The sequence below is a fragment of the Taudactylus pleione genome, unplaced genomic scaffold (assembly GCF_031769625.1).
Source record: "Taudactylus pleione unplaced genomic scaffold, aTauple2 ptg000195l, whole genome shotgun sequence".
NCBI classification, from domain to species: domain Eukaryota; kingdom Metazoa; phylum Chordata; class Amphibia; order Anura; family Myobatrachidae; genus Taudactylus; species Taudactylus pleione.
The window spans coordinates 7220737-7292825 of NW_028284597.1; the positions used below are offsets into that span (position 1 = coordinate 7220737).

General features: G+C 46.9%; 3 protein-coding genes across 3 annotated transcripts; all 3 read left to right on the top strand.

The window, feature by feature from the left end:
- Positions 1–15752: 15752 nt before the first annotated feature.
- On the top strand, positions 15753–16568 carry LOC148518957 (cyclin-dependent kinase 5 activator 1-like). The gene has a single exon (XM_088476824.1). It carries the CDS (start codon positions 15753–15755, stop codon positions 16566–16568), a length of 816 nt encoding a protein of 271 aa, XP_088332950.1.
- Positions 16569–26495: 9927 nt separating this feature from the next.
- Positions 26496–27311, top strand: LOC148518958 (cyclin-dependent kinase 5 activator 1-like). Its single transcript, XM_088476825.1, has one exon. It carries the CDS (start codon positions 26496–26498, stop codon positions 27309–27311), a length of 816 nt encoding a protein of 271 aa, XP_088332951.1.
- Positions 27312–57427: 30116 nt separating this feature from the next.
- On the top strand, positions 57428–63095 carry LOC148518959 (cyclin-dependent kinase 5 activator 1-like). The gene is made up of 2 exons (XM_088476796.1): positions 57428–57621; positions 62258–63095. The coding sequence occupies exons 1-2, from the start codon at positions 57428–57430 to the stop codon at positions 63093–63095; spliced, it is 1032 nt and encodes a 343-aa protein (XP_088332922.1).
- The last annotated feature ends 8994 nt before the right edge of the window (positions 63096–72089 follow it).

Genomic DNA, 72089 nt, shown 5'->3' on the forward strand with positions numbered 1-72089 from the left:
CAACAGCAGCACTACACTACACTACACTACATAGCCCAGCCAGCCCTAACTCCCACCCTCCCTCTTCACTGTCCACAGCCGAGTGAGAAAATGGCGCCGACGCGGGTACCTTATATAGGATCCAAAACCCGCGAGACTCGGAAGGCGGGATGATGACGTTTTGCCTCGATTTCAGATCCGAGTCAGGCGGGAAAAGTCGAGCCTGACTCGGATCGGACTCGGATCGGGAGGGCTCGGGGGGGTTCGGATTTCAGAAATCTGAACCCGCTCACCCCTAATATATATATAGATATATATATAGATAGATAGATTTTAAACATATACACATAATTATAATACATATATGTATATACTCCCATTATGTGTGTGTGTGTGTGTATATATATATGTCTTCCTTGAATATATATGTATACACACTATATATATATATATATATATATATATACATACACACACACTGTGTGTATATTTATATATATATATATATATATATATATATATGGGTATATCTCTCTATAATATACAGGGCTGGCGCTACCATTAGGCAGCTGCCTAGGGGCGCCGACCACTGGAGGACGCCACACACCGCTGATGCATGGGCTGCCAGCAACAGGCCAAAGTCTGGTAACTAGCAGCCCAAGACCTGCTCACTGAAATTGTAATGTTGTACTTCCACTTCCCCACCCACCGACGTTTCAAGTACCGCCGGGCATAATACTTGTGGAGCAGTGGAAGGCTTCATAAGCCCTCAGTGCACTGCGCACAGTTATAGGGCTCCTTATGAGTGCCACATGACGTCACTCGAGCACCACTACTCCTACCATGATGCCCAAAGCCAGCAACTATCTGAGCTCCATGAAGGTAGTGAGGGGCTGCTGGTGTCCGTGATAGTGACTGAATTGTGCAGCAGCTACTGCTGCTATTCGGCGACAGGCTAATGCTGTTTAGGAACCTGGTGTCCGTGTCTGTGTCCTGGAGCCTGCGTGCAATGCCTCTAAAAGGTATGCTCCATCTGGGAGTTCTCTGATACTGACCAAAGATTTTAAAAGTTGTATTGTGATATATAGGGATATATGTATGCATATCTTGCAGCTACAGCAGCTATACTAGTCGACGTTTTAGTTATCTACTGTCTTTAGGATATATCTGGTTATATAAATAACTGAAACGTTGACTACTATAGCCGTTATAGCTGTGTAAGTTATTTCCATATTTCCTTATTTCCTAGACCATTGAACTATATATATATTATATATATATATATATATATATATATATACACACACATACACCACTGTTGGCGGCACTCAGGTAATAAAACAGCTCTTGACACAGAAGTATTCCAACGTATCGAAATTTACTACCTGTGTCAAGTGCTGTTTTATTACCTGACTGCCGCCAACAGTGGTGTATATGGTGGATTACATATGACGGGGTTCTCTCGGAAGGCATCGGGATATTGAAATCCGTGTGGCGCAGTAAGTGCCACCTGACTGCATTTTGTGTGTGTGTGTATATATATATTTCAGCGCCAGGGTCTGCCACACGACTGTGGGTGAAATGATTGGTTCATTTGGACCCCCACAAAACAAGCTGGCAATTAATCTGTCCCTGCACAAACTGGCTCTATGGAGGCAAGATGTCATCCTCATCCTCCTCATCCACTGACTCCTCACCCTCTTCAGTGTTGTGTACATCCTCATCCTTACAGAGTATTAATTCGTCCCCACTGGAATCCACCACCATAGGTCCCTCTGTACGTTCTGGAGGCTGGTCTCCCTGGAAGAGTTGATAATTCATTTTTATGAACATCATCTTCTCCACATTTTGTGGAAGCAACCTCCTACGCCTTTCGCTGACAAGGTTCCCGGCTGCACTAAACACTCTTTCGGAGTACAGACTGGATGGGGAGCAACTCAGGTAAAATAGAGCCAGTTTGTACAGGGGCCTCCAAATTGCCTCTTTTTCCTGCCAGTACAGGTACGGACTGTCTGACATGCCTACTTGGATGCTGTCACCGATGTAATCCTCCACCATTCTGTCAATGGTGACAGTATCATATGCAGTGACAGTAGACATGTCAGAAATTGTTGCCAGGTCCTTCAGTCTGGACCAGATGTCCAAACTTGGTCCTGCCTGCCCTGCATCACCGCCAGTGGGTTGCTTAGGATACCTAAGTTTTTTCCTGGCAGCCCCAGTTGCGGGAGAAAATTAAGGAGGAGCTGTTGACGTGTCACGTTCCACTACAGCTGACAGTGTTTTCACCAGCATGTCTTTGTACCTCTGCAGGCTTGTGTCAGCCGGAAAGAGAGACACCACATAGGCTTCATGCCTACTTGGATGCTGTCACCGATGTAATCCTCCACCATTCTGTCAATGGTGACAGTATCATATGCAGTGACAGTAGACTTGTCAGAAATTGATGGCACGTCCTTCAGTCTGGACCAGATGTCCAAACCGGCCCTTGACTTATGACACAGGCGCACACTTGGTGCTGCTGCTGTGTTGATGCACGTGCGGCTACTGCGCATACATTTCGCACACAAACACAGAAAATGTTTTATTTTTGTTGGAGTGCACTTTGGGGGTTACACCACCCTTTAACAGACAGACGCACGCTTTTCGCTGCTGCTTTGAGGATGCAGGTGCGGCTACTGCGCATACATTTCACACACAAACACAGAAAAAAATAAGATTATTTTATTTTGGTTGGAGCGCCAGGCCTCCGCCATGTGGTCTGTCAACTGCTCAGATAGAGGAAAAACTGCTGAAGTCACTTTTGCCTGTTTGAAAATCGGGTATTTGGATTTAGGGGCCGGAACGTCATCCTCTATATCAAGAATGGATCGAACCACCCTTACCAATGCTGGCACATTAATAGAAGACTTAGGTTCCACTTCCCAGACAAGGGAAATCAGTCAGAGCCCTTAGGCATTTCCCCATAATCCAAGGACGCATCCGTGTCTGACAGTTGCGTAGACTTGGATGACATAACATGGCGCTTAGACTCCTTCTGAGGCTATTCACTCCGTAGCATAGTCTGAAAGGCTGAAGATGAGGCCGCCAACTCTGGACTGAAATGGAGAACACATTCACCCAAGGTGGCTGACCAGCTTGCGGAAGTCCCTGGAAGGGAATGACAGACTGTTGAGTCACCGGAGGAGACTGTATATAGAGCGGTAACCCCTGATAGGGAGCACCAGCCAGAGGCCCAGGAGTAGACTGCAATAATTGCAGGATACCCTGAGAGGGAAGAATGGCTGTTTGGGGTAACCCCATATGAGGGAGAACAGCTGGGACCGCAAGGCGATCCACGATGGAGGCCAGCACCTATAAAAACACCGCCCAAGGAGGGTCCTGTCCCATAGTTGGGGGGTTGGAGGGACCAGGTAACTCATAGCACCTCATACGCAGCCCATCCTTCGATAAATCCTCCTTACCGACCACTGCAGCGCAGCGCCTGCAGGAGAGCAGAGTGGGAGCAACGGAGCGCTCAACCTCGGTATCAGACATGGCTGACTGAATTTATATATATATAAATATATTGGGAAGTTCAGTAGCGCACAACTGGTGAACCTACAAGCATGCAACACACAGGTCCACAGATATGGTGCCGTGTAGCACGCAACTGTATGTGACAGACTTCACAAATACTTGATAGTGAGATTAATGAAAAGCCCTTCCCACACACACCTGTCAGGGCTGTAGGGGTGAGATAGGGATAGGCATAGACTGACAGTTTAAAAAGAGAGAAAAAACACAAGACAGTCAGCGCTAGCAAAAGTCACATACCATGTAGAAAGTAATACTCACTGCACCTTGCCACTACAATCTACCTGCCCAGATTCAGTGTCTGGGAGGGCTATAGTGCTGTATACACTGTCCCTGCAGATGAGAGGTATACAGGGGGACCGGTCCACTCACGCGCCTGGGAGATCTGCGCTGCCACCTATAGTCAAAGATGGCCACCGGAGAACTCAGAGAAGGTGTGGTTGTAGGAGAAGAGCAGCTCAGCGATGCCAGACCCGAGTGGAAAGGTGCGCTGAGCTGAGGAGCCACTAACAGGGAAGGCTGCCTCCCATGGCACAATACACAATTCAAGCATCCTACCGTCATATCGTCGTATTTCATCAGATGCCCGTTTAGTTTATTGTATGTGGGCAAGACCACTAGACAAATGAAGGAGCGCATGGTGCTCCATAGTTCGAGCATACGTGTGGCCCTGGATGGTAAGGGTACTGATTTACCAGTTGCCTGGCACTTTGGTGAACATCAACATAATCTATCCACTATTCAATACAAAATGATCGACTGGATCCCCCCCCCCTCAATCCCAGAGGTGGTGATCGCGGACGTGTTCTCCTCCAGAGAGAGTCCAAATGGATTTATACTTTACAAACCATTCATCCATTTGGACTCAATGAAGGAACATCTCTACTGTGCTTTTTATAAGCATTTCTCAATTATTTCCTTGAGGTGCCATCTATTCAGCATTGCTTTTGGCCCCTTAAAAAGTGGGAGGCACATATAGAAACCGTTGTCATTTCTACACCGTTCACCTGATTTGGTTGTAATTACCCTCAAATTAAATCTGAAAGTCTGCAGTTAAAGCACATCTTGTTTGTTTAATTTCAAAGCCATTGTGGTGGTGAATAGATGCCAAAATATGAAAATTCTGTCTATGTCCCAATATTTATGGACCTGACTGTATATAAATATATATATATATATATATATATATATATACATATATATATATATATATAAAATATATTGGATAGTTCAGTAGCGCACAACTGGTGAGCCTACAAGCATGCAAGACACAGGTCCACAGATATGGTACAGTGTAGCATGCAACTGTTTATGACAGACCTAACAAATACTTGAATTTATATAAGTGAGATCAAAGAAAAGCCCTTCTCACACACACCTGTCAGGGCTGTAGGGGAGAGATAGGGATAGGCATAGACTGACAGTTTTAACAGAGAGAAAAAACACAGACAGTCAGCACTAGCAAAAGTCACATACCATGTTGAAAGTAATACTCACTGCATCTTGCCACTACAATCTACCTGCCCAGATTCAGTGTCTAGGAGGGCTATAGTGCTGTATACACTGTCCCTGCAGATGAGAGGTATACAGGGGGATGGTCCACTCACACGCGTGGGAGACCTGCGCTGCCAAATATAGCCAAAGATGGCCACCGGAGATCTCAGAGGAGGTGTGGTTGTAGGAGAAGAGCAGCTCAGCGATGCCAGACCCGAGTGGAAAGGCGCAGTTGAGCTGAGGAGCCACTAACAGGGAAGGCTGCCTCCCATGGCACAATACACAATTCAAGCATCCTACCGTCATATCGTCGTGGTAGGAATATCAAAGTCATAGTTGTAAAGAATGACGTATCCAATAATACAGCTACAAGACCGACACACTTTCTTACCCGCAAGGCGAGCAAGTACCGATGTACAGGCTGCATTACTTGCAGCTATCTGGAAGTTGGTAGTCATTTCCATCACCCTAGGTCAGGGAAACAGAACGACATCCATTATCCCCTTACCTGTTCCAGTCGTTATGTGGTCTATTTAATCAGATGCCCGTTTAGTTTATTGTATGTGGGCAAGACCACTAGACAAATGAAGGAGCGCATGGTGCTCCATAGATCGAGGGTACTGATTTACCAGTTGCCTGGCACTTTGGTGAACATCAACATAATTTATCCACTATTCAATACAAAATGATCGACTGGATCCCCCCCCCCCCAATCCCAGAGATGTTAATCGCGGACGTGTTCTCCTCCAGAGAGAGGCCAAATGGATTCATACTTTACAAACCATTCATCCGTTTGGACTCAATGAAGGAACATCTCTAATGTGCTTTTTATAAGCATTCAGCATTGGCTTGTGTCCTACAGCTCCTAGGTCCCTAGTTTTACTAGTCCCCATTCCTTTTATTACAGTTCATCTGTTATATTTTATATTGGCTCTTACCCTTTATCTCAGATAATGTTGGGTTTTTGTGAATAGCAGTACGCTTTCTCTATATTGTCATTGGTTCTTTTTTACAGACCACTGACCAGTGACATGTGTTATAGGTATGCTTATTGTTTTCTATTTTCTGCTGCCATATAGCACACTATTTATATCATGAGGTTTTCAGCATGCTCCTCTTTCATTGCAGTGGTATTGTTTATGTCATCACTATGGTGATGGTGCACGGAGTCCAGCCACGCCCCCTGGAGACATCTGGAACGTGGGCACATGGTCGCACCAGTGACATCATTGGGTCTCCACTCGGGTGCTGCGGTTGTTTACTGGTTCACTTGGGTGCCACACACAGGTATTTATTCTCAGTCTTTTCAGTATATATGTAAGTCTTGATAAAAGGGTCATATCCCTGAAACGTTGATTACAGGCCGACTGGTGTTATGTTCATTCTTTGAAATGATTTAAAGTCTCGTGAGTGCCGTCTAAGAGCAGAAGAGCAGCTCAGCGACGCCAGACCAGAGTGGAAAGGCGCTCTGAGCTGAGGAGCCGCTAACAGGGAAAGCTACCTTCCATGGCTGGCTATTAACCCCTCGATGCTGGCTCCCGCTGCCGGCAAAGTTTCCTGGTGGTCTAGTGGATGTGCGGGGTATGGGGGAGCCCGCCGACACTGCCAGCGCCTCCAGTCTGTCCCCAGTGAGGCAAAAGACTGCATAAAGCGGTGACACGCGATCCTTACCTGTCCCCATCGATGCGGCAGCAGTCCTGGGAGCCTGCAGAGTCCGTCTAGCACAGACTCTGGGGTCCTGCCAAGATCCCCAGATCTGTACTGGCATCGCTGCGCCAGCGGGGTGGAGGAGAGGCAGCTTGGACGTCCTATGGACAGTCCGACACTGCCGCTCTAACAAGTTTAAAATTAAAAAAACTCATAAAATAAGCTTAGGGGCTGCTAACGGTGACCCGACTCCAGCCGGGCACCAACTAAAACTGAGGTGGCTGTGGCTCCGGGGAAGGGTATAGAGGAGGATGGACCCAGAGCATCCTGGGAGCTAAAGCTTTAACTGTGTGGTGCCCGTGGATCCAGATCCAGCTATGCCCCAAGGTCAACCCTGTGGACCCCCTATGGACCCTGAAGAAAATAAGTTTTCTATCTCGGCCTATCACAAGCCAACGGACAGGAACAGCTCCTTAGATGCAAGAAGTCATCATCCAGAACCCCTTTCTCAATTCCTATGTACGTGTGTATCGTATCTGTAGTGATTGTGAAGATGCAATCAAAAAAATCGACTTGCTATTTAATAATTACTCGGCAGGGGTTATAACCAGCGGCGGCTCCTTACCTGTCTGGCCGGGGGGTCTGCAGTCCACATCATCCCTCTCCTCCCTTTGCCATCCCAGGAAACACCTCCCCTTGGGATTGCCTGCCCGGACTGTGATTAACAAAGAGGTTTTAATGGGAATGCTCAAGCCTGCCAGTGCACAGAATGGGGGATCACTGGTTACTGACTATGGGTGGTGGATTTTACTGGAAGGGCTGTGGCCCAGCAGCTCCTAGGTAAAATCTACCACGCACTGATTATAATTCATTTAACCTTCAACCTGGTTTTGAGTTCAGGAGAATGCAAACAATAAAAAAACGAATAAGGAAACCCCTGCATAGCAATGAACGGCAAATTAATGGTCTTAATGTGAATCTAAAATGCAAAAGCGGTGCTATCCAAGAGCAGACAGTTTCATTTGTACCTCTACTGTGTACAGCTGTGCCCCTGGATGAGGAGACATCAGGAGACATCAGGGCACATCGCTGTATAATTATGGCTCTGTGAAAACAGACGCTGCTGAAGGGTGATCTTGCTGCCCAACTATGGTGACAAAGCCACGGCATGGTCTGGACATAAAACTCACTGTAATTATGCAGTTTTAGCCGGCAAGCAGAGCTACTTACCTTCACCTTTGGCCAATATCTAAGGTAATGGGTCCAGTTGTATAAGCTAAAGCAGACACAGAACACAGTCAGGACAAATCTCTGCCAACATAAATGAGATTTTCTATTGGTCAGTGAAATGTAAATAGATTCCCCCTTCATGGGATCTTGGTTTAATAGCGGTTTGTTATAAGGGCTTTCAGTTTATTAGGATTAAATAAAAATCTCACACAGAGCCTCAGAGATAATGATTTAGGTAATTGCTATAATGGATTTCAAAAACTATAATTTAATGTTAAACTTCTATCGTCAGATGATAGATGTGACCCATAAACTTAAACTAAACATAACTAAAATAAACACAGGAGACCAAGTTATGCCGTTTAAATTAATTGGTCAGCTTTATTTGGTTACAAAGGTAGACATGGTGGCAGGAGAAAGAACGGCAACTAACCCCCGTCCACTTGTCTTAGACCGGAAGTAAATCACAACTTGTGAGGGCCAACTATCCCAGACAAGGGTAGGGTGATCTTAAAACTTGCAAAGGGCCAACTATCCCTTTCAGAGCAAGTGATGCGGCCCCAACACAACATGCCAATGCACCATTCATCCTGCTCGGTCGAGAGGTGCCGCTGACCCCAATAGGGTGAAATCAGCCTATCAGTGCATTGAAGGGGTGCGCACCGCTATTACTGCTGCAAGATGGACACTTCAATATTGCCGGTCTTTCCCTGCCAATGAAATAAAGCCGACACAAGACACAAGAGGGTAGGGAGGGTGGGAGATCAATTCAAAAGAGGCAGATTTAACCACAGTAGATTCTCTACACCCTCTCACTAACTCCGCCCCTAACCTAACATCCTATCGCATCTGCCTATAACTGTAAACAAACATTTTTAACTTTATTAACCCCTCTATCCCTGACTAGAAGTTTATGTGCCGTCGGCTCTATTCCTAACCTCCGTTATATTAAACTTCTATCGTCAGATGATAGATGTGACCCATAAACTTAAACTAAACATAACTAAAATAAACACAGGAGACCAAGTTATGCCGTTTAAATTAATTGGTCAGCTTTATTTGGTTACAAAGGTAGACATGGTGGCAGGAGAAAGAACGGCAACTAACCCGCGTCCACTTGTCTTAGGCCGGAAGTAAATCACAACTTGTGAGGGCCAACTATCCCAGACAAGGGTAGGGTGATCTTAAAAACTTGCAAAGGGCCAACTATCCCTTTCAGAGCAAGTGATGCGGCCCCAACACCCATGCCAATGCACCATTCATCCTGCTCGGTCGAGAGGTGCCGCTGACCCCAATAGGGTGAAATCAGCCTATCAGTGCATTGAAGGGGTGCGCACCGCTATTACTGCTGCAAGATGGACACTTCAATATTGCCGGTCTTTCCCGCCACAGCGGCTCTCAGGAGAGAAGCAGCCCGCCACCATGCTAACCAACCAAGCCCTTAAAAACTGCAAAAATATCTTCTAGAAACAAAAAATTTCCCTCCTCAGTAAGATGAACTCCATCCCTGCAGAAAAGGTGGGCATCCTGAATCCGAATTAAAGGATGGTGCACCACCAACCCTCCCAATTTCAGCACGTGCCTAGCCACCCATTTGTTAACCTTCCTCCTGGACCTGTCCAAAGCCACACTATTATAGCAATATCGCCATGAAAGCCTGGCGATGATAGGGGACCACACCAAAAGGCAGTTAGGCAATAACCGAACCACCTCTCTCAAGTCACGAACAATCGCATGGCGCAACTCTAAGGAAGTTTGCTGGCCCAAATCATTGCCCCCGAGATGTATAATTAACACTAAAGGGGAACCAAATTCAGTTACTGACCTGTGCAAATTGCGCAACAAAGCTTCCCAAAGCATGCCCCTCTGCCCCAACCACCTAACACTCTCCCAACGTGGGAACACGGAGGCATCTACAGCAAAGCGCGACTGCTCAGCCCAAAAAATAAAAGAGTGACCAATGAACCAAATGGGCCTAGCGTCCTGGACACCTGGAAATATACAGAAATAAAATATATAAGTATATATTATGCAGCATATAAATCACAAAGGAGGAGTGGGAGGGTGGGAGGGGGGGAGGAAGACTTGACCCGAGGTGAAAACCTACAAAAAACCTGCTGGATCTTTTCTATATTTCATTCGTTCACATTAATATTATATTAAGCTAAACGATCAATGTCCAAAGCAGGGCAAAAAACAGGGCAAAATCTCTCGGGACCCCCACCGGAAAGGCAGCGAGTTGGCCAAGGCACTCAAGTCCAAACGAATAAAGTATAACAATTTATGATTCCAGACGAACATAACTTCTGTAAGCATTGGACTTCCATCTTCCGAGAGCCTGGATCTCCTGTGAAGAAAGACCCGAGGAGGCCGCAAAAGTGGTGGCCCCTATTGTAAAAGAATGGGTGCCGTAATCCGAAGGGGAAAGCCCGAGGTGCCGTATGCAGCGATGGAAGACCGATCTAAATTGGAATTTAGTCAAAGGACTTCCGTCCTCGTGCATAAGCCAAGCCCCCGGCCGCATTGGCTTGCAAAGAGTATATTGGGAGGCCAAGTGAACCGGACAAATCCCGTTATCAGGACAGGACTTCAGGGACACCCAGCGACCTCTACCCATCTGATCGGTCTTGGAACACCGAATACGGCACAACAGCGTATCACGCAGCAAAATGTGACAACGAAGCAGAGGGGGCTGAGCGCGGCGCGAAGACGCTACCAGCTCGCTGATGCGAAAAGCCCCATGAAAGGCCATCGCAAAAGCGAGGCGGAATAACAGAACCTCGAATTGCGAAGAACAAATGCCCGTCAAACTTTCACCTAGACGCGCTAACAAATCAGGACCAATAGGACGACGCTGGTCATCCGTGGCAGGCCTGACGCGAGACCAACCCCTAAGGGCCCTTTGTATTAAAAAACCCTTAGTTATGTCCCTCCGCCCCGCTAGGCGCAAAAAGAACGAAATCCCAGCAAGCCTCTGGGCAACATAAGCCCGCGACCTGCCGGAATCGAACAAGAAACAAACAAAAGCAACCATATTAGTATCACGAGAGTTACCTGCCGAACTCCGTCCTTGCAAAAACTCCTCCCACTGTTGCCAAGATGTCTGGTAGGCCGTCAATGTCCGTGGGGCCACGGACCGACGTGCGAGATCTTCCATTCTGGTTTGATGATCTGCCAACAATGAAATGGACAAAGCTCACCTTTTAATGCCGCGTACGGGGCCAATTCGCGGAACCTTCGCCAATCCTGTCTGGAGAGCGCAGCAGCAATGGAATTATCAGTACCCGGCACATGACGAGCTGTGAACAATATGTTAAACTGCAAAGCGCGCAGAACCAGCCAAGCAAGAAGCCGCAACATCGGCAGCGACGACGATCTTTGGTTATTGATCACATGTACTACCCCCAGGTTATCGCACCAAAAAACTATGGAACGGTCGCGCAACCGCTGACACCATAGCTCTAATGCCACCACTATGGGAAACAGCTCCAGTAGTAGCAAGTTCTTGGTCAATCCTGCCTGTACCCATTCCGCCGGCCAAACTGAAAAACACCAATCTCCTCCCAAAAAAGATCCGAAACCTGATGATCCAGCAGCATCCGTGAAGAGCTGCAGGCAAGCATTAGGCTGAGGATCCGCAGGCCAGACGCGCACTCCATTAAAATCGACCAAAAATGCGTCCCAAACCGCCAGGTCAAGCTTTAGTTCAGACGACAGTCGCAGAAAATGGTGCGGGTGACGCAGCCCTACCAAAGCCCTCTGTAGCTTCCGACAGAAAATCTTCCCCATCGGGATAACTCGACACGCGAAGTTAAACAGCCCGAGCAGGGATTGACCTTGACGAAGAGTTACTTTTCCTCCTGCCAACGCTAGGAGGATAGTATCCTGCAAACGACGAATCTTGTCCGGCGGCAACCGGCAAAGACCCTCCAAGGTATCAATTTCAATACCCAAGAAAACCAGCTTAGTGGCTGGGCCCTCAGTTTTATCGTGCGCAATAGGTACTCCAAATTCCGAGAAGAGTGCTTGCACTGAAAAAAGGAGACGATTGCAGCGACGCGAACCAGCTGGACCTACGCACAAGAAGTCGTCCAAGTAATGGGCTATGCTCGTCTCCCAAGACCCCACCGCGACACACCAAAGGAGAAAGGAACTGAAACGCTCGAAGAACGCGCAGGAAATAGAACAACCCATCGGAAGACATTTGTCCAGGTAATAGCCATCCGTCAACCGAAACCCCATGAAGCGAAATGATTCAGGATGCAGGGGCAACAATCTGAAGGCGGACTCAATGTCCACTTTCGCCATAAAAGAACCCGGACCCGCTGCGCGAACCAATGCTAACGCAGATTCGAATGACTGGTACTGTACGCGGCAGACCTCAACATCTATGGCGTCGTTAACCGACGTGCCTGACGGATGTGACAGGTGCTGAATTAAACGGTAACTCCCGGGGGCCTTCTTGGGGACAACACCCACAGGGGAAAGGACCAGATCGGGTATCGGAGGCTGCGGGAAAGGTCCAATCATGCGACCCAGCCCGACTTCCTTCATAACCTTATCCTTTAGCACGTGAGGTAAATCGCAGGCCAAGCGTAAATTCCTAGGGGACCCGGAACTGACAGGCCGTATTATTGGAAGCGAAAATCCCTCTGCAAAACCCTTACGCAAAAAGGCGGCGTCGCCCCGCACAGGATACCAGTCTAACCATTTTGCCATGGCATCCAGACGAATGGGAGTTGACGCTTTACTTTGAAGTCCCGGCCCCTGACCGTTTGGCAGAGGGTGCTGCAGCGGAGGCCTGAGCTCCTCCTGGACCGCGGGAGCAGTCCTTACTGGGGTGTGCCGCGCCGCAGCGGAGGCACTGGTGTCGAAAGCGACACCTGTTACCAAGGGTACAATTCCCATTGTTGTATGCGTAACACTTCCGCTTGTTTTGCCCTCCATTGGCTGTCCTTGGTGCCGAGGGGGACGAGGGTTGAACTGGCCGCCCAGGGGACTGATCAGCAAGGACGCGTGTAGGCTGTGTCACCTCCATCCACACTTCAACATCTTTACAACCCAATTCCATGACCTTAACCCGATCTTGCTTCCGACGAAACTCTTCGTCGTATTGGCGCCACGCCGTACTGCGTGAGGCCTTGAATAGGCCATGTATCAGGTGTAAATATCGTATAACATTAAGGTACTCGGAAGGCCTGGTTTCTAGATAGCAAGTTGAGAACACGCAGAACCCAGATAGCCAATTCGTGTAAGACTTAAAGGCCTCCAGACCAATACCCCCTTTTGTCTTTGCGGTCGCAGCAGCTTTCTTCGCCGTAGCTGTAAGGGTGAACATATCTACGTAGCGCCCTTTTTTGATCCGCTGCTTAACCCTGGTACGCATACCTCGAGTGACAGCTGTATTAGCGCAGTGTACAACATCCTCCGGACCTGCTCCGCGATCTACACTGGTACTACTGCCAGAGGACCGTTCGCTAGAATGCCTATGACGACGTGAGCGACGTCTGCGAGACCTCCTTGCCCTTTTACGCCTAGCCTTCTGCGAACTATCGCTTGAAGAGGAGGAGGAAATGGAAGTAGACCCGCAGTCAGATGTACTGTCACACTCACCAGAAGCACTGGCAAGGGCATTGGTAACTCCAGCGCCTGCATTAGCTCCGACTTCCGCCGTCGCACTTCTGGTCAGGGCTGCGACCACTGTTAACTCCTCCAGACTGTCGTCTGTAAAAGAAGAGACTGAGGCGGCATCGTGCGCATTGTCTGTGTCCGTAGCCTGAGTGGGCTGAGGAAGGGAGATGGCAGAGGGAGAGAAAGAAACGGAAGGAGCTGCGGGCATGGGAGCGAGGGAAAGACCGCAAATCCTGCCTAATTGCTGCACCAGAGGGCCAACCTGCATCTGCACGGCGGACGCCGCCAACGCAGAAGGGCCTCCAGTGTCAGCGTTTCCAGGCTGCTGGGTCAAAAGCGGTGTCAGTGCACCCACCACAGACACCAGCAGTCCGGCTATGGCACCAGCATCCAGCAACGGAGCACTCCCTGGTGTCGCAGGCCCTGCAGGCATAGCAGACGCCTGAGCAGCTGCCACCCCCGTAGGCCTGGAGGAGCTGGCAACTGCAGACATGGGGGACCCCATGTCTGCATCATTATGAACAGAAGGCAGCAGAAGAGGGGGCGGATTAACCTGCCTGTCACTATGCAGGCGTTGGCTCCGCCCCCTTCGTCTCCGCCCCCCGCCTGTAGGAATATTGGCCTGCGTGCAAGCCGGCGCCATGACAGGCATCCGGCCTGCACGCTTATGTGGCCGCTTCCGCCGCCCTTCCCCCCGGACTTCAGCCGGCTCACTCTGAGCGGCCATTGGGGGAGAAGGGCCGGGCGGTGTAACTGCCCGCTGCTGGCCACGTGAACGGCCGGAGCGCGCACCCGCTACACGCGCGGGCGCTGTATTATGCCCGGCCGCCGATCCCCGCCTGCCCTGGTCCCCAGTCGCACTAGTACTGGCGACCGGCGGGGAACCAGGGGCAGGCGGAGGCAGCAACTGCGGCGTTTCGCGGGACCGCCGCGTCCGCGTGCACGGGACCGCAGCGTTGCCAGAGAAGGGGGCCGCTGTACCTGACCCTCCCGAACGCCGGGAGGGTAGGACCTGAGGGGGATAAAGCGCGCCGGGCCCGACACCGTCTGACAGACGGGCGGGTACCGAGCGCGCGCGCTGGGGGCGGCTCATAGTGCTAATGCACGGCAAGGGATAGAGCAAAGAAAGAGAAAGAAAAGTTAGATAAGAAAAAAGAGTGTAGATATAGGGAAAGTATGGAGAAGAGAGTAGGGAAAGATATAAAGTAGGGAAAAAGAAAGTAGGGATGTACAAACGATTATCCCAACAGACAGATCTGCTAATAAGGAACTGTACTTTCCTGGTCGCAGATCAATTCAAAAGAGGCAGATTTAACCAAAGTAGATTCTCTACACCCTCTCACTAACTCCGCCCCTAACCTAACGTCGTATCGCATCTGCCTATAACTGTAAACAAACATTTTTAACTTTATTAACCCCTCTATCCCTGACTAGAAGTTTATGTGCCGTCGGCTCTATTCCTAACCTCCGTTATATTTTACTCAAATGGATTTTGCTACCTGGGTGCCACAGACTTAAGGTGGGTACACACATATCGGTAAATGCATACACACTTGCCAATGCCGGCAACGATGAACGATGGCGGGAGGGGGGAGCATGGCCAGGCTGCATTCGGCAGCACGGCATCGCTAACAATATATCCCCAGATTGTACTGCACATAAAGACAACTGGGGATATCGTTAATAACTCGCAGGATTGCTCATCGTTAACAATAGACTATTAAACAAAATTATCATAACAATGTAACATTATCGGCAATATCGTTTAAAAAATCGTCTAGCATGTACGCACCCTTACCGTAGTCAGAAAATTATATGACACTTAATATTTACACACTGTACATAGATAATCAGTGCTACATTGGTTTACTATAGTTTTCTGCTGCTACCTGACCAGCACATTACATCACTTTTTGAATTACCTAGATGTTATCAGTAGCTCATTAGCATAAGTAACGCATCACAGACATCATTCCGTGTCACAATGCCCATTGTACGCAGAGCATCTCTGACAACAGCCTCCTGGACTTAGTTGCAGCCTAGTCTACAAACGGGCAGCTTCTTTCACAAAGTGCTGAAAACGGATTGTGCCTATCTGATTGCCTGCTGCAGTCAGAGCGACCACAGATCACAGACCGAATCCAAATTTGCTTCCTGCAGACATTTCTGCTTGCAGGTACCATGGATTAAGAATAGGAATGTGGAATTGTATCTCATTCCGATGCTGCCGCAAGGCAGGTCAGGCTGAGGAAGATGCATCAGATGGGACCCATCGCGCTGTTGTCGAGAACAGCGAGACTGGAAGATCAGTTGAAAGACATTCGCTCATCTGGCGCTTAAGGCGATTTATGACTAAAAGGAGACAACGCAGAAGCGGTGAAACCAATGTTACCCACCTCATCAGAGAAAGTATGAAGCATTCTCTATCCTGTGTGGATTTAACAACCTTCACACAGGCCTCACCCAATACTTTTGCTAAGAAGCCTGCGTCTAATGTCTTTGAGTCAGCTGAAGACCAGAAAGTGTGCACGAGTCCAAAATGCACAATGATGCTGGCATCCACCAGCGGGCTCCTGAGTTGTTTTGCAGAGTTCATCTGTAGAAGGTGTCACCAGCTGAACAAACTGTCACCTACAGATATAATTGTATGGATAACAAGTATAGACATGTCTCTCACTGGATACTGGCAGGAAGAAGGCTTCATCAATCCGACCAATGTAGTGTTCCTCTACATGCTCTGCCGAGAGTTCGTTCTATCAGAGTTGGACAGTGAGCAAGAATTACTGGCATTTCTATCCACATGTCTTTATATATCCTATGCCTACATGGGTAGTGAGACCTCCTATCCAATGAAGCCATTCTTAGTGGAAAGCTCGAGGAAAGACTTTTGGAACCGTTGCCTCTATATTATTGATTTCATGAGCGCAAAGATGCTGTGCTTCCATGCTGACCACCATTTTTTCATCCAGACCTTTGTCGATCTTATAGCTGAGGGTGGACAGGAGAGCACATAGACAGCCTACCATCAAACTCCACCATCAGTTCCAGGCTCTTCGCCGACACAGCAAGCATCACCATTGGCTCCAGGCTGTGTGCCATCACAAACATCAGGTCCAGGCTATGCAATGACACAGAAAGTTCCACCATCAGTTCCAGGACATTCGCTGAAACTGCAAGCTCCACCATCAGTTCAAGTATTAATAATAATAATCGTTGCATTTACAATAAAATGTTTTTGTTTTTTTTCTATAAAATTGGTTGGTGTATTATTTTGCTTGATAGGTCTCGTATATGGACAGGGTTCACCTAGGCAGTTTTGTGATATTCTCACTGCAACAATGCTCTGCAGAGGGTCCTGAGATCACCTTATTGGCAAACAATACCTGTTTGCAAAACAGTAAAAGGCATTTGCAAATATTTATGTAAAAAAACTGGGGGCAAAAGGCTTTTTCAAGATATCCTACAAGGTGGCATTTGTGGTGAGACAAGTTTTCCAGCTTTATGCCATTCCATACATCCAGTGCCAGCCTTAGAGATGTTCTTGCTACGGGCTACACATACATTTTGTTGAATTTTTTTATTTATTTAGTGGCTATTTAAAGTAAATGTAGTAGATTTTATGTGACTTCCTAATCAATGATAGCTGGATAAAGACATTTACCTACTTTTATGGTTCATTTCAAAACCTGAAGCTGGCAGCAAGCAGAGCAGCTGCAGGAACTAAGCTCCAGCACACATTTGTATTTCCTCTCCCCTCCAGTTCCAGGTTTTGGAGTTGGCTCTTACTGTAGCTCCAAGGTCGAATCAACTGTTAGGCAGGTTTGTCTACCCTCCCGATTTGGCCGGGACCCTCCCAAAAATCGGGTGCAGCTCCCTGCCCCCCCGGAAAGGTAGGCAAGCCTCCCGGCAGCCGCTGATTCCCCCTGACCTCCCCCCTGCGATTAATAGTTAAACCCCAGCAGCGGAGGGGGCAGGTAATGTGATTTACACTGAATGGTTTCATTTTGGCCCCGCTCTCTACTCCACAATGCCTGTATTATCTGCATTGTGTAGCGGGGGCAGGGCCAAAATGATGCGATTGTGTGGTGCCACCCTGCCCACAAATGCCCCTTCACCCGCCCGGCCACACCCCCCATCCTGCCGATCTGGCTGTTCCCTCCTGGAAGGAGCAGCCAGAAAGTCGGCAAGTATGCTGTTAGGCAGGGCCGGATTACTAATGGGGCGGATGGAGCTTCAGCTCCAGGCCCACCATCAGAATAGGCCCACAGACATCTGATGTATATGTGTGCTGCTGTAGACAGGATTTATTTTTTTCCTTCTACAGCAGCCTACCAGTAGCTGTCCGGCCCCCCACCCGGTCGTGCACTTCCCCTCCCCGCCGCGCACCCACCATCCCGGCCACACACCCACCTCCCTTTCTCCTTTCCGTCACCGGTGTATGATCAAAAGCCGCCATGATGGCGGCATGTAGTGGAGGGCTGGGCTTCACTAGCCCTCCCAGTCCCAGCGCTGATAACACAGGGACTCAGCAGTGGCACCGCCTCTGCGTCACGTGCGCGTGACGTCACAAAAGCCGCCCAACGCCACTACCGCACCTTCAAGCAGCCACTAATGTCTTCCAGGCATCATAGCCACAGGAGCTCCGTGAAGGCGGCCTGGCAGTAGCAGCAGGAGTGAGATGCTTGTCAGTCCTGCTGCTGCTTTATTGTAGAATAAATTAGTTATATAATGCATGGGGCAGGCTGAGTGTATATACACACACACACACACACACATATATATATATAGATATATATATAGATAGATAGATATATTTTAAACATATACACATAATTATAATACATATATGTATATACTCCCATTATGTGTGTGTGTGTGTGTATATATATATATATATATATATATATATGTCTTCCTTGAATATATATGTATACACACTATATATATATATATATATATATATATACATACACACACTGTGTGTATATGTATATTTTTATATATATATATATATATATGGGTATATCTCTCTATAATATACAGGGCTGGCGCTACCATTAGGCAGCTGCCTAGGGGCGCCGACCACTGGAGGACGCCACACACTGCTGATGCATGGGCTGCCAGCAACAGGCCAAAGTCTGTTAACTAGCAGCCCAAGACCTGCTCACTGAAATTGTAATGTTGTACTTCCACTTCCCCACCCACCGACGGTTCAAGTACCGCCGGGCATAATACTTGTGGAGCAGTGGAAGGCTTCATAAGCCCTCAGTGCACTGCGCACAGTTATAGGGCTCCTTATGAGTGCCACATGACGTCACTCGAGCACCACTACTCCTACCATGATGCCCAAAGCCAGCAACTATCTGAGCTCCATGAAGGTAGTGAGGGGCTGCTGGTGTCCGTGATAGTGACTGAATTGTGCAGCAGCTACTGCTGCTATTCGGCAACAGGCTAATGCTGTTTAGGAACCTGGTGTCCGTGTCTGTGTCCTGGAGCCTGAGTGCAATGCCTCTAAAAGGTATGCTCCATCTGGGAGTTCTCTGATACTGACCAAAGATTTTAAAAGTTGTATTGTGATATATAGGGATATATGTATGCATATCTTGCAGCTACAGCAGCTATACTAGTCGACGTTTTAGTTATCTACTGTCTTTAGGATATATCTGGTTATATAAATAACTGAAACGTTGACTACTATAGCCGTTATAGCTGTGTAAGTTATTTCCATATTTCCTTATTTCCTAGACCATTGAACTATATATATATTATATATATATATATATATATATATATATACACACATACACCACTGTTGGCGGCACTCAGGTAATAAAACAGCTCTTGACACAGAAGTATTCCAACGTATCGAAATTTACTACCTGTGTCAAGTGCTGTTTTATTACCTGACTGCCACCAACAGTGGTGTATATGGTGGATTACATATGACGGGGTTCTCTCGGAAGGCATCGGGATAATGAAATCCGTGTGGCGCAGTAAGTGCCACCTGACTGCATTTTGTGTGTGTGTGTATATATATATTTCAGCGCCAGGGTCTGCCACACGACTGTGGCTGAAATGATTGGTTCATTTGGACCCCCACAAAACAAGCTGGCAATTAATCTGTCCCTGCACAAACTGGCTCTATGGAGGCAAGATGTCATCCTCATCCTCCTCATCCACTGACTCCTCACCCTCTTCAGTGTTGTGTACATCCTCATCCTTACAGAGTATTAATTCGTCCCCACTGGAATCCACCACCATAGGTCCCTCTGTACGTTCTGGAGGCTGGTCTCCCTGGAAGAGTTGATAATTCATTTTTATGAACATCATCTTCTCCACATTTTGTGGAAGCAACCTCCTACGCCTTTCGCTGACAAGGTTCCCGGCTGCACTAAACACTCTTTTGGAGTACAGACTGGATGGGGAGCAACTCAGGTAAAATACAGCCAGTTTGTACAGGGGCCTCCAAATTGCCTCTTTTTCCTGCCAGTACAGGTACAGACTGTCTGACATGCCTACTTGGATGCTGTCACCGATGTAATCCTCCACCATTCTGTCAATGGTGACAGTATCATATGCAGTGACAGTAGACATGTCAGAAATTGTTGCCAGGTCCTTCAGTCTGGACCAGATGCCTGCCCTGCATCACCGCCAGCGGGTTGCTTAGGATACCTAAGTTTTTTCCTGGCAGCCCCAGTTGCTGGAGAAAATGAAGGAGGAGCTGTTGACGTGTCACGTTCCACTACAGCTGACAGTGTTTTCACCAGCATGTCTTTGTACCTCTGCAGGCTTGTGTCAGCCAGAAAGAGAGACACCACATATGCTTCATGCCTACTTGGATGCTGTCACCGATGTAATCCTCCACCATTCTGTCAATGGTGACAGTATCATATGCAGTGACAGTAGACTTGTCAGAAATTGATGGCACGTCCTTCAGTCTGGACCAGATGTCCAAACCGGTGCTGCTGCTGTGTTGATGCATGTGCGGCTACTGCGCATACATTTCGCACACAAACACAGAAAAAAAAGAATTGTTTATTTTTTGTTGAGTGCACTTTGGGGGTTACACTACCCTTTAACAGACTTCTGGGACACAGGCGCACGCTTTGCGCTGCTCCTTTGTTGATGCACGTACAGTGCACACAATTCACAAACACAGAAAATGTTTTATTTTTGTTGGAGTGCACTTTGGGGGTTACACCACCCTTTAACAGACAGACACACGCTTTTCGCTGCTGCTTTGAGGATGCAGGTGCGGCTACTGCGCATACATTTCACACACAAACACAGAAAAAAAGAAGTTTATTTTATTTTGGTTGGAGCGCCAGGCCTCCGCCATGTGGTCTGTCAACTGCTCAGAGAGAGGAAAAACTGCTGAAGTCACTTTTGCCTGTTTGAAAATCGGGTATTTGGATTTAGGGGCCGGAACGTCATCCTTTATATCAAGAATGGATCGAACCACCCTTACCAATGCTGGCATATTAATACAAGACTTAGGTTCCACTTCCCAGACAAGGGAAATCAGTCAGAGCCCTTAGGCATTTCCCCATAATCCAAGGACGCATCCGTGTCTGACAGTTGCATAGACTTGGATGACATAACATGGCGCTTAGACTCCTTCTGAGGCTATTCACTCCGTAGCATAGTCTGAAAGGCTGAAGATGAGGCCGCCAACTCTGGACTGAAATGGAAAACACATTCACCCAAGGTGGCTGACCAGCTTGCGGAAGTCCCTGGAAGGGAATGACAGACTGTTGAGTCACCGGAGGAGACTGTATATAGAGCGGTAACCCCTGATAGGGAGCACCAGCCAGAGGCCCAGGAGTAGACTGCAATAATTGCAGGATACCCTGAGAGGGAAGAATGGCTGTTTGGGGTAACCCCATATGAGGGAGAACAGCTGGGACCGCAAGGCGATCCACGATGGAGGCCAGCACCTATAAAAACACCGCCCAAGGAGGGTCCTGTCCCATAGTTGGGGGGTTGGAGGGACCAGGTAACTCATAGCACCTCATACGCAGCCCATCCTTCATTAAATTCTCCTTACCGACCACTGCAGCGCAGCGCCTGCAGGAGAGCAGAGTGGGAGCAACGGAGCGCTCAACCTCGGTATCAGACATGGCTGACTGAATTTATATATATATATAAATATATTGGGAAGTTCAGTAGCGCACAACTGGTGAACCTACAAGCATGCAACACACACAGGGAGAGATAGGGATAGGCATAGACTGACAGTTTAAACAGAGAGAAAAAACACAAGACAGTCAGCGTTAGCAAAAGTCACATACCATGTAGAAAGTAATACTCACTGCACCTTGCCACTACAATCTACCTGCCCAGATTCAGTGTCTGGGAGGGCTATAGTGCTGTATACACTGTCCCTGCAGATGAGAGGTATACAGTGAAACAGGTCCACTCACGCGCCTGGGAGATCTGCGCTGCCACCTATAGTCAAAGATGGCCACCGGAGATCTCAGATGAGGTGTGGTTGTAGGAGAAGAGCAGCTCAGCGATGCCAGACCCAAGTGGAAAGGTGCGCTGAGCTGAAGAGCCACTAACAGGGAAGGCTGCCTCCCATGGCACAATACACAATTCAAGCATCCTACCGTCATATCGTCGTATTTCATCAGATGCCCGTTTAGTTTATTGTATGTGGGCAAGACCACTAGACAAATGAAGGAGCGCATGGTGCTCCATAGATCGAGGGTACTGATTTACCAGTTGCCTGGCACTTTGGTGAACATCAACATAATTTATCCACTATTCAATACAAAATGATCGACTGGATCCCCCCCCCCCAATCCCAGAGATGTTAATCGCGGACGTGTTCTCCTCCAGAGAGAGACCAAATGGATTCATACTTTACAAACCATTCATCCGTTTGGACTCAATGAAGGAACATCTCTAATGTGCTTTTTATAAGCATTTCTCAATTATTTCCTTGAGGTGCCATCTATTCAGCATTGGCTTGTGTCCTACAGCTCCTAGGTCCCTAGTTTTACTAGTCCCAATTCCTTTTATTACAGTTCATCTGTTATATTTTATATTGGCTCTTACCCTTTATCTCAGATAATGTTGAGTTTTTGTGAATAGCAGTACGCTTTCTCTATATTGTCATTGGTTGTTTTTTACAGACCACTGACCAGTGACATGTGTTATAGGTATGCTTATTGTTTTCTATTTTCTGCTGCCATATAGCACACTATTTATATCATGAGGTTTTCAGCATGCTCCTCTTTCATTGCAGTGGTATTGTTTATGTCATCACTATGGCGATGGTGCATGGAGTCCAGCCACGCCCCCTGGAGACATCTGGAACGAGGGCACATGGTCGCACCAGTGACGTCATCGGGTCTCCACTCGGGTGCTGCGGTTGTTTACTGGTTCACTTGGGTGCTACACACAGGTATTCTCTGTTTTTTCAGTATATATGTAAGTCATACTTGCCTACCCTCCCGATTTGGTCGGGAGCCTCCCGAAAATCGGGTGCCGCTCCCGACCTCCCGGGAAGGCAGGCAATCCTCCCGGCCCCGGCGATGTGTCCGGACACCCCCACGCTTTTAAGTAGAAACCCCGGCAGCAGGGGGGCCGGTGACGCGATTCGCGCTGAATCGCGTCATCGTGGCTCCGCCCCCGGCTGCACAATGCCATTAATCACGGCATTGTGAAGAGTGGGCGGAGCCACGATGACGCGTTCACGCGGTCACGCCCCCTGCTCCGCCCCCAACGCCGCGTCATGTGCCGGGCCCCGCCCCCTTTGGCCGCGTCACGCCCCCAGCCCTGTAAGTCCGACAGCTCCCTCCCGGAAGGAGGGGGCTAAATGTCGGCATGCATGATGTAAGTCTTGATAAAAGGGTCATATCCCTGAAAGGTTGATTACAGGCCGACTGGTGTTATGTTCATTCTTTGAAATGATTTAAAGTTCCGTGAGTGCCGTCTATGTTGCAGCTATATATATATATATATATATATATATATAAAATATATAAAATATATTGGATAGTTCAGTAGCGCACAACTGGTGAACCTACAAGCATGCAACACACAGGTCCACAGATATGGTACCGTGTAGCATGCAACTGTATGTGACAGACCTCACAAATACTTGAATTTATATAAGTGAGAGCAAAGAAAAGCCCTTCTCACACACACACCTGTCAGGGCTGTAGGGGAGAGAGAGGGATAGGCATAGGCTGACAGTTTAAACAGAGAGAAAAAACACAAGACAGTCAGCACTAGCAAAAGTCACATACCATGCAGAAAGTAATACTCACTGCATCTTGCCACTACAATCATCCTGCCAAGATTCAGTGTCTGGGAGGGCTATAGTGCTGTATACACTGTCCCTGCAGAGGAGAGGTATACAGGAGGATGGTCTACTCACACGCCTGGAGACCTACGCTGCCACCTATAGCCAAAGATGGAAGCCGGAGAACTCAGAGGAGGTGTGGCTGTAGGAGAAGAGCAGCTCAGCGACGCCAGACCCAAGCGGAAAGGCGCGCTGAGCTGAGGAGCCGCTAACAGGGAAAGCTACCTCTCATGGCTGGCTATTAACCCCTCGACGCTGGCTCCCGCTGCTGGCAAAGTTCCCTGGTGGTCTAGTGGACGTGCGGGGTATGGAGGGGCCCTCTGCCACTGCCAGTGCCTCCTGTCTGTCCCCAGTGTTCGGAGGCAAAAGACTGCATAAACTGGTGACCCGCGATCCTTACCTGTCCACATCGATCCGGCAGGAGTCCTGGGAGCCCGCAGAGTCTGTCTAGCACAGACTCTGGGGTCCTGCCAAGATCCCCAGATCTGTACTGGTGTCGCTGTGCCGAGGGGGTGGAGGAGAGGCAGCTTGGACGTCCTATGGACAGTCCGACACTGCTGCTCTGACAAGTTTAAAATTAAAATGAGAAAAACTCATAAAATAATCTAATAAAATAATCTAAATAATGCTAATCAGCCCCCCCTGCGCTAACAGTGACCCGCCTCCGGCCGGGCACCAACTAAAACTGAGATGGCTGTGGCTCGGGGGCAGGATATAGAGGAGGATGTACCCAGAGCATCCTGGGAGCTAAAGCTTTAACTGCATGGTGCCCGTAGATCCAGATCCAGCTATTCCCCAAGGTCAACCCTGTGGACCCCCTAGGACCCTGAAGAAGAAAATAAGTTTTCTACCTCGGCCTATCACAAGCCAACGGACAGGAACAGCTCCTTAGATGCAAGAAGTCATCATCCAGAACCCCTTTCTCAATTCCTACGTATGTGTGTATCGTATCTGTAGTGATTGTGAAGATGCAGTCAATCAAATCAACTTGCTATTTAATAATTACTCAGCAGGGGTTATTAGAAACAGCGATGGCTCCTTACCTGTCTGGCCGGGGGGTCTGCAGTCCACATCATCCCTCTCCTCCCTTTGCCATCCCAGGAAACACCTCCCCTTGGGATTGCCTGCCCGGACTGTGATTAACAAAGAGTGTTTTAATGGGAATGCTCAAGCCTGCCAGTGCACAGAATGGGGGATCACTGGTTACTGACTATGGGTGGTGGATTTTACTGGAAGGGCTGTGGCCCAGCAGCTCCTAGGTAAAATCTACCATGCACTGGTTATAATTTATTTAACATTCAACCTGGTATTGAGTTCAGGAGAAGGCAAACAATAAAAAAACGAATAAGGAAACCCCTGCATAGCAATGAACGGCAAATTAATGGTCTTAATGTGAATCTAAAATGCAAAAGCGGTGCTATCCAAGAGCAGACAGTTTCATTTGTACCTCTACTGTGTACAGCTGTGCCCCTGGATGAGGAGACATCAGGGCTGTATAATTATGGCTCTGTGAAAACAGACGCTGCTGAAGGGTGATCTTGCTGCCCAACTATGGTGACAAAGCCACGGCATGGTCTGGACATAAAACTCACTGTAATTATGCAGTTTTAGCCAGCAAGCAGAGCTACTTACCTTCACCTTTGGCCAATATCTAAGGTAACGGGTCCAGTTGTATAAGCTAAAGCAGACACAGAACACAGTCAGGACAAATCTCTGCCAACATAAATGAGATTTTCTATTGGTCAGTGAAATGTAAATAGATTCCCCCTTCATGGGATCTTGGTTTAATAGCGGTTTGTTATAAGGGGTTTCAGTTTATTAGGATTAAATAAAAATCTCACACAGAGCCTCAGAGATAATGATTTAGGTAATTGCTATAATGGATTTCAAAAACTATAATTTAATGTTTTACTCAAATGGATTTTGCTACCTGGGTGCCACAGACTTAAGGTGGGTACACACATATCGGTAAATGCATACACACTTGCCAATGCCGGCAACGATGAACGATGGCGGGAGGGGGGAGCATGGCCAGGCTGCATTCGGCAGCACGGCATCGCTAACAATATATCCCCAGATTGTACTGCACATAAAGACAACTGGGGATATCGTTAATAACTCGCAGGATTGCTCATCGTTAACAATAGACTATTAAACAAAATTGTCATAACAATGTAACATTATCGGCAATATCGTTTAAAAAATCGTCTAGCATGTACGCACCCTTACCGTAGTCAGAAAATTATATGACACTTAATATTTACACACTGTACATACATAATCAGTGCTACATTGGTTTACTATAGTTTTCTGCTGCTACCTGACCAGCACATTACATCACTTTTTGAATTACCTAGATGTTATCAGTAGCTCATTAGCATAAGTAACGCATCACAGACATCATTCCGTGTCACAATGCCCATTGTACGCAGAGCATCTCTGACAACAGCCTCCTGGACTTAGTTGCTGCCTAGTCTACAAACGGGCAGCTTCTTTTACAAAGTGCGGAAAACGGATTGTGCCTATCTGATTGCCTGCTGCAGTCAGAGCGACCACAGATCACAGACCGAATCCGAATTTGCTTCCTGCAGACATTTCTGCTTGCAGGTACCATGGATTAAGAATAGGAATGTGGAATTGTATCCCATTCCGATGCTGCCGCAAGGCAGGTCAGGCTGAGGAAGATGTATCAGATGGGACCCATCGCGCTGTTGTCGAGAACAGCGAGACTGGAAGATCAGTTGAAAGACATTCGCTCATCTGGCGCTTAAGGCGATTTATTACTAAAAGGAGACAACGCAGAAGCGGTGAAACCAATGTTACCCACCTCATCAGAGAAAGTATGAAGCATTCTCTATCCTGTGTGGATTTAACAACCTTCACACAGGCCTCACCCAATACTTTTGCTAAGAAGCCTGCGTCTAATGTCTTTGAGTCAGCTGAATACCAGAAAGTGTGCACGAGTCCAAAATGCACAATGATGCTGGCATCCACCAGCGGGCTCCTGAGTTGTTTTGCAGAGTTCATCTGTAGAAGGTGTCACCAGCTGAACAAACTGTCACCTACAGATATAATTGTATGGATAACAAGTATAGACTTGTCTCTCACTGGATACTGGCAGGAAGAAGGTTTCATCAATCCAACCAATGTAGTGTTCCTCTACATGCTCTGCCGAGAGTTCGTTCTATCAGAGTTGGACAGTGAGCAAGAATTACTGGCATTTCTATCCACATGTCTTTATATATCCTATGCCTACATGGGTAGTGAGACCTCCTATCCAATGAAGCCATTCTTAGTGGAAAGCTTGAGGAAAGACTTTTGGAACCGTTGTCTCTATATTATTGATTTCATGAGCGCAAAGATGCTGTGCTTCCATGCTGACCACCATTTTTTCATCCAGACCTTTGTCGATCTCATAGCTGAGGGTGGACAGGAGAGCACATAGACAGCCTACCATCAAACTCCACCATCAGTTCCAGGCTCTTCGCCGACACAGCAAGCATCACCATTGGCTCCAGGCTGTGTGCCATCACAAACATCAGGTCCAGGCTATGCAATGACACAGAAAGTTCCACCATCAGTTCCAGGACGTTCGCTGAAACTGCAAGCTCCACCATCAGTTCAAGTATTAATAATAATAATCGTTGCATTTACAATAAAATGTTTTTGTTTTTTTTCTAAAAAATTGGTTGGTGTATTATTTTGCTTGATAGGTCTCGTATATGGACAGGGTTCACCTTGGCAATGTTTTGTGATTTTCTCACTGCAACAATGCTCTGCAGAGGGTCCTGAGATCACCTTATTGGCAAATATTATCTGTTTGCAAAACAGTAAAAGGCATTTGCAAATATTTATGTAAAAAAACAGGGGGCAAAAGGCTTTTTCAAGATATCCTACAAGGTGGCATTTGTGGTGAGACAAGTTTTATAGCTTTATGCCATTCCATACATCCAGTGCCAGCCTTAGAGATGTTCTTGCTACGGGCTACACATACATTTTGTTTAATTTTTTTATTTATTTAGTGGCTATTTAAAGTAAATGTAGTAGATTTTATGTGACTTCCTAATCAATGATAGCTGGATAAAGACATTTACCTACTTTTATGGTTCATTTCAAAACCTGAAGCTGGCAGCAAGCAGCGCAGCTGGAGGAACTAAGCTCCAGCACACATTTGTATTTCCTCTCCCCTCCAGTTCCAGGTTTTGGAGTTGGCTCTTACTGTAGCTCCAAGGTCGAATCAACTGTTAGGCAGGTTTGTCTAACCTCCCGATTTGGCCGGGACCCTCCCAAAAATCGGGTGCAGCTCCCTGCCCCCCCGGAAAGGTAGGCAAGCCTCCCGGCAGCCGCTGATTCCCCCTGACCTCCCCCCTGCGATTAATAGTTAAACCCCAGCAGCGGAGGGGGCAGGTGATGCGATTTACACTGAATGGTTTCATTTTGGCCCCGCTCTCTGCTCCACAATGCCTGTATTATCTGCATTGTGTAGTGGTGGCAGGGCCAAAATGATGCGATTGTGTGGTGCCACCCTGCCCACAAATGCCCCTTCACCCGCCCGGCCACACCCCCCATCCTGCCAATCTGGCTGTTCCCTCCTGGAAGGAGCAGCCAGAAAGTCGGCAAGTATGCTGTTAGGCAGGGCCGGATTACTAATGGGGCGGATGGAGCTTCAGCTCCAGGCCCACCATCAGAATAGGTCCACAGACATCTGATGTATATGTGTGCTGCTGTAGACAGGATTTATTTTTTTCCTTCTACAGCAGCCTACCAGTAGCTGTCCGGCCCCCCACCCGGTCGTGCACTTCCCCTCCCCGCCGCGCACCCACCATCCCGGCCACACACCCACCTCCCTTTCTCCTTTCCGGCACCGGTGTATGATCAAAAGCCGCCATGATGGCGGCATGTAGTGGAGGGCTGGGCTTCACTAGCCCTCCCAGTCCCAGCGCTGATTACACAGGAACTCAGCAGTGGCACCGCCTCTGCGTCATGTGCGCGTGACGTCACAAGAGCCGCCCAACGCCACTACCGCACCTTCAAGCAGCCACTAATGTCTTCCAGGCATCATAGCCACAGGAGCTCCGTGAAGGCGGCCTGGCAGTAGCAGCAGGAGTGAGATGCTTGTCAGTCCTGCTGCTGCTTTATTGTACAATAAATTAGTTATCTAATGCATGGGGCAGGCTGAGTGTATATATACACACACACACACACACATATATATATAGATATATATATAGATAGATAGATATATTTTAAACATATATACATAATTATAATACATATATGTATATACTCCCATTATCTGTGTGTGTGTGTATATATATATATATGTCTTCCTTGAATATATATGTATACACACTATATATATATATATATATATGGGTATATCTCTCTATAATATACAGGGCTGGCGCTACCATTAGGCAGCTGCCTAGGGGCGCCGACCACTGGAGGATGCCACACACCGCTGATGCATGGGCTGCCAGCAACAGGCCAAAGTCTGGTAACTAGCAGCCCAAGACCTGCTCACTGAAATTGTAATGTTGTACTTCCACTTCCCCACCCACCGACGGTTCAAGTACCGCCGGCATAATACTTGTGGAGCAGTGGAAGGCTTCATAAGCCCTCAGTGCACTGCGCACAGTTATAGGGCTCCTTATGAGTGCCACATGACGTCACTCGAGCACCACTACTCCTACCATGATGCCCAAAGCCAGCAACTATCTGAGCTCCATGAAGGTAGTGAGGGGCTGCTGGTGTCCGTGATAGTGACTGAATTGTGCAGCAGCTACTGCTGCTATTCGGCGACAGGCTAATGCTGTTTAGGAACCTGGTGTCCGTGTCTGTGTCCTGGAGCCTGAGTGCAATGCCTCTAAAAGGTATGCTCCATCTGGGAGTTCTCTGATACTGACCAAAGATTTTAAAAGTTGTATTGTGATATATAGGGATATATGTATGCATATCTTGCAGCAACAGCAGCTATACTAGTCGACGTTTTAGTTATCTACTGTCTTTAGGATATATCTGGTTATATAAATAACTGGAACGTTGACTACTATAGCCGTTATAGCTGTGTAAGTTATTTCCATATTTCCTTATTTCCTAGACCATTGAACTATATATATATTATATATATATATATATATATATATATATATATATACACATACACCACTTTTGGCGGCACTCAGGTAATAAAACATCTCTTGACACAGAAGTATTCCAACGTGTCGAAATTTACTACCTGTGTCAAGTGCTGTTTTATTACCTGACTGCCACCAACAGTGGTGTATATGGTGGATTACATATGACGGGGTTCTCTCGGAAGGCATCGGGATGTTGAAATCCGTGTGGCGCAGTAAGTGCCACCTGACTGCATTTTGTGTGTGTGTGTGTATATATATATTTCAGCGCCAGGGTCTACCACACGACTGTGGCTGAAATGATTGGTTCATTTGGACCCCCACAAAACAAGCTGGCAATTAATCTGTCCCTGCACAAACTGGCTCTATGGAGGCAAGATGTCATCCTCATCCTCCTCATCCACTGACTCCTCACCCTCTTCAGTGTTGTGTACATCCTCATCCTTACAGAGTATTAATTTGTCCCCACTGGAATCCACCACCATAGGTCCCTCTGTACGTTCTGGAGGCTGGTCTCCCTGGAAGAGTTGATAATTCATTTTTATGAACATCATCTTCTCCACATTTTGTGGAAGCAACCTCCTACGCCTTTCGCTGACAAGGTTCCCGGCTGCACTAAACACTCTTTCGGAGTACAGACTGGATGGGGAGCAACTCAGGTAAAATAGAGCCAGTTTGTACAGGGGCCTCCAAATTGCCTCTTTTTCCTGCCAGTACAGGTACAGACTGTCTGACATGCCTACTTGGATGCTGTCGCCGATGTAATCCTCCACCATTCTGTCAATGGTGACAGTATCATATGCAGTGACAGTAGACATGTCAGAAATTGTTGCCAGGTCCTTCAGTCCGGACCAGATGTCCAAACTTGGTCCTGCCTGCCCTGCATCACCGCTAGCGGGTTGCTTAGGATACCTAAGTTTTTTCCTGGCAGCCCCAGTTGCGGGAGAAAATGAAGGAGGAGCTGTCGACGTGTCACATTCCGCTTCAGCTGACAGTGTGTTCACCAGCAGGTCATTGCACCTCTGCAGGCTTGTGTCGGCGGAAAGAGAGACACCACATAGGCTTTAAACCTAGGATCGAGCATGGTGGCCAAAATGTAGTGGTCTGATTTCAACAGATTGACCACCCTGGAATCCTGGCAAAGCGAATGAAGGGCTTCATCCACAAGTCCCACATGCCGAGCGGAATCGCTCCGTCTTAGCTCCTCCTTCACTTTCTCCAGTTGCTTCTGCAAAAGCCTGATGAGGGTAATGACCTGACTCAAGCTGGCAGTGTCTGAACTGACTTCACGTGTGGCAAGTTCGAAGGGCTGGAGAACCTTGCACAACACGGAAATCATTCTCCACTGCGCTTGAGTCAGGTGCATACCCCTCCTTTGCCTATGTCATAGGTGGATGTATAGGCTTCAATGGCCTTTTGCTGCTCCTCCATCCTCTGAAGCATATAGAGGGTTGAGTTCCACCGCGTCACAACCTCTTGCTTCAGGTGATGGCGGGGCAGGTTCAGGAGTGTTTGCTGGCGCTCCAGTCTTCGGCACGCAGTCGCTGAATGGCGAAAGTGGCCAGAAATTTTTCAGGCCAACCAAAGCGTCTCCTGCACGCCCCTGTCGCTTTTCAGAAAATTCTGCACCACCAAGTTTATTGTGTGAGCAAAACATGGGACGTGCTGGAATTTGCCCAGATGTAATGCCCGCACAATATTGGTGGCGTTGTCAGATATCACAAATCCCCAGGAGAGTCTAAGTGGGGTAAGCCACTGGGCGATGATTTCCCTCAGTTTCTCTAAGAGGTTGTCGGCGGTGTGCCTCTTACTGAAACCGGTGATACACAGCGTAGCCTGCCTTGGAACGAGCTGGCGTTTCTGAGATGCTGCGACTGGTGACGCTGCTGCTGTTGCTGCGTAAGGTGATACATCTACCCAGTGGGATGTCACAGTCATATAGTCCTTAGTCTGCCCTGTTCCACTTGTCCACATGTCCGTGGTTAAGTGGACATTGGGTACAACGGCATTTTTCAGGACACTGAGGACACTTTTTCTGACGTTTCTGTACAGTCTCGGTATCGCCTGCCTAGTGAAGTGGAATCTAGACGGGATTTGGAACCGGGGACACACTACCTCCATCAATTGTCTAAATCCCACTGCACTAACGGCGGATACCGGACGCACGTCTAACACCAACATAGCAGTCAAGGCCTCAGTTATACGTTTTGCTTCAGGATGACTGCTGTCGTACTTCATCCTCCTAGCTAAGGACTGTTGGAGGGTCAATTGTTTAGTAAAAGTAGTGGTGTTCCTACTTCCTCTCTGGGATGATGAACGACTCCCAGCAGCAGCAACAGCAGCAGCGGCAGCAGGAGGCGTAGCAATGCAGGATCCTCCGGAGGAATCCGGGATAGGAGAGTCAGTCATGCCAGTGACATGGCCTGCAGGACTACTTCCGATCCTGACTAAGGAGGAAATTGATGAGGAGGGAGTTGACGGTGTGGTTTGCAGGCGCTTGGATACAACAGGACAACGGGATTTAGGTGTCCCTGGACTGCTTACGGTCTTAGCCAAAGTTTCTGAACTTGACAGTAACTTATTATGAACGCACTGCAGGTGCCGTATAAGGGAGGATGTTCCTAGGTGGTTAACGTCCCTACCCCTACTTATTCCACCTTTACATAAGGTACATATGGCAAGACAGTTGTTGTCCGGATTTGGATAGAAATATTGCCAGACCAAAGAGGTGGAATGTTTGGTCTTCTGCCCAGGCATGACCGTGATGGACTTTTTCATCCCATGGACAACAACTGTCTCCCCCGGAGCCTGATTTAAACAAACCACATCACCATCAGAATCCTCCTCGCCAACTTCCTCCTCAGTGCCAGTTACACCAGTATCCTCATCCTGTTGTACTTCAACAGTGACATCTTCAATTTGCATATCAGCAAGTGGACTGTGGGTGCTCCTTTCAGCACTTGCAGGGGGTGTGCAAATGGTGGAAAGAGCCACCTCTTCCCGTCCAGTGCTGGGAAGGTCAGGCATCGCAACCACCACCACACTTGGACTCTCCTTGGGGATTTGTGATATCTTCTTAGAAAGCACAGTTCTTCGCTGTGCTTTTGCCAGCTTAACTCTTTTGATTTTTTTAGTGGGAGGAGGGCTTCCATCGTCATGTGAAGCTGAACCACTAGTCATGAACATACTAGGGATTGACCTTAGCCGTTCCTTGCCACTCCGTGTCGTAAATGGCATATTGGCAAGTTACGTTTCTCTTCAGCTGATTTAAATGTTTTTTTCAAGGTCATTTTCCTGAACTTTGTCATTTGGGATTGTATGTGCCCTCTATTATGACATTGGGCATCGGCCTTGGCAGACGACGTTGATGGCATGTTATCGTCTATGTCATGACTAGTGGCAGCAGCTTCAGCACTAGGAGGAAGTGGTTCTTGATCGTTCTCTATTTTATTTTTATCGGAGAAAGTTTGGTCCTCCATTTATGTTATATCGATTTGATATATACGTGCGGCTAAACACAGAAAATATTTTTTTATTTTGGCTGGAGAGTAGTGCACTTTGTGGGTTACACCAGCCTTTAAGAAATGAGCCAGCCGGGTCTTTACTTATGACACAGGCGCACGCTTGGCACTACTTTGTTGATGCACGTGCGGCTACTGCGCACACAATTCACAAAAACAGAAAATTATTTTTTTTTGGTTTGGACTGGAGTGTACTTTGGGGGTTACAGCACCCTTTAATGGTCAAGCCAGCCGGCCCTTTACTTATGACACAGGCGCACGCTTGGCACTACTTTGTTGATGCACGTGTGGCTACTGCGCACACAATTCACAAACACAGAAAATATATATTTTTTGGGTTTGGACTGGAGTGTACTTTGAGGGTTACAGCACCCTTTAACGGTCAAGCCAGCCGGCCCTTTACTTATGACACAGGCGCACGCTTGGCACTACTTTGTTGATGCACGTGCGGCTACTGCGCACACAATTCACAAACAGAGAAAATAATTTTTTTTTTGGTTTGGACTGGAGTGTACTTTGGGGGTTACAGCACCCTTTAACGGTCAAGCCAGCCGGCCCTTTACTTATGACACAGGCGCACGCTTGGCACTACTTTGTTGATGCACGTGCGGCTACTGCGCACACAATTCACAAACACAGAAAATATTTTTTTTTTGGTTTGGACTGGAGTGTACTTTGGGGGTTACAGCACCCTTTAACGGTCAAGCCAGCCGGCCCTTTACTTATGACACAGGCGTACACTTGGCACTACTTTGTTGATGCACGTGCGGCTACTGCGCACACAATTCACAAACACAGAAAATATATTATTTTTTTAGCACTTGGGGGGAGCACCCCTGATGGACAGAGCACCCCCTGGACAACACTACAGCACCCCTTTAGGACTGGGACACTGCACAGGACTTTGGAGTGGACACAGCCCCTATGGAGAACTGACTGCACAACACAGTCCAGCCAGCCCCTATGGACTTTGAAGTAGTGGACACAGCCCCTATTAACAACAGCAGCACAGCACAACACAGCCAGCCCCTATGGACTTTGAAGTAGTGGACAACAGCAGCACTACACTACACTACACACACAGCCCAGCCAGCCCTAACTCCCACCCTCCCTCTTCACTGTCCACAGCCGAGTGAGAAAATGGCGCCGACGCGGGTACCTTATATAGGATCCAAAACCCGCGAGACTCGGAAGGCGGAATGATGACGTTTTGCCTCGATTTCAGATCCGAGTCAGGCGGGAAAAGTCGAGCCTGACTCGGATCGGACTCGGATCGGGAAGGCTCGGGGGGGTTCGGATTTCAGAAATCCGAACCCGCTCACCCCTAATATAAATATAGATATAGATAGATAGATAGATAGATATATTTTAAACATATACACATAATTATAATACATATATGTATATACTCCCCATTATGTGTGTGTGTGTATATATATATATGTCTTCCTTGAATATATATGTATACACACTATATATATATATATATATACATACGCACACACTGTGTGTATATGTATATTTATATATATATATATATATATATATATATATATATATGGGTATATCTCTCTATAATATACAGGGCTGGCGCTACCATTAGGCAGCTGCCTAGGGGCGCCGACCACTGGAGGACGCCACACACTGCTGATGCATGGGCTGCCAGCAACAGGCCAAAGTCTGGTAACTAGCAGCCCAAGACCTGCTCACTGAAATTGTAATGTTGTACTTCCACTTCCCCACCCACCGACGGTTCAAGTACCGCCGGCATAATACTTGTGGAGCAGTGGAAGGCTTCATAAGCCCTCAGTGCACTGCGCACAGTTATAGGGCTCCTTATGAGTGCCACATGACGTCACTCGAGCACCACTACTCCTACCATGATGCCCAAAGCCAGCAACTATCTGAGCTCCATGAAGGTAGTGAGGGGCTGCTGGTGTCCGTGATAGTGACTGAATTGTGCAGCAGCTACTGCTGCTATTCGGCGACAGGCTAATGCTGTTTAGGAACCTGGTGTCCGTGTCTGTGTCCTGGAGCCTGAGTGCAATGCCTCTAAAAGGTATGCTCCATCTGGGAGTTCTCTGATACTGACCAAAGATTTTAAAAGTTGTATTGTGATATATAGGGATATATGTATGCATATCTTGCAGTTACAGCAGCTATACTAGTCGACGTTTTAGTTATTTACTGTCTTTAGGATATATCTGGTTATATAAATAACTGGAACGTTGACTACTATAGCCGTTATAGCTGTGTAAGTTATTTCCATATTTCCTTATTTCCTAGACCATTGAACTATATATATATTATATATATATATATATTATATAGATATATATATATATATATACACACATACACCACTGTTGGCGGGACTCAGGTAATAAAACAGCTCTTGACACAGAAGTATTCCAACGTATCGAAATTTACTACCTGTGTCAAGTGCTGTTTTATTACCTGACTGCCGCCAACAGTGGTGTATATGGTGGATTACATATGACGGGGTTCTCTCGGAAGGCATCGGGATATTGAAATCCGTGTGGCGCAGTAAGTGCCACCTGACTGCATTTTGTGTGTGTGTGTGTATATATATATATTTCAGCGCCAGGGTCTGCCACACGACTGTGGCTGAAATGATTGGTTCATTTGGACCCCCACAAAACAAGCTGGCAGTTAATCTGTCCCTGCACAAACTGGCTCTATGGAGTCAAGATGTCATCCTCATCCTCCTCATCCACTGACTCCTCACCCTCTTCAGTGTTGTGTACATCCTCATCCTTACAGAGTATTAATTTGTCCCCACTGGAATCCACCACCATAGGTCCCTCTGTACGTTCTGGAGGCTGGTCTCCCTGGAAGAGTTGATAATTCATTTTTATGAACATCATCTTCTCCACATTTTGTGGAAGCAACCTCCTACGCCTTTCGCTGACAAGGTTCCCGGCTGCACTAAACACTCTTTCGGAGTACAGACTGGATGGGGAGCAACTCAGGTAAAATACAGCCAGTTTGTACAGGGGCCTCCAAATTGCCTCTTTTTCCTGCCAGTACAGGTACGGACTGTCTGACATGCCTACTTGGATGCTGTCACCGATGTAATCCTCCACCATTCTGTCAATGGTGACAGTATCATATGCAGTGACAGTAGACATGTCAGAAATTGTTGCCAGGTCCTTCAGTCTGGACCAGATGTCCAAACTTGGTCCTGCCTGCCCTGCATCACCGCCAGCGGGTTGCTTAGGATACCTAAGTTTTTTCCTGGCAGCCCCAGTTGCAGGAGAAAATGAAGGAGGAGCTGTTGACGTGTCACGTTCCACTACAGCTGACAGTGTTTTCATCAGCATGTCTTTGTACCTCTGCAGGCTTGTGTCAGCCGGAAAGAGAGACACCACATAGGCTTCATGCCTACTTGGATGCTGTCACCGATGTAATCCTCCACCATTCTGTCAATGGTGACAGTATCATATGCAGTGACAGTAGACTTGTCAGAAATTGATGGCACGTCCTTCAGTCTGGACCAGATGTCCAAACTGGCCCTTGACTTATGACACAGGCGCACACTTGGTGCTACTGCTGTGTTGATGCACGTGCGGCTACTGCGCATACATTTCGCACACAAACACAGAAAAAAAGAATTGTTTATTTTTTGTTGAGTGCACTTTGGGGGTTACACCACCCTTTAACAGACTTCTGGGACTCAGGCGCACGCTTTGCTCTGCTCCTTTGTTGATGCACGTACAGTGCACACAATTCACAAACACAGAAAATGTTTTATTTTTGTTGGAGTGCACTTTGGGGGTTACACCACCCTTTAACAGACAGACGCACGCTTTTCGCTGCTGCTTTTGAGGATGCAGGTGCGGCTACTGCGCATACATTTCACACACAAACACAGAAAAAAAGAAGATTATTTTATTTTGGTTGGAGCGCCAGGCCTCCGCCATGTGGTCTGTCAACTGCTCAGAGAGAGGAAAAACTGCTGAAGTCACTTTTGCCTGTTTGAAAATCGGGTATTTGGATTTAGGGGCCGGTATGTCATCTTCTATATCAGGAATGGATCGAACCACCCTTACCAATGCTGGCACATTAATAGAAGACTTAGGTTCCACTTCCCAGACAAGGGAAATCAGTCAGAGCCCTTAGGCATTTCCCCATAATCCAAGGACGCATCCGTGTCTGACAGTTGCGTAGATTTGGATGACATAACATGGCGCTTAGACTCCTTCAGAGGCTATTCACTCCGTAGCATAGTCTGAAAGGCTGAAGATGAGGCCGCCAACTCTGGACTGAAATGGAGAACACATTCACCCAAGGTGGCTGACCAGCTTGCGGAAGTCCCTGGAAGGGAATGACAGACTGTTGAGTCACCGGAGGAGACTGTATATAGAGCGGTAACCCCTGATAGGGAGCACCAGTCAGAGGCCCAGGAGTAGACTGCAATAATTGCAGGATACCCTGAGAGGGAAGAATGGCTGTTTGGGGTAACCCCATATGAGGGAGAACAGCTGCGCCCGCAAGGCGATCCATGATGGAGGCCAGCACCTATAAAAACACCGCCCAAGGAGGGTCCTGTCCCATAGTTGGGTGCCACACACAGGTATTTATTCTCAGTCTTTTCAGTATATATGTAAGTCTTGATAAAAGGGTCATATCCCTGAAACATTGATTACAGGCCGACTGGTGTTATGTTCATTCTTTGAAATGATTTAAAGTCTCGTGAGTGCCGTCTAAGAGCAGAAGAGCAGCTCAGCGATGCCAGACCAGAGTGGAAAGGCGCTCTGAGCTGAGGAGCCGCTAACAGGGAAAGCTACCTTCCATGGCTGGCTATTAACCCCTCGATGCTGGCTCCCGCTGCCGGCAAAGTTCCCTGGTGGTCTAGTGGATGTGCGGGGTATGGGGGAGCCCGCCGACACTGCCAGCGCCTCCAGTCTGTCCCCAGTGATCGGAGGCAAAAGACTGCATAAAGCGGTGACACGCGATCCTTACCTGTCCCCGTCGATGCGGCAGCAGTCCTGGGAGCCTGCAGAGTCCGTCTAGCACAGACTCTGGGGTCCTGCCAAGATCCCCAGATCTGTACTGGCATCGCTGCACCGGCGGTGTGGAGGAGAGGCAGCTTGGACGTCCTATGGACAGTCCGACACTGCCGCTCTAACAAGTTTAAAATTAAAAAAACTCATAAAATAAGCTTAGGGGCTGCTAACAGTGACCCGCCTCCAGCCGGGCACCAACTAAAACTGAGGTGGCTGTGGCTCCGGGGCAGGGTATAGAGGAGGATGGACCCAGAGCATCCTGGGAGCTAAAGCTTTAACTGTGTGGTGCCCGTGGATCCAGATCCAGCTATGCCCCAAGGTCAACCCTGTGGACCCCCTATGGACCCTGAAGAAGAAAATAAGTTTTCTATCTCGCCTATCACAAGCCAACGAACAGGAACAGCTCCTTAGATGCAAGAAGCCATCATCCAGAACCCCTTTCTCAATTCCTATGTATGTGTGTATCGTATCTGTAGTGATTGTGAAGATGCAATCAAAAAAATCGACTTGCTATTTAATAATTACTCAGCAGGGGTTATAACCAGCAGCGGCTCCTTACCTGTCTGGCCGGGGGGTCTGCAGTCCACATCATCCCTCTCCTCCCTTTGCCATCCCAGTAAACACCTCCCCTTGGGATTGCCTGCCCGGAGTGTGATTAACAAAGAGTGTTTTAATGGGAATGTTCAAGCCTGCCAGTGCACAGAATGTGGGATCACTGGTTACTGACTATGGGTGGTGGATTTTACTGGAAGGGCTGTGGCCCAGCAGCTCCTAGGTAAAATCTACCACGCACTGGTTATAATTCATTTAACCTTCAACCTGGTATTGAGTTCAGGAGAATGCAAACAATAAAAAAACGAATAAGGAAACCCCTGCATAGCAATGAACGGCAAATTAATGGTCTTAATGTGAATCTAAAATGCAAAAGCTGTGCTATCCAAGAGCAGACAGTTTCATTTGTACCTCTACTGTGTACAGCTGTGCCCCTGGATGAGGAGACATCAGGGCTGTATAATTATGGCTCTGTGAAAACAGACGCTGCTGAAGGGTGATCTTGCTGCCCAACTATGGTGACAAAGCCACGGCATGGTCTGGACATAAAACTCACTGTAATTATGCAGTTTTAGCCGGCAAGCAGAGCTATTTACCTTCACCTTTGGCCAATATCTAAGGTAACGGGTCCAGTTGTATAAGCTAAAGCAGACACAGAACACAGTCAGGACAAATCTCTGCCAACATAAATTAGATTTTCTATTGGTCAGTGAAATGTAAATAGATTCCCCCTTCATGGGATCTTGGTTTAATAGCGGTTTGTTATAAGGGGTTTCAGTTTATTAGGATTAAATAAAAATCTCACACAGAGCCTCAGAGATAATGATTTAGGTAATTGCTATAATGGATTTCAAAAACTATAATTTAATGTTTTACTCAAATGGATTTTGCTACCTGGGTGCCACAGACTTAAGGTGGGTACACACATATCGGTAAATGCATACTCACTTGCCAATGCCGGCAACGATGAACGATGGCGGGAGGGGGGAGCATGGCCAGGCTGCATTCGGCAGCACGGCATCGCTAACAATATATCCCCAGATTGTACTGCACATAAAGACAACTGGGGATATCGTTAATAACTCGCAGGATTGCTCATCGTTAACAATAGACTATTAAACAAAATTGTCATAACAATGTAACATTATCGGCAATATCGTTTAAAAAATCGTCTAGCATGTACGCACCCTTACCGTAGTCAGAAAATTATATGACACTTAATATTTACACACTGTATATAGATAATCATATTTTGTTGGATGCACCTTCCGCGCATTGCTGGTATCCACAGCCCCCACTGTAATCTTTCTAGCTTTTAATGCTTTCCGTCTTTTGAGATTTAGATCGCGCAGCACTATGCATTCTTATATATTATTAACAGATCAGCTGTGCGGTCCACAGTGGACACAGCTGATCTTTTACTTCCGTAAACTTGGAACGCATGTAAGTCACGTGATATGCTTTAGTGTACATACGTGACTCACCCGGAAGTTGGTACTTCCGTGCTGCTATGCGTCACTTCACATACGCGGGATGTGCAGCATTTTTACACAGGTGAGTGGCTTTGGTTTGTTAGTAACTACGCAGGAGGTGTATCCTATTGATCTACATAAAGTAAACCTACTTTATGGGCTGTATACCTCACTTGATGAGGTGCCCCATGACGTTGGTGTGTCCCAGCACCGAAACGGCCGTCAGGCTGTCCATTCATTAGGACATATTTCTGCAGCCAGAGAGCTACACAAGCGGCTTGGATTGGATAAGTTCAATATGCACTGCTTTGCACTTTAATATGTGGCTCCTGGTCTATAGCATTTTTTGACATGCTTTCTTTTTAAACATTCTTTTGGCATTTATTTGGTGTGCTGTTCTTCCCTGTTGTGGATACTCATATATATATATATATATATATATATATATATATATACACACACACACACACACACACATATATATATTCTTTTTTAAATATATATATTTTTAAATATATACACATAATTATAATACATATATGTATATACATTGATTATGTGTGTGTATATTTATGTATCTTGCTTGAATATATATGTATACACATAGTGTGTGTATATATTAGGGGTGTGCACCGGCCACTTTTCGTGTTTTGTGTTTTGGTTTTGGATCTGGATCTTTCTTCGTGTTTTGGATCTGGATTGGTTTTGCCAAAACCACCCTTCCGTGTTTTGGGTTTTGTGTTTTGGATCTGTATTTTTTTGAAAAAAAGCATAAAAACAGCTAAAATCACAGAATTTGTAGGTTTTTCTGCTCCTATGCTATTATTAACCTCAATAACCTTAATTTCCACTCATTTCCAGTCTATTCTGAATACCTCACACCTCACAATAGTGTTTTTATGTCCAAAAGGTTGCACCGAGGTAGCTGGATGACTATGCTAAGCGACACGAGTGGGCGGCACAAACACGTGACCCATCTAGGCGTGAAACTGCAGTGGCAGACAGGATGGCATTGAAAAACTAGGCCCCAAACTGTACATAATGCAAAGAAAAAAAAGAGGTGCAAGATGGAATTGTCCTTGGGCCCTCCCACCCACCCTTATGTTGTATAAACAGGACATGCACACTTTAACAAACCAATCATTTCAGCGCCAGGGTCTGCCACACAACTGTGGCTGAAATGATTGGTTCGTTTGGGCCCCCACAAAACAAGCTGGCAATTAATCTGTCCCTGCACAAACTGGCTCTACGGAGGCAAGAAGTCGTCCTCATCCTCCTCATCCACAGATTCCTCACCCTCTTCAGTGTTATGTACATCCTCATCCTCACAGAGTATTAATTCGTCCCTGCTGGAACCACAGGTCCCTCTGTACGTTCTGGAGGCTGGTCTCCCTGGAAGAGTTGATCATTCATTTTATGAACATCATCTTCTCCACATTTTGTGGAAGCAACCTCCTACGCCTTTCGCTAACAAGGTTCCCGGCTGCACTAAACACTCTTTCGGAGTACACACTGGAGGGGGGGCAACTCAGGTAAAATAGAGCCAGTTTGTACAGGGACCTCCAAATTGCTTCTTTTTCCTGCCAGTACAGGTACGGACTGTCTGACATGCCTACTTGGATGCTGTCACCGATGTAATCCTTTAACAGACAGACGCACGCTTGTCGCTGCTGCTTTGAGGATTCAAGTGCGGCTACAGCCCACACAATTCACAAAGACAGAAAAAAAAAAGAATATTTTTATTGTTTGTGGAGCACACTTTGAGGGTTACACCACCCTCTAACAGACAGACGCACGCTTGTCACTGCTGCTTTGAGGATGCCAGTGCGGCTACAGCCCACACAATTCACAAAGACAGAAAAAAGAAGAAGAATATTTTTATTCTTTGTGTAGCACACTTTGAGGGTGTCACCACCCTTTAACAGACAGACGCACACTTGTCGCTGCTGCTTTAAGGATGCAGGTGCGGCTACAGCCCACACATTTCACAAAGACTGAAAAAAAAAGAACAATATTTTAATTGTTTGTGTAGCACACTTTGAGGGTGTCACCACCCTTTAACAGACAGACGCACGCTTGTCGCTGCTGCTTTAAGGATGCAGGTGCGGCTACAGCCCACACAATTCACAAAGACAGAAAAAAGAAGAATATTTTTATTGTTTGTGTAGCACACTTTGAGGGTGTCACCACCCTTTAACAGACAGACGCACGCTTGTCACTGCTGCTTTGAGGATGCAAGTGCGGCTACATCGCACACAAGTCACAAACACATTAAAAAAATAGTTTTTTATTTTTTGGAGCACTTTGAGAGTTACACCACCCTTTAACAGACAGACGCACGCTTGTCGCTGCTGCTTTAAGGATGCAGGTGCGGCTACAGCCCACACATTTCACAAAGACCGAAAAAAAAGAACAATATTTTAATTGTTTGTGTAGAACACTTTGAGGGTGTCACCACCCTTTAACAGACAGACGCACGCTTGTCGCTGCTGCTTTAAGGATGCAGGTGCGGCTACAGCCCACACAATTCACATAGACAGATAAAAGAAGAAGAATATTTTTATTGTTTGTGTAGCACACTTTGAGGGTGTCACCACCCTTTAACAGACAGATGCACGCTTGTCGCTGCTGCTTTAAGGATGCAGGTGCGGCTACAGCCCACACATTTCACAAAGACCGAAAAAAAAAGAACAATATTTTAATTGTTTGTGTAGCACACTTTGAGGGTGTCACCACCCTTTAACAGACAGACGCACGCTTGTCGCAGCTGCTTTAAGGATGCAGGTGCGTCTACAGCCCACACAATTCACAAAGACAGAAAAAAGAACAATATTTTAATTGTTTGTGTAGCACACTTTGAGGGTGTCACCACCCTTTAACAGACAGACGCACGCTTGTCGCTGCTGCTTTAAGGATGCAGGTGCGGCTACAGCCCACACAATTCACAAAGACAGAAAAAAGAAGAATATTTTTATTGTTTGTGTAGCACACTTTGAGGGTGTCACCACCCTTTAACAGACAGACGCACGCTTGTCGCTGCTGCTTTGAGGATGCAAGTGCGGCTACATCGCACACAAGTCACAAACACATTAAAAAAATAGTTTTTTTTTTTTGGAGCACTTCGTGAGTTACACCACCCTTTAACAGACAGACGCACGCTTGTCGCTGCTGCTTTAAGGATGCAGGTGCGGCTACAGCCCACACAATTCACAAAGACAGAAAAAAGAAGAAGAATATTTTTATTGTTTGTGTAGCACACTTTGAGGGTGTCAGCACCCTTTAACAGACAGACGCACGCTTGTCGCTGCTGCTTTGAGGATGCAAGTGTGGCTACATCGCACACAAGTCACAAACACATTAAAAAAAATTTTTTGATTTTTTGGAGCACTTTGAGAGTTACAACACCCTTTAACAGACAGACGCACGCTTGTCGCTGCTGCTTTGAGGATGCAAGTGCGGCTACAGCCCACACAATTCACAAAGACAGAAAAAAAAAGAACAATATTTTAATTGTTTGTGTAGCACACTTTGAGGGTGTCACCACCCTTTAACAGACAGACGCACGCTTGTCGCTGCTGCTTTAAGGATGCAGGTGCGGCTACAGCCCACACATTTCACAAAGACAGAAAAAAAAAGAACAATATTTTAATTGTTTGTGTAGCACACTTTGAGGGTGTCACCACCCTTTAACAGACAGACGCACGCTTGTCGCTGCTGCTTTGAGGATGCAGGTGGAATCTAGACGGGATTTGGAGTCGAGGACACACTACCTCCATCAATTGTCTAAATCCCACTGCACTAATGTCAGATACCGGACGCACGTCTAACACCAACATAGCAGTCAAGGCCTCAGTTATACGTTTTGCTTCAGGATGACTGCTGTCGTACTTCATCCTCATCGCTAGGGACTGTTGGAGGGTCAATTGTTTAGTAAAAGTAGTGATGTTCCTACTTCCTCTCTGGGATGATGAACAACTCCCAGCAGCAGCAACAGCACTAGTAGGAAGTGGTTCTTGATCTTTCCCTATTTTATTTTTATCAGAGAAAGTTTGGTCCTCCATTTATGTTATATTGATATATATACGTGCGGCTAAAGCGCACACAAACACAGAAAATATTTTTTTATTTTTGCTGGAGAGTAGTGCACTTTGTGGGTTACACCACCCTTTAAGAAATGAGCCAGCCGGCTCTTTACTTATGGGACACAGGCGCACGCTTGGCGCTGCTCCTTTGTTGATGCACGTGCAGCCACAGTGCACACAAGTCACAAACACAGAAAATATATATTTTTTTGGTTTGGAGTGTACTTTGGGGGTTACAGAACCCTTTAACGGTCAAGCCAGCCGGCCCTTTACTTATGACACAGGCGCACGCTTGGCACTACTTTGTTGATGCACGTGCGGCTACTGCGCACACAATTCACAAACACAGAAAATAATTTTTTTTTTGGTTTGGACTGGAGTGTACTTTCGGGGGTTACAGCACCCTTTAATGGTCAAGCCAGCCGGCCCTTTACTTATGACACAGGCGCACACTTGGCACTACTTTGTTGATGCACGTGCGGCTACTGCGCACACAATTCACAAACACAGAAAATAATTTTTTTTCGGTTTGGACTGGAGTGTACTTTGGGGGTTACAGCACCCTTTAACGGTCAAGCCAGCCGGCCCTTTACTTATGACACAGGCGCACGCTTGGCACTACTTTGTTGATGCACGTGCGGCTACTGCGCACACAATTCACAAACACAGAAAATAATTTTTTTTTTGGTTTGGACTGGAGTGTACTTTGGGGGTTACAGCACCCTTTAACGGTCAAGCCAGCTGGCCCTTTACTTATGACACAGGCGCACGCTTGGCACTACTTTGTTGATGCACATGCGGCTACTGCGCACACAATTCACAAACACAGAAAATAATTTTTTTTTTGGTTTGGACTGGAGTGTACTTTGGGGGTTACAGCACCCTTTAACGGTCAAGCCAGCCGGCCCTTTACTTATGACACAGGCGCACGCTTGGCACTACTTTGTTGATGCACGTGCGGCTACTGCGCACACAATTCACAAACACAGAAAATAATTTTTTTTTTGGTTTGGACTGGAGTGTACTTTCGGGGGTTACAGCACCCTTAACGGTCAAGCCAGCCGGCCCTTTACTTATGACACAGGCGCACGCTTGGCACTACTTTGTTGATGCACGTGCGGCTACTGCGCACACAATTCACAAACACAGAAAATAATTTTTTTTTTGGTTTGGACTGGAGTGTACTTTCGGGGGTTACAGCACCCTTAACGGTCAAGCCAGCCGGCCCTTTACTTATGACACAGGCGCACGCTTGGCACTACTTTGTTGATGCACGTGCGGCTACTGCGCACACAATTCACAAACACAGAAAATAATTTTTTTTTTGGTTTGGACTGGAGTGTACTTTCGGGGGTTACAGCACCCTTAACGGTCAAGCCAGCCGGCCCTTTACTTATGACACAGGCGCACGCTTGGCACTACTTTGTTGATGCACGTGCGGCTACTGCGCACACAATTCACAAACACAGAAAATAATTTTTTTTTGGTTTGGACTGGAGTGTACTTTCGGGGGTTACAGCACCCTTTAACGGTCAAGCCAGCCGGCCCTTTACTTATGACACAGGCGCACGCTTGGCACTACTTTGTTGATGCACGTGCGGCTACTGCGCACACAATTCACAAACACAGAAAATATATTATTTTTTTAGCACTTGGGGGGAGCACCCCTGATGGACAGAGCACCCCCTGGACAACACTACAGCACCTCTTTAGGACTGGGACACTGCACAGGACTTTGGAGTGGACACAGCCCCTATGGAGAACTGACTGCACAACACAGTCCAGCCAGCCCCTATGGACTTTGAAGTAGTGGACACAGCCCCTATTAACAACAGCCGCACAGCACAACACAGCCAGCCCCTATGGACTTTGAAGTAGTGGACAACGGCAGCACTACACTACACTACACTACACAGCCCTAACTCCCACCCTCCCTCTTCACTGTCCACAGCCGAGTGAGAAAATGGCGCCGACGTGGGTACCTTATATAGGATCCAAAACCCGCGAGACTCGGAAGGCGGGATGATGACGTTTTGCCTCGATTTCAGATCCGAGTCAGGCGGGAAAAATCGAGCCTGATTCGGATCGGACTCGGATCGGGGGGGCTCGGGGGGGTTCGGATTTCAGAAATCCGAACCCGCTCACCCCTAGTATATATATATATATATTTGAATATTTATTTGTATATACACTATATATATATATATATATATAATGTGTGTATCTTTCTATAATATACAGGGCTGGCGCTACCACTGGAGGACGCAACACACCGCCGATGCATGTGCTGCCAGCGACAGGCCAAAGTCTGGTAACTAGCAGCCCAAGACCCGCTCAATGAAATTGTAATGTTGTACTTCCACTTGCCCACCCACCGACGGTTCAAGTATCGCCGGGCATAATACTTGTGGAGTAGTGGAAGGCTTCATAAGCCCTCAGTGCACTGCACACAGTTATAGGGCTCCTTATGAGTGCCACATGACGTCACTCGAGCACCACTACTCCTACCATGATGCCCAAAACCAGCAACTATCTGAGCTCCATGAAGGTAGTGAGGGGCTGCTGGTGTCCGTGATAGTGACTGAACTGTGCAGCAGCTACTGCTGCTATTCGGAGACAGGCTGAAGCTGTTTAGGAACCTGGTGTCCGTGTCTGTGTCCTGGAGCCTGAGTGCAATGCCTCTAAAAGGTATGCTCCATCTGGGAGTTCTCTGATACTGACCAAAGATTTTAAAAGTTGTATTGTGATATATAGGGATTAGGGGTGAGCGGGTTCGGATTTCTGTAATCCGAACCCCCCCGAGCCCCCCCGATCCGAGTCCGATCCGAGTCAGGCTCGACTTTTCCCGCCTGACTCGGATCTGAAATCGAGGCAAAACGTCATCATCCCGCCTTCCGAGTCTCACGGGTTTTGGATCCTATATAAGGTACCCGCGTCGGCGCCATTTTCTCACTCGGCTGTGGACAGTGAAGAGGGAGGGTGGGAGTTAGGGCTGTGTAGTGTAGTGTAGTGTAGTGCTGTTGTTGTCCACTACTTCAAAGTCCATAGGGGCTGGCTGTGTTGTGCTGTGCTGCTGTTGTTAATAGGGGCTGTGTCCACTACTTCAAAGTCCATAGGGGCTGGCTGGACTGTGTTGTGCAGTCAGTTCTCCATAGGGGCTGTGTCCACTCCAAAGTCCTGTGCAGTGTCCCAGTCCTAAAGGAGTGCTGTAGTGTTGTCCAGGGGGTGCTCTGTCCATCAGGGGTGCTCCCCCCAAGTGCTAAAAAAATAATATATTTTCTGTGTTTGTGAATTGTGTGCGCAGTAGCCGCACGTGCATCAACAAAGTAGTGCCAAGCGTGCGCCTGTGTCATAAGTAAAGGGCCGGCTGGCTTGACCGTTAAAGGGTGCTGTAACCCCCGAAAGTACACTCCAGTCCAAACCAAAAAAAAATTATTTTCTGTGTTTGTGAATTGTGTGCGCAGTAGCCGCACGTGCATCAACAAAGTAGTGCCAAGCGTGCGCCTGTGTCATAAGTAAAGGGCCGGCTGGCTTGACCGTTAAGGGTGCTGTAACCCCCGAAAGTACACTCCAGTCCAAACCAAAAAAAAAATTATTTTCTGTGTTTGTGAATTGTGTGCGCAGTAGCCGCACGTGCATCAACAAAGTAGTGCCAAGCGTGCGCCTGTGTCATAAGTAAAGGGCCGGCTGGCTTGACCGTTAAGGGTGCTGTAACCCCCGAAAGTACACTCCAGTCCAAACCAAAAAAAAAAATATTTTCTGTGTTTGTGAATTGTGTGCGCAGTAGCCGCACGTGCATCAACAAAGTAGTGCCAAGCGTGCACCTGTGTCATAAGTAAAGGGCCGGCTGGCTTGACCGTTAAGGGTGCTGTAACCCCCGAAAGTACACTCCAGTCCAAACCAAAAAAAAAATTATTTTCTGTGTTTGTGAATTGTGTGCGCAGTAGCCGCACGTGCATCAACAAAGTAGTGCCAAGCGTGCGCCTGTGTCATAAGTAAAGGGCCGGCTGGCTTGACCGTTAAAGGGTGCTGTAACCCCCAAAGTACACTCCAGTCCAAACCAAAAAAAAAATTATTTTCTGTGTTTGTGAATTGTGTGCGCAGTAGCCGCACGTGCATCAACAAAGTAGTGCCAAGCGTGCGCCTGTGTCATAAGTAAAGGGCCGGCTGGCTTGACCGTTAAAGGGTGCTGTATCCCCCGAAAGTACACTCCAGTCCAAACCAAAAAAAAATTATTTTCTGTGTTTGTGAATTGTGTGCGCAGTAGCCACACGTGCATCAACAAAGTAGTGCCAAGCGTGCGGCTGTGTCATAAGTAAAGGGCCGGCTGGCTTGACCATTAAAGGGTGCTGTAACCCCCGAAAGTACACTCCAGTCCAAACCAAAAAAAAATTATTTTCTGTGTTTGTGAATTGTGTGCGCAGTAGCCGCACGTGCATCAACAAAGTAGTGCCAAGCGTGCGCCTGTGTCATAAGTAAAGGGCCGGCTGGCTTGACCGTTAAAGGGTGCTGTAACCCCCAAAGTACACTCCAGTCCAAACCAAAAAAAAATTTATTTTCTGTGTTTGTGAATTGTGTGCGCAGAAGCCGCACGTGCATCAACAAAGTAGTGCCAAGCGTGCGCCTGTGTCATAAGTAAAGGGCCGGCTGGCTTGACCGTTAAAGGGTGCTGTAACCCCCGAAAGTACACTCCAGTCCAAACCAAAAAAAAATTATTTTCTGTGTTTGTGAATTGTGTGCGCAGTAGCCGCACGTGCATCAACAAAGTAGTGCCAAGCGTGCGCCTGTGTCATAAGTAAAGGGCCGGCTGGCTTGACCGTTAAAGGGTGCTGTAACCCCCAAAGTACACTCCAGTCCAAACCAAAAAAAAAATTATTTTCTGTGTTTGTGAATTGTGTGCGCAGTAGCCGCACGTGCATCAACAAAGTAGTGCCAAGCGTGCGCCTGTGTCATAAGTAAAGGGCCGGCTGGCTTGACCGTTAAAGGGTGCTGTAACCCCCGAAAGTACACTCCAGTCCAAACCAAAAAAAAATTATTTTCTGTGTTTGTGAATTGTGTGCGCAGTAGCCGCACGTGCATCAACAAAGTAGTGCCAAGCGTGCGCCTGTGTCATAAGTAAAGGGCCGGCTGGCTTGACCGTTAAAGGGTGCTGTAACCCCCGAAAGTACACCAGTCCAAACCAAAAAAAAATTATTTTCTGTGTTTGTGAATTGTGTGCGCAGTAGCCGCACGTGCATCAACAAAGTAGTGCCAAGCGTGCGCCTGTGTCATAAGTAAAGGGCCGGCTGGCTTGACCGTTAATGGGTGCTGTAACCCCCGAAAGTACACTCCAGTCCAAACCAAAAAAAAATTATTTTCTGTGTTTGTGAATTGTGTGCGCAGTAGCCGCACGTGCATCAACAAAGTAGTGCCAAGCGTGCGCCTGTGTCATAAGTAAAGGGCCGGCTGGCTTGACCGTTATGGGTGCTGTAACCCCCGAAAGTACACTCCAGTCCAAACCAAAAAAAAATTATTTTCTGTGTTTGTGAATTGTGTGCGCAGTAGCCGCACGTGCATCAACAAAGTAGTGCCAAGAGTGCGCCTGTGTCATAAGTAAAGGGCCGGCTGGCTTGACCGTTAAAGGGTGCTGTAACCCACAAAGTACACTCCAGTCCAAACCAAAAAAAAAATTATTTTCTGTGTTTAGCCGCACGTATATATCAAATCGATATAACATAAATGGAGGACCAAACTTTCTCCGATAAAAATAAAATAGAGAAAGATCAAGAACCACTTCCTCCTAGTGCTGAAGCTGCTGCCACTAGTCATGACATAGACGATAACATGCCATCAACGTCGTCTGCCAAGGCCGATGCCCAATGTCATAGTAGAGGGCACATACAATCCCAAATGGCAAAGTTCAGGAAAATGACCTTGAAAAAGACATTTAAATCAGCTGAAGAGAAACGTAAACTTGCCAATATGCCATTTACGACACGGAGTGGCAAGGAACGGCTAAGGTCGATCCCTAGTATGTTCATGACTAGTGGTTCAGCTTCACATGACGATGGAAGCCCTCCTCCCACTAAAAAAATCAAAAGAGTTAAGCTGGCAAAAGCACAGCGAAGAACTGTGCTTTCTAAGAAGATATCACAAATCCCCAAGGAGAGTCCAAGTGTGGTGGTGGTTGCGATGCCTGACCTTCCCAGCACTGGACGGGAAGAGGTGGCTCTTTCCACCATTTGCACGCCCCCTGCAAGTGCTGAAAGGAGCACCCACAGTCCACTTGCTGATATGCAAATTGAAGATGTCACTGTTGAAGTACAACAGGATGAGGATACTGGTGTAGCTGGCGCTGAGGAGGAAGTTGGCGAGGAGGATTCTGATGGTGATGTGGTTTGTTTAAATCAGGCTCCGGGGGAGACAGTTGTTGTCCGTGGGATGAAAAAGCCCATCACGGTCATGCCTGGGCAGAAGACCAAACATTCCACCTCTTTGGTCTGGCAATATTTCTATCCAAATCCGGACAACAACTGTCTTGCCATATGTACCATATGTAAAGGTGAAATAAGTAGGGGTAGGGACGTCAACCACCTAGGAACATCCTCCCTTATACGGCACCTGCAGCGCGTTCATAAAAAGTTACTGTCAAGTTCAGAAACTTTGGCTAAGACCGTAAGCAGTCCAGGGACACCTAAATCCCGTTGTCCTGTTGTATCCAAGCGCCTGCAAACCACACCGTCAACTCCCTCCTCGTCAATTTCCTCCTTAGTCAGGATCGGAAGTAGTCCTGCAGGCCATGTCACTGGCATGACTGACTCTCCTATCCGGGATTCCTCTGGAGGATCCTGCATTGCTACGCCTACTGCTGCCGCTGCTGCTGTTGCTGCTGCTGGGAGTCGTTCATCATCCCAGAGAGGAAGTAGGAACACCACTACTTTTACTAAACAATTGACCCTCCAACAGTCCTTAGCGAGGAGGATGAAGTACGACAGCAGTCATCCTGAAGCAAAACGTATAACTGAGGCCTTGACTGCTATGTTGGTGTTAGACGTGCGTCCGGTATCCGCCATTAGTGCAGTGGGATTTAGACAATTGATGGAGGTAGTGTGTCCCCGGTTCCAAATCCCGTCTAGATTCCACTTCACTAGGCAGGCGATACCGAGACTGTACAGAAACGTCAGAAAAAGTGTCCTCAGTGTCCTGAAAAATGCCGTTGTACACAATGTCCACTTAACCACGGACATGTGGACAAGTGGAACAGGGCAGACTAAGGACTATATGACTGTGACAGCCCACTGGGTAGATGTATCACCTTACGCAGCAACAGCAGCAGCGTCACCAGTAGCAGCATCTCAGAAACGCCAGCTCGTTACAAGGCAGGCTACGCTGTGTATCACCGGTTTCAGTAAGAGGCACACCGCCGACAACCTCTTAGAGAAACTGAGGGAAATCATCGCCCAGTGGCTTACCCCACTTAGACTCTCCTGGGGATTTGTGATATCTGACAACGCCACCAATATTGTGCGGGCATTACATCTGGGCAAATTCCAGCACGTCCCATGTTTTGCTCACACAATAAACTTGGTGGTGCAGAATTTTCTGAAAAGCGACAGGGGCGTGCAGGAGACGCTTTGGGTGGCCCAAAAAATTTCTGGCCACTTTCGCCATTCAGCGACTGCGTGCCGAAGACTGGAGCGCCAGCAAACACTCTTGAACCTGCCCCGCCATCACCTGAAGCAAGAGGTTGTGACGCGGTGGAACTCAACCCTCTATATGCTTCAGAGGATGGAGGAGCAGCAAAAGGCCATACAAGCCTATACATCCACCTATGACATAGGCAAAGGAGGGGGTATGCACCTGACTCAAGCGCAGTGGAGAATGATTTCCGTGTTGTGCAAGGTTCTCCAGCCCTTCGAACTTGCCACACGTGAAGTCAGTTCAGACACAGCCAGCTTGAGTCAGGTCATTCCCCTCATCAGGCTTTTGCAGAAGCAGCTGGAGAAAGTGAAGGAGGAGCTAAGACGGAGCGATTCCGCTCGGCATGTGGGACTTGTGGATGAAGCCCTTCATTCGCTTTGCCAGGATTCCAGGGTGGTCAATCTGTTGAAATCAGACCACTACATTTTGGCCACCGTGCTTGATCCTAGGTTTAAAGCCTATGTGGTGTCTCTCTTTCCAGCCGACACAAGCCTGCAGAGGTGCAAAGACCTGCTGGTGAACACACTGTCAGCTGAAGCTGAACGTGACACGTCAACGGCTCCTTCTTCATTTTCTCCCGCAACTGGGGCTGCCAGGAAAAAACTTAGGTATCCTAAGCAACCCGCTGGCGGTGATGCAGGGCAGGCAGGACCAAGTTTGGACATCTGGTCCGGACTGAAGGACCTGGCAACAATTTCTGACATGTCTACTGTCACTGCATATGATACTGTCACCATTGACAGAATGGTGGAGGATTACATCGGTTACAGCATCCAAGTAGGCATGTCAGACAGTCCATACCTGTACTGGCAGGAAAGAGGCAATTTGGAGGCCCCTGTACAAGCTGGCTCTATTTTACCTGAGTTGCCCCCCCTCCAGTGTGTACTCCGAAAGAGTGTTTAGTGCAGCCGGGAACCTTGTCAGCGAAAGGCGTAGGAGGTTGCTTCCACAGAATGTGGAGAAGATGATGTTCATCAAAATGAATTATCAGCTCTTCCAGGGAGACCAGCCTCCAGAAGGTACAGAGGGACCTGTGGTGGTGGATTCAAGTGGGGACGAGTTAATACTTTGTGAGGATGAGGATGTACACACTGAAGAGGGTGAGGAATCGGTGGATGAGGAGGATGAGGATGACATCTTGCCTCCGTAGAGCCAGTTTGTGCAGGGACACATTAATTGCCAGCTTGTTTTGTGGGGGCCCAAACGAACCAATCATTTCAGCCACAGTTGTGTGGCAGACCCTGGCGCTGAAATGATTGATTTGTTAAAGTGTGCATGTCCTGTTTATACAACATAAGGGTGGGTGGGAGGGCCCAAGGACAATTCCATCTTGCACTTCTTTTTTTTCTTTGCATTATGTACAGTTTGGGGCCTAGTTTTTCTAACTGCCATCCTGTCTGCCACTGCAGTGTCACTCCTAGATGGGTCACGTGTTTGTGCCGCCCACTCGTGTCGCTTAGCATAGTCATCCAGCTACCTCGGTGCAACCTTTTGGACATGAAAACACTATTGTGAGGTGTGAGGTGTTCAGAATAGACTGGAAATGAGTGGAAATGAAGGTTATTGAGGTTAATAATAGCATAGGAGCAGAGAAACCAACAAATTCTGTGAATTTAGCTTTTTTTATGCTTTTTAAAAAAAAAATACAGATCCAAAACACAAAACCCAGAACCCAAAACACGGAAGGGTGGTTTTGGCAAAACCAATCCAGATCCAAAACACGAAGAAAGATCCAGATCCAAAACCAAAACACAAAACACGAAAAGTGGCCGGTGCACACCCCTAATAGGGATATATGTTTGCATATCTTGCAGCTACAGCAGCTATACTAGTCGACGTTTTAGTTATCTACTGTCTTTAGGATATATCTGGTTATATAAATAACTGGAACATTGACTACTTTAGCCGTTATAACTGTGTAAGTTATTTCCATATTTCCTTATTTCCTAGACCATTGAACTATATATATCTTGGCACAGTATTCCAACGTATCGAAATTTACTACCTGTGTCAAGTGCTGTTTTAAAACCTGTCGCCAACAGTGGTGTATATGGTGGATTACATATGACTGGGTTCTCTCGGAAGGTATCGGGATATTGAAATCCGTGTGGTGCAGTAAGTGCCACCTGACTGCATTTTGTGTGTGTATATATATATATATATATATATATATATATTAGGGGTGTGCACCGGCCACTTTTCGTTATTTTGTGTTTTCGTTTTGGATCTGGATCTTTCTTCGTGTTTTGGATCTGGATTGGTTTTGCCAAAACCACCCTTCCGTGTTTTGGGTTCTGTGTTTTGGATCTGTATTTTTTTTAAAAAAAGCATAAAAACAGCTAAAATCACAGAATTTGTGGATTTTTCTGCTCCTATGCTATTATTAACCTCAATAACCTTAATTTCCACTAATTTCCAGTCTATTCTGAACACCTCACAATAGTGTTTTTATGTTCAAAAGGTTGCACCGAGGTAGCTGGATGATTATGCTAAGCGGCACGAGTGGGCGGCACAAACACGTGGCCCATCTAGGAGTGACACTGCAGTGGCAGACAGGATGGCAGTTTGAAAAACTAGGCCCCAAACAGTACATAATGCAAAGAAAAAAAAGAGGTGCAAGACGGAATTGTCCTTGGGCCCTCCCACTCACCCTTATGTTGTATAAACAGGACATGCACACTTTAACAAACCAATCATTTCAGCGCCAGGGTCTGCCACACGACTGTGGCTGAAATGATTGGTTCGTTTGGGCCCCCACAAAACAAGCTGACAATTAATCTGTCCCTGCACAAACTGGCTCTACTGAGGCAAGATGTCGTCCTCATCCTCCTCATTCACTGATTCCTCACCCTCTTCAGTGTTGTGTACATCCTCATCCTCACAGAGTATTAATTCGTCCCCGCTGGAATTCACCACCACAGGTCCCTCTGTACGTTCTGGAGGCTGGTCTCTCTGGAAGAGTTGATAATTCATTTTTATGAACATCATCTTCTCCACATTTTGTGGAAGCAACGTCCTACGCCTTTCGCTGACAAGGTTCCCGGCTGCACTAAACACTCTTTCGGAGTACACACTGGAGGGGGGGCAACTCAGGTAAAATAGAGCCAGTTTGTACAGGGGCCTCCAAATTGCCTCTTTTTCCTGCCAGTAAGGGTATGGACTGTCTGACATGCCTACTTGGATGCTGTCACCGATGTAATCTTCCACCATTCTGTCAATGGTGACAGTATCATATGCAGTGACAGTAGACATGTCAGAAATTGTTGGCACGTCCTTCAGTCCAGACCAGATGTCCAAACCGGCCCTTGACTTATGACACATGCGCATGCTTGGCGCTGCTGCTGTGTTGATGCACGTGCGAATACTGCGCATACATTTCGCACACAAACACAGAAAAAAAGAATTGTTTATTTTTTGCTGAGTACACTTTGGGGGTTACACCACCCTTTAAGATACTTATGGGACACAGGCGCATGCTTGGCGCTGCTCCTTTGTTGATGCACGTACAGTGCACACAATTCACAAACACAGAAGAAAATGTTTTATTTTTGTTGGAGTGCACTTTGGGGGTTACACCACCCTTTAACAGACAGATGCACGCTTGTCGCTGCTGCTTTGAGGATGCAGGTGCGGCTACAGCCCACACAATTCACAAAGACAGAAAAAAAATTTTTTTTATTTTTTGTGGAGCGCACTTTGAGGGTTACACCACCCTTTAACAGACAGATGCACGCTTATCGCTACTGCTTTGAGGATGTAGGTGCGGCTACTGCGCATACATTTCGCACACAAACACAGAAAAAAAGATTATTTTATTTTGGTTGGAGCGCCAGGCCTCCGCCATGTGGTCTGTCAACTGCTCAGAGAGAGGAAAAACTGCTGAAGTCACTTTTGCCTGTTTGAAATTCGGGTATTTGGATTTAGGGGCCGGAACGTCATCCTCTATATCAAGAATGGATCGAACCACCCTTACCAATGTTGGCACATTAATAGAAGACCTAGGTTCCACTTCCCAGACAAGGGAAATCAGAGTCAGAGCCCCTAGGCATTTCCCCATAATCCGAGGACGCATCCATGTCTGACAGTAACGTAGACATAACATGGCGCTTAGACTCCTTCTGAGGCTTTTCACTCCGCAGCATAGTCCTCCTGGGAGCCTGAAAGGCTGAAGATGAGGCCGCCAAACTCTGGACTGAAATGGAGAACACATTCACCCAAGGTGGCTGACCAGCTTGCGGAAATCCCTGGAAGGGAGTGACAGACTGTTGAGTCAAAGGAGGAGACTGCATATAGAGCGGTAACCCCTGATAGGGAGCAACAGTCAGAGGCCCAGGAGTAGACTGCAATAATTGCAGGATACCCTGAGAGGGAAGAATGGCTGTTTGGGGTAACCCCATATGAGGGAGAACAGCTGGGACCGCAAGGCGATCCGCGATGGATGCCAGCACCTATAAAAACACCGCCCAAGTAGGGTCCTTTCCCATAGTTGGGGGGTTGGAGGGACCAGGTAACTCATAGCAGCTCACATGCAGCCCATCCTTTGATAAATCCTCCTTACCGACCACTGCAGTGCAGCGCCTGCAGGAGAGCAGAGTGGGAGCAGCGGAGCGCTTAACCTCGGTATCAGACATGGCTGACTAAATTTATATATATATAAATATTTTGGGAAGTTCAGTAGCGAACAACTAGTGAACCTACAAGCATGCAACACACAGGTCCACAGATATGGTGCCGTGTAGCACGCAACTGTATGTGACAGACTTCACAAATACTTGAATTTATATAAATGAGATTAATGAAAAGCCCTTCCCACACACATCTGTCAGGGCTGTAGGGGAGAGATAGGGATAGGCATAGACTGACAGTTTAAACAGAGAGAAAAAACACAAGACAGTCAGCGATAGCAAAAGTCACATACCATGTAGAAAGTAATACTCACTGCACCTTGCCACTACAATCTACCTGCCCAGATTCAGTGTCTGGGAGGGCTATAGTGCTGTATACACTGTCCCTGCAGATGAGAGGTATACAGGGGGACCGGTCCACTCACGCGCCTGGGAGATCTGCGCTGCCACCTATTGCCAAAGATGGCAGCCGGAGAACTCAGAGGAGGTGTGGCTGTAGGAGAAGAGCAGCTCAGCGATGCCAGACCAGAGCGGAAAGGCGTGCTGAGCTGTGGAGCCGCAAACAGGGAAAGCTACCTCCCATGGCTGGCTATTAACCCCTCGACGCTGGCTTCCGCTGCCGGCAAAGTTCCCTGGTGGTCTAGTGGACGTGCGGGGTATGGGGGAGCCCGCCGCCACTGCCAGCGCCTCCAGTCTGTCCCCAGTGATCGGAAGCAGAAGACTGCATAATGCGGTGACCCGCGATCCTTACCTGTCCCCGTCGATCCGGCAGCAGTCCTGGGAGCCTGCAGAGTCCGTCTAGCACAGACTCTGGGGTCCTGCCAAGATCCCCAGATCTGTACTGGTGTTACTGCGCCGGCGGGGTGGAGGAGAGGCAGCTTGGAAGTCCTATGGACAGTCCGACACTTCCGCTCTAACAAGTTTAAAATAAAAAAACTCATAAAATAAGCTTAGGGGCTGCTAACGGTGACCTGACTCTGGCCGTGCACCAACTAAAACTGAGGTGACTGTGGCTCGGGGGCAGGGTATAGAGGAGGATGGACCCAGAGCATCCTGGTAGCTAAAGCTTTAACTGTGTGGTGCCCGTGGATCCAGATCCAGCTATTCCCCAAGGTCAACCCTGTGGACCCCCTATGGACCCTGAAGAAGAAAATAAGTTTTCTACCTCGACCTATCACAAGCCAACGGACAGGAACAGCTCCTTAGATGCAAGAAGTCATCATCCAGAACCCCTTTCTCAATTCCTATGTACGTGTGTATCGTGATTGTGAAGATGCAGTCAAACAAATCGACTTGCTATTTAATAATTACTCAGCAGGGGTTATAACCAGCGACGGCTCCTTACCTGTCTGGCCGGGGGGTCTGCAGTCCACATCATCCCTCTCCTCCCTTTGCCATCCCAGGAAACACCTCCCCTTGGGATTGCCTGCCTGGACTGTGATTAACAAAGAGTGTTTTAATGGGTCTGTTCAAGCCTGCCAGTGCACAGAATGGGGGATCACTGGTTACTGACTTGGGGCTATATTTACTACAATCCGCATACTGAATGCGGATTGTAGTGTGATATTACCGAGTGAATTCGCATTGCGAATTCAGGTAATATCACAGGGATTTACTATAAATCCCTTGCAGGGACAGAGCTTGCGATAAAGCTCTGTCCCTGCGGATCCCATCCGCAATCTAGTCGCGGTATTTTCGGAAAAAATATAGCGACTAAGAGCACGCGCATGCGCCGACCGACCACCGCTACTACCCCCCCACCGGCGCTAAGCCCCGCCCCCCGCGATCGCGGACCCCCGCGACCCCCCCTCCCCCCCCCGCGACCCCCCCTCCCTTCATTACACTTACCTGCATCCTCCTGGCCTCCGGTGGTCTTCTCCCAGCTTCCCGATCAGGTGATCTCCGATACTGCACTGGGGCCCGATCACCTGATGACTGGGCCCCAGTGCACTGTGGGAGACCAGCTGACCAGAGAGGAGCCATCACCGGAGGCCCGATCACCGGTCCCTGGATTCAGGTAAGTGAAAAAAAAAATGTTTAATTTTTTTTTTCTTTTTTTTACAGCAATCAGCTTGCGGTCTATTTAGACCACATAGCTGATTACTGGTACCGGCTCCCGCCTCTGCTCTCCCTGTTAGAGCAGAGTGGGAGCCCGGCAACCGGGGGAGACCCTGGATAACGCCACCTCCAGGTGGCGTTATTATCACAGGGCTTCCCCCGGTATTTTTTTACAATTTATTTTTAGTAACTTGCACACAGATCACATTTCCCATTACAATTATGGGAAATGTGATCTGCTTTACTAAAAATAAGTGATACTGGGGGTTGGAGTAGAATTTTACTAATTCTACTCCAATGGCCCTGTAATAAATACAGGTGAAACTAAAATAATGTGAAAAGGGTGTGAAAACACCCTTTTTCACTTTATTTTAGTAAAAATAATGTTAATAAATAGAGCCCTATGGGTGGTGGATTTTACTGGAAGGGCTGTGGCCCAGCAGCTCCTAGGTAAAATCTACCACGCACTGGTTATAATTTATTTAACCTTCATCCTGGTATTGAGTTCAGGAGAATGCAAACAATAAGAAAACGAATAAGGAAACCCCAGCATAGCAATGAACAGCAAATTAATAGTCTTAATGTGAATCTAAAATGCAAAAGCGGTGCTATCCAAGAGCAGACAGTTTCATTTGCACCTCTACTGTGTACAGCTGTGCCCCTGGATGAGGAGACATCAGGGCACATCGCTGTATAATTATGGCTCTGTGAAAACTGTTAATATTAGAATGAACCTCTATACACACCTTCCTATACCTTCTAAAATCCTTCTTATAAACCTCTAAGGATGACGCTAGTTTGCGTACGCAATCATACAATAAATAGAGACTCCAGACTCAGAACATGTGGTTCCGAAGCACAAAGTATTATTCAAGTAAAAGTACAGTCAGTTACACGCAATTGATCAAGACACAATTTAGGCGCAAAAGGAAATTATACAGACCCAAGTACATTATACATACGCAGGCGCTTCCGGACCCAGAGATAGGCATCAGCAAGAGACCCATAGTCATACAGCGTTCAGCATGAAGACTAAAAACTAACATTCAGCCACACATATTTATACCCCCCCAGAATAAACAGGACAATGGGGAAGTTTCTTGCTGATGTCATTGGTTCCCAGAGGAGAAGCATATGTTACAGCACATTTAACAGGCTGGTTCAAATAGACTCTCCCTGCCTCTAACAGCTGGGGATCTTTCTAGTTACGCCCTCTATAACATTCTAACAGTTGTTCATGAAATAAAACATTTTGTTGCTTGTAGGTTCTGTGATCCATAACTTGCGAATGCACGATGCGATCTCCACACTTATAGTACCGGAATTCTGTTGAAAGAGTACACATCAGTACGGACCCAAACACTGCTTTCGTATCATGTACAGAACCTAAGTTATCAAATATCTTTATTTCACAGCATTTAAACTAACTGAACCAACTTAAATCATATACTTTAAAGCTTATTAAACCATATGTGTGAATATGTAATGTGTGAGTATTCAGGGTTTGATATAAAGACGTATTAATGTGTGTATGAAGATGGGTGCACTTGACTCTAACATCTTAGCAGCGTGACATGCTGGGCCAGATAGTTCTACATGTCCTCTGTCAGCAGGCCCCCACGTTTCCTGTGTTCAAAGGAAAAAAAACTCTTTATTCTCCCGGTCTCTTGTGTGAAAATGCAAAATATCCCAGCTGCAAGAGACAGACCTAAGGTGACACTCTAGCCTTTGAAATCATGTCATTGCAGGAAGCTTGCTAATGTATTCTAGCCGGACCACCCGTAGTGAGGGCAAACACTATCCAGGAAGCTTATCTACACAAGCCAGTTGTCACCTGGCCACTTGCTCTAATGCAATACTGTAAAGCCATTTCTGGAATATATCCTTTATAATATGTAAAGTAATGAAATAGGCTTTTGGTGAATCGCCATAACCTATGGTGATGGTCACAGATGCATTCGCATGATCCTAATGGTATTATCGCCACATGTACTAAAATGTGAGTTTATCTAAAATGGCACTTAGGCGGCCATTTCGCAAAATGGCGTCTTGCGGCCAGTCGCAAGATGGTGTCGCTGCGATTCAATTTTAAACTGATCTTGTCTCAGCCAATAATCCAGCTTCGACAAAACAGACGCTGCTGAAGGGTGAGCTTGCTGCTCAACTATGTTGACAAAGCCACGGTATGGTCTGGACATAAAACTCACTGTAATTATGCAGTTTTAGCCGGCAAGCAGAGCTACTTACTTTCACCTTTGGCCAATATCTAAGGTAACGGGTCCAGTTGTATAAGCTAAAGCAGACACAGAACACAGTCAGGACAAATTTCTGCCAACATAAATGAAATTTTCTATTGGTCAGTGAAATGTAAATAGTTTCCCCCTTCATAGGATCTTGGTTTAATAGCAGTTTGTTGTAAGGGGTTTCAGTTTATTAGGATTAAATAAAAATCTCACACAGAGCCTCAGAGATAATGATTTAGGTAATTGCTATAATGGATTTCAAAAACTATAATTTAATGTTTTACTCAAATGGATTTTTGCTACCTGTGTGCCACAGACTTAAGGTGGGTACAGAAATATCGGTAAATGCATACACACTTCCTGATGCCGGCAACGATGAACGACGGCGGGAGGGGGGAGCAGGGCCCAGCTGCATTCGGCAGCATGGCATCGCTAACAATATATCCCCAGATTGTACTGCACATAAAGACGACTGGGGATATCGTTAATAACTCGCAGGATTGCTTAACAATATATCACGTACACACTAGACTATTAAACAAAATTTGTCATAACGATGTAACATTATCGGCAATATCGTTTAAAAAATTGTCTAGCGTGTACGCACCCTTACCGTAGTGAGAAAATTATATGACACTTAATATTTACACACTGTACATAGATAATCAGTGCTACATTGGTTTTCTATAGTTTTCTGCTGCTACTTGACCAGCACATTACATCACTTTTTGAATTACCTAGATGTTATCAGTAGCTCATTAGCATAAGTAACGCATCACAGACATCATTCCGTGTCACAATGCCCATTGTACGCAGAGCATCTCTGACAATAGCCTCCTGGACTCAGTTGCTGCCTAGTCTACAAACGGGCAGCTTCTTTCACAAAGTGCTGAAAACGGATTGTACCTATCTGATTGCCTGCTGCAGTCAGAGTGACCACAGACCACAGACCGAATCCGAATTTGCTTCCTGCAGACATTTCTGCTTGCAGGTACCATGGATTAAGAATAGGAATGTGGAATTGTATCCCACTCCGATGCTGCCGCAAGGCAGGTCAAGCTAAGGAAGATGCATCAGATGGGACCCATCGCGCTGCTGTTGAGAACAGCGAGACTGGAAGATCAGTTGAAAGACATTCGCTCATCTGGCGCTTAAGGCGATTTATGACTAAAAGGAGACAACGCAGAAGCGGTGAAACCAATGTTACCCACCACATCAGAGAAAGTATGAAGCATTCTCTATCCTGTGTGGATTTAACAACCTTCACACAGGCCTCACCCAATACTTTTGCTAAGAAGCCTGCGTCTAATGTCTTTGAGTCAGCTGAAGACCAGAAAGTGTGCACGAGTCCAAAATGCACAATGATGCTGGCATCCACCAGCGGGCTCCTGAATTGTTTTGCAGAGTTCATCTGTAGAAGGTGTCACCAGCTGAACAATCTGTCACTTACAGATATAATTGTATGGATAACAAGTATAGACATGTCTCTCACTGGATACTGGCAGGAAGAAGGCTTCATCAATCCGACCAATGTAGTGTTCCTCTACATGCTCTGCCGAGAGTTCGTTCTATCAGAGTTGGACAGTGAGCAAGAATTTCTGGCATTTCTATCCACATGTCTTTATATATCCCATGCCTACATGGGTAGTGAGACCTCCTATCCAATGAAGCCATTCTTAGTGCAAAGCTCGAGGGAAGACTTTTGGAACTGTTGCCTCTACTTTATTGATTTCATGAGCGCAAAGATGCTGTGCTTCCATGCTGACCACCATTTTTTCATCCAGACCTTTGTCGATCTCATAGCTGAGGGTGGACAGGAGAGCACATAGACAGCCTACCATCAAACTCCACCATCAGTTCCAGGATCATCGCCGACACAGCAAGCATCACCATTGGCTCCAGGCTGTGTGCCATCACAAACATCAGGTACCGGCTATGCAATGACACAGCAAGTTCCACCATCAGTTCCAGGATGTTCGCTGAAACTGCAAGTTCCACCATCAGTTCCAGTATTAATAATAATCGTTGCATTTACAATAAAATGTTTTTGTTTTTTTTCTATAAAATTGGTTGGTGTATTATTTTGCTTGATAGGTCTCATAAGGACAGAGGGCCTGATTCAGACCCGCTCGCGAGCGCTTAGCGCTTGCAAGCGGGTCAATGTTTGCCAAGTGTGCATGCGCCCGATGGAGGCGGCTCCGTCGTGCGCATGCGCGAGACCCGAATAGCGATGGCCAAGCCGTCGCTATGGGTCTCGCACCAAAGGGGGTGTGCTGTCGATGGTGCCATGGGTGTGGCTGCCCAGACAGAGGCGTTCCCATGGAAACACCTACCGTCTGTGGCCGGTCCCACTGACATCACTAGTGATGTCAGTGGGAGTGCTTTTGGCTGTGATAGAGCCAAAAGCACTCCAGGGCTTGCGGCAGATGAGACCCTACCACAGGGTCTCGTCGCAAGCCCGATGGTCGCGATGGTCTTGACAATCGCGACCATCATTTTGGCCGCTCGCTATAGCTGTGGGTGGTCACCCACAGCTATGCGAGCGGCCAGGAGGCCGCTCTTAAATTCAGAGGGATGGCTCTGTCAGAGCGTCCGGCTCTGAATCAGGGCCAGAGTTCACTTAGTCAATATTTTGTGATTTTCTCACTGCAACAATGCTCTGCAGTCAGGTGCATAAATATTGGGGCATTGACAGAATTTTCATATTTTGGCCTCTATTCTCCACCACAATGGCTTTGAAATGAAACAAGCAAGATGTGCTTTAACTGCAGACTTTCAGATTTAATTTGAGGGTAATTACACCCAAATCAGGTGAACGGTGTAGGAATTACAACGCTTTCTATATGTGCCTCCCACTTTTTAAGGCGCCAAAAGTAATGGGACCAACTAAACAATCCTAAATCTAACTTTCACTTTTTAATACTTTGTTGCAAATCCTTTGCAGGCAATTACAGCATGAAGTCTGGAATGCATAGACATCACCAGACGCTGGGTTTCATCCCTGGTGATGCTCTGCCAGGCCTCTACTGCAAAAGTCTTCAGTTCCTGCTTGTTCTTGGGGCATTTTCCCTTCAGTTTTATCTTCATCAAGTGAAAAACATTCTCAATTGGATTCAGGTCAGGGGATTGACTTGGCCATTGCATAACATTCCACTTTTTAGCCTTAAAAAACTCTTTGGATGCTTTTGCAGTGTGCTTCGGGTCATTGTCCATCTGCACTATGAAGCGCCGTCCAATGAGTTCTGAAGCATTTGACTGATTATGGGCATATAATATAGCCGGAAACTGTTCAGAATTCATTCTGCTGCTTTTGTCAGCAGTCACATCATCAATAAATACAAGGGAACCAGTTCCATTGGCAGCCATACATGCCCACGCCATGACACTATGACCACCATGCTTCACTGATGAAGTGGTATGTTTTGGATCATGAGCAGTTCCTTTCCTTCTCCGTTCTCTTCTCTTCCCATCACTCTGGTACAAGTTGATCTTTGTCTCATCTGTCCATAGGATGTTGTTCCAGAACTGCAATGGCTTTTTTAGATGTTGTTTGGCAAACTCTAATCTGGTCTTCCTGTTTTTGAGGCTCACGAATGGTTTACATCTTGTTGTGAACCCTCTATATTCACTCTTGTGAAGTCTTCTCTTGATTGTTGACTTTGACACATATACACCTACCTCCTGGAGAGTGTTATTGATTTGGTCAACTGTTGTGAAGGGGTTTTTCTTCACCAGGGAACTAATTCTTCTGTCATCCACCACAGTTGTTTTCCGTGGTCTTCCGGGTCTTTTGGTGTTGCTGAGCTCTCCGATGATTTCTTTCTTTTTAAGAATGTTCCAAACAGTTGATTTGGCCACACCTAATGTTTTTGCTATCTCTCTGATGGGTTTGTTTTGATTTTTCAGCCTAATGATGGCTTGCTTCACTGATAGTGACAGCTCTTTGGATCTCATATTGAGAGTCGACAGCAACTGATTCTAAATGCAAATGTCACACCTAGAATCAACTCCAGACCTTTTACTTGCTTAATTGATAATGAAATAACGAGGGAATAGCCCACACCTGTCCATGAAATAGCTTTTGATTTGATAGTCCCATTACTTTTGGCCCCTTAAAAAGTGGGAGGCACATATAGAAACCGTTGTAATTCCTACACCGTTCACCTGATTTGGGTGTAATTACCCTCAAATTAAATCTGAAAGTCTGCAGTTAAGCACATCTTGTTTGTTTCATTTCAAAGCCATTGTGGTGGTGAATAGAGGCCAAAATATGAAAATTCTGTCAATGTCCCAATATTTATGCACCTGACTGTATATGTATATACACCCATTATGCGTGTATATATATATATATATATATCTGTATATCTTGCTTTATACATACACACACACTGTCACTGTGTATGTGTATATATATATATATATATATATATATTTTAATATATATATGTATATACTATATATATATATATATATATATATATATATGTGTATATCTCTCTATAATATACAGGGCTGGTGCTACCATTAGGCAGCTGCCTAGGGGCGCCGACCACTGGAGGACGCAACAGCGGGCTGCCAGCGACAGGCCAAAGTCTGGTAACTAGCAGCCTAAGACCCGCTCAATGAAATTGTAATGTTGTACTTCCACTTGTCCACCCACCGACGGTTCAAGTACCGCCGGGCATAATACTTGTGGAGCAGTGGAAGGCTTCATAAGCCCTCAGTGCACTGCGCACAGTTATAGGGCTCCTTATGAGTGCCACATGACGTCACTCGAGCACCACTACTCCTACCATGATGCCCAAAGCCAGCAACTATCTGAGCTCCATGAAGGTAGTGAGGGGCTGCTGGTGTCCGTTATAGTGACTGAATTGTGCAGCAGCTACTGCTGCTATTCGGGGACAGGCTAATGCTGTTTAGGAACCTGGTGTCCGTGTCTGTGTCCTGGAGCCTGAGTGCAATGCCTCTAAAAGGTATGCTCCATCTGGGAGTTCTCTGATACTGACCAAAGATTTTAAAAGTTGTATTGTGATATATAGGGATATATGTATGTATATCTTGCAGCTACAGCAGCTATACTAGTTGACGTTTCAGTTATCTACTGTCTTTAGGATATATCTGGTTAAATAAATAACTGGAACATTGACTACTATAGCCGTTATAGCTGTGTAAGTTATTTCCATATTTCCTTATTTCCTAGACCATTGAACTATATATATATATATTAGGGGTGAGCGGGTTCGGATTTCTGAAATCCGAACCCCCCCGAGCCCCCCCGATCCGAGTCCGATCCGAGTCAGGCTCGACTTTTCCCGCCTGACTCGGATCTGAAATCGAGGCAAAACGTCATCTTCCCGCCTTCCGAGTCTCGCGGGTTTTGGATCCTATATAAGGTACACACGTCGGCGCCATTTTCTCACTCGGCTGTGGACAGTGAAGAGGGAGGGTGGGAGTTAGGGCTGTGTAGTGTAGTGTAGTGTAGTGCTGCTGTTGTCCACTACTTCAAAGTCCATAGGGGCTGGCTGTGTTGTGCTGTGCTGCTGTTGTTAATAGGGGCTGTGTCCACTACTTCAAAGTCCATAGGGGCTGGCTGGACTGTGTTGTGCAGTCAGTTCTCCATAGGGGCTGTGTCCACTCCAAAGTACTGTGCAGTGTCCCAGTCCTAAAGGGGTGCTGAAGTGTTGTCCAGGGGGTGCTCTGTCCATCAGGGGTGCTCCCCCCAAGTGCTAAAAAAATAATATATTTTCTGTGTTTGTGAATTGTGTGCGCAGTAGCCGCACGTGCATCAACAAAGTAGTGCCAAGCGTGCGCCTGTGTCATAAGTAAAGGGCCGGCTGGCTTGACCGTTAAGGGTGCTGTAACCCCCGAAAGTACACTCCAGTCCAAACCAAAAAAAAAATAATTTTCTGTGTTTGTGAATTGTGTGCGCAGTAGCCGCACGTGCATCAACAAAGTAGTGCCAAGCGTGCGCCTGTGTCATAAGTAAAGGGCCGGCTGGCTTGACCGTTAAGGGTGCTGTAACCCCCGAAAGTACACTCCAGTCCAAACCAAAAAAAAAATTATTTTCTGTGTTTGTGAATTGTGTGCGCAGTAGCCGCACGTGCATCAACAAAGTAGTGCCAAGCGTGCGCCTGTGTCATAAGTAAAGGGCCGGCTGGCTTGACCGTTAAGGGTGCTGTAACCCCCGAAAGTACACTCCAGTCCAAACCAAAAAAAAAATTATTTTCTGTGTTTGTGAATTGTGTGCGCAGTAGCCGCATATGCATCAACAAAGTAGTGCCAAGCGTGCGCCTGTGTCATAAGTAAAGGGCCGGCTGGCTTGACCATTAAAGGGTGCTGTAACCCCCAAAGTACACTCCAGTCCAAACCAAAAAAAAAATTATTTTCTGTGTTTGTGAATTGTGTGCGCAGTAGCTGCACGTTCATCAACAAAGTAGTGCCAAGCGTGCGCCTGTGTCATAAGTAAAGGGCCGGCTGGCTTGACCGTTAAGGGTGCTGTAACCCCCGAAAGTACACTCCAGTCCAAACCAAAAAAAAAATTATTTTCTGTGTTTGTGAATTGTGTGCGCAGTAGCCGCACGTGCATCAACAAAGTAGTGCCAAGCGTGCGCCTGTGTCATAAGTAAAGGGCCGGCTGGCTAGACCGTTAAAGGGTGCTGTATCCCCCGAAAGTACACTCCAGTCCAAACCAAAAAAAAAATTATTTTCTGTGTTTGTGAATTGTGTGCGCAGTAGCCGCACGTGCATCAACAAAGTAGTGCCAAGCGTGCGCCTGTGTCATAAGTAAAGGGCCGGCTGGCTTGACCGTTAAGGGTGCTGTAACCCCCGAAAGTACACTCCAGTCCAAACCAAAAAAAAAATTATTTTCTGTGTTTGTGAATTGTGTGCGCAGTAGCCGCACGTGCATCAACAAAGTAGTGCCAAGCGTGCGCCTGTGTCATAAGTAAAGGGCCGGCTGGCTAGACCGTTAAAGGGTGCTGTATCCCCCGAAAGTACACTCCAGTCCAAACCAAAAAAAAAATTATTTTCTGTGTTTGTGAATTGTGTGCGCAATAGCCGCACGTGCATCAACAAAGTAGTGCCAAGCGTGCGCCTGTGTCATAAGTAAAGGGCCGGCTGGCTTGACCGTTAAGGGTGCTGTAACCCCCGTAAGTACACTCCAGTCCAAACCAAAAAAAAAATTATTTTCTGTGTTTGTGAATTGTGTGCGCAGTAGCCGCATATGCATCAACAAAGTAGTGCCAAGCGTGCGCCTGTGTCATAAGTAAAGGGCCGGCTGGCTTGACCGTTAAAGGGTTCTGTAACCCCCAAAGTACACTCCAAACCAAAAAAATATATATTTTCTGTGTTTGTGACTTGTGTGCACTGTGGCTGCACGTGCATCAACAAAGGAGCAGCGCCAAGCGTGCGCCTGTGTCCCATAAGTAAAGAGCCGGCTGGCTCATTTCTTAAAGGGTGGTGTAACCCACAAAGTGCACTACTCTCCAGCAAAAATAAAAAAATATTTTCTGTGTTTGTGTGCGCTTTAGCCGCACGTATATATATCAATATAACATAAATGGAGGACCAAACTTTCTCCGATAAAAATAAAATAGGGAAAGATCAAGAACCACTTCCTCCTAGTGCTGTTGCTGCTGCTGGGAGTTGTTCATCATCCCAGAGAGGAAGTAGGAACATCACTACTTTTACTAAACAATTGACCCTCCAACAGTCCCTAGCGATGAGGATGAAGTACGACAGCAGTCATCCTGAAGCAAAACGTATAACTGAGGCCTTGACTGCTATGTTGGTGTTAGACGTGCGTCCGGTATCCGACATTAGTGCAGTGGGATTTAGACAATTGATGGAGGTAGTGTGTCCTCGGTTCCAAATCCCGTCTAGATTCCACCTGCATCCTCAAAGCAGCAGCGACAAGCGTGCGTCTGTCTGTTAAAGGGTGGTGACACCCTCAAAGTGTGCTACACAAACAATTAAAATATTGTTCTTTTTTTTTCTGTCTTTGTGAATTGTGTGGGCTGTAGCCGCACCTGCATCCTTAAAGCAGCAGCGACAAGCGTGCGTCTGTCTGTTAAAGGGTGGTGACACCCTCACAGTGTGCTACACAAACAATTAAAATATTGTTCTTTTTTTTTCGGTCTTTGTGAAATGTGTGGGCTGTAGCCGCACCTGCATCCTTAAAGCAGCAGCGACAAGCGTACGTCTGTCTGTTAAAGGGTGGTGTAACTCTCAAAGTGCTCCAAAAAATAAAAAACTATTTTTTTAATGTGTTTGTGACTTGTGTGCGATGTAGCCGCACTTGCATCTTTAAAGCAGCAGCGACAAGCGTGCGTCTGTCTGTTAAAGGGTGGTGACACCCTCGAAGTGTGCTACACAAACAATAAAAATATTCTTCTTCTTTTTTCTGTCTTTGTGAATTGTGTGGGCTGTAGCCGCACCTACATCCTTAAAGCAGCAGCGACAAGCGTGCGTCTGTCTGTTAAAGGGTGGTGAACCCTCAAAGTGTGCTACACAAACAATTAAAATATTGTTCTTTTTTTTTCTGTCTTTGTGAATTGTGTGGGCTGTAGCCGCACCTGCATCCTTAAAGCAGCAGCGACAAGCGTGCATCTGTCTGTTAAAGGGTGGTGACACCCTCACAGTGTGCTACACAAACAATAAAAATATTCTTCTTTTTTTTTCTGTCTATGTGAATTGTGTGGGCTGTAGCCGCACCTGCATCCTTAAAGCAGCAGCGACAAGCGTGCGTCTGTCTGTTAAAGGGTGGTGACACCTCAAAGTGTTCTACAGAAACAATTAAAATATTGTTCTTTTTTTTTCGGTCTTTGTGAAATGTGTGGGCTGTAGCCGCACCTGCATCCTTAAAGCAGCAGCGACAAGCGTGCGTCTGTCTGTTAAAGGGTGGTGTAACTCTCAAAGTGCTCCAAAAAATAAAAAACTATTTTTTTAATGTGTTTGTGACTTGTGTGCGATGTAGCCGCACTTGCATCCTCAAAGCAGCAGCGACAAGCGTGCGTCTGTCTGTTAAAGGGTGGTGACACCCTCAAAGTGTGCTACACAAACAATAAAAATATTCTTCTTTTTTCTGTCTTTGTGAATTGTGTGGGCTGTAGCCGCACCTGCATCCTTAAAGCAGCAGCGACAAGCGTGCGTCTGTCTGTTAAAGGGTGGTGACACCTCAAAGTGTTCTACAGAAACAATTAAAATATTGTTCTTTTTTTTTCGGTCTTTGTGAAATGTGTGGGCTGTAGCCGCACCTGCATCCTTAAAGCAGCAGCGACAAGCGTGCGTCTGTCTGTTAAAGGGTGGTGTAACTCTCAAAGTGCTCCAAAAAATAAAAAACTATTTTTTTAATGTGTTTGTGACTTGTGTGCGATGTAGCCGCACTTGCATCCTCAAAGCAGCAGCGACAAGCGTGCGTCTGTCTGTTAAAGGGTGGTGACACCCTCAAAGTGTGCTACACAAACAATAAAAATATTCTTCTTTTTTCTGTCTTTGTGAATTGTGTGGGCTGTAGCCGCACCTGCATCCTTAAAGCAGCAGCGACAAGCGTGCGTCTGTCTGTTAAAGGGTGGTGACACCCTCAAAGTGTGCTACACAAACAATTAAAATATTCTTCTTCTTTTTTCTGTCTTTGTGAATTGTGTGGGCTGTAGCCGCACTTGCATCCTCAAAGCAGCAGCGACAAGCGTGCGTCTGACTGTTAAAGGGTGGTGTAACCCTCAAAGTGTGCTCCACAAACAATAAAAATATTCTTTTTTTTTTTCTGTCTTTGTGAATTGTGTGGGCTGTAGCCGCACTTGAATCCTCAAAGCAGCAGCGACAAGCGTGCGTCTGTCTGTTAAAGGATTACATCAGTGACAGAATCCAAGTAGGCATGTCAGACAGTCCGTACCTGTACTGGCAGGAAAAAGAAGCAATTTGGAGGTCCCTGTACAAACTGGCTCTATTTTACCTGAGTTGCCCCCCCTCCAGTGTGTACTCCGAAAGAGTGTTTAGTGCAGCCGGGAACCTTGTCAGCGAAAGGCGTAGGAGGTTGCTTCCACAAAATGTGGAGAAGATGATGTTCATAAAATGAATTATCAACTCTTCCAGGGAGACCAGCCTCCAGAACGTACAGAGGGACCTGTGGTTCCTGCAGGGACGAATTAATACTCTGTGAGGATGAGGATGTACACACTGAAGAGGGTGAGGAATCGGTGGATGTGGAGGATGAGGATGACATCTTGCCTCCGTAGAGCCAGTTTGTGCAGGGACAGATAAATTGCCAGCTTGTTTTGTGGGGGCCCAAACGAACCAATCATTTCAGCCACAGTTGTGTGGCAGACCCTGGCGCTGAAATGATTGGTTTGTTAAAGTGTGCATGTCCTGTTTATACAACATAAGGGTGGGTGGGAGGGCCCAAGGACAATTCCATCTTGCACCTCTTTTTTTTCTTTGCATTATGTACAGTTTGGGGCCTAGTTTTTCAATGCCATCCTGTCTGCCACTGCAGTTTCATGCCTAGATGGGTCACGTGTTTGTGCCGCCCACTCGTGTCGCTTAGCATAGTCATCCAGCTACCTCGGTGCAACCTTTTGGACATAAAAACACTATTGTGAGGTGTGAGGTATTCAGAATAGACTGGAAATGAGTGGAAATTAAGGTTATTGAGGTTAATAATAGCATAGGAGCAGAAAAACCTACAAATTCTGTGATTTTAGCTGTTTTTATGCTTTTTTAAAAAAAATACAGATCCAAAACACAAAACCCAGAACCCAAAACACGGAAGGGTGGTTTTGGCAAAACCAATCCAGATCCAAAACACGAAGAAAGATCCAGAT

Coding starts and splice junctions, on each gene's coding strand:
- LOC148518957 (XM_088476824.1), top strand. CDS start 15,753: ATGTGGAATTGTATCTCATTCCGATGCTGCCGCAAGGCAGGTCAGGCT.
- LOC148518958 (XM_088476825.1), top strand. CDS start 26,496: ATGTGGAATTGTATCCCATTCCGATGCTGCCGCAAGGCAGGTCAGGCT.
- LOC148518959 (XM_088476796.1), top strand. CDS start 57,428: ATGGCAGCCGGAGAACTCAGAGGAGGTGTGGCTGTAGGAGAAGAGCAG. Junction 57,622..62,257: donor TGGTCTAGTGGACGTGCGGG/GTATGGGGGAGC, acceptor TTCTGCTTGCAG/GTACCATGGATTAAGAATAG.